The 65,766-nt window shown below is 46.7% G+C and overlaps 1 protein-coding gene across 3 annotated transcripts; it reads right to left on the bottom strand.

Moving 5' to 3' along the window:
• Positions 1-5,877: 5,877 nt before the first annotated feature.
• Positions 5,878-57,622, bottom strand: SMOX (spermine oxidase). 3 transcript variants are annotated; one of them, XM_039723777.1, is made up of 8 exons: positions 48,209-48,320; positions 47,252-47,319; positions 31,194-31,428; positions 26,290-26,516; positions 17,694-17,867; positions 13,876-14,575; positions 7,605-7,765; positions 5,878-6,355 (listed from the first exon to the last, which is right to left on the bottom strand). In XM_039723777.1, exons 3-8 carry the CDS (start codon positions 31,399-31,401, stop codon positions 6,218-6,220), a joined length of 1,608 nt encoding a protein of 535 aa, XP_039579711.1. In that variant the 5' UTR covers positions 31,402-31,428; positions 47,252-47,319; positions 48,209-48,320; the 3' UTR covers positions 5,878-6,217. The 3 variants fall into 3 exon arrangements, with proteins under 3 accessions (XP_039579711.1, XP_039579716.1, XP_039579701.1); XM_039723782.1 differs by lacking the exons at positions 47,252-47,319; positions 48,209-48,320 and adding an exon at positions 57,497-57,622; XM_039723767.1 differs by lacking the exons at positions 47,252-47,319; positions 48,209-48,320 and adding an exon at positions 57,133-57,358.
• Positions 57,623-65,766: the final 8,144 nt, after the last annotated feature.

Raw genomic sequence — 65,766 nt, 5'->3', positions numbered from 1 at the left:
ATGTATATGCTTATGTATATTTATATATATTATATAGAAATTTTACATCGAATTCTACATATAAGCCTTAAAATATGTCCATTTAGTTAGAGCCAGTTGTGTCAGGAGGCAGCTTGATGTTCCTGTTCTTCAGGGATGGGGAAGGTTTTTGCTGTTTGAAAGTGGAGGGAGAAGGGTTTCCTTGGGCTCAGCATCATGGAAGAGTCGTGGAGGATCTCCCTGCCTTTCCCAGCCATCCTGTCAGAACTTTGTGGGGATTAAATTGATGTTTTAATGCAGAGGGCAGCAGAAATTAAAGGATCAAAGCTCTCAGGTTGTCGGGGTCTGCAGCTACTCCTGAGGGACAGCGCAGGGACAGCTCCAATCTCTGCTCCCTGTGACAGTGCCAGGACCCAAGGGAATGGCTGGAGCTGTCCCAGGAGAGGTTTGGGTTGGGTATCAGGGAAAGGTTCTTCACTGCCCAGGCTCCCCAGGGAATGGGCACAGCCCCGAGGCTGCCAGAGCTCCAGGAGGGTTTGGACACCACTCCCAGGGATGCCCAGGGTGGGATTGTTGGGGTGTCCGTGCAGGGACAGGAGCTGGATCAACAATCCTTGTGTGTCCCAGCTCAGGATATTCCACGTTTCCTGTCTTGTGCAGGAATCTTTTGCTCCTACCACACAAGAGCAAAATTCAAAATTTGTCACCACAAAAATTCAACCCATTGGCCCAGGGAACAGGAGTGGGGCCAGGAACAAGCAAAGATTGCTGCCTGTATTTATGAGCACAGGCACATCCAGGTGTCACCAAGATGGTCTGAAAACATCCCCAGGTCAGGAAGGAAGCAACCATTTGGATTTTGAAGCAGGGAGGAAGCATCCACTGGGACTTTGAAGGGAGTTACCTGCAAGCAGGGACATTCAGGGTTTGCAGCTGTGCTGCAAATGAAGCTTGGCAGGGCAGGGAAGGAAAGGTTTGCTTTGCTGTCCCTGTGCTGGAGTTTCCTGGAGATTTACAGCCCTCAGCTGGTGACTCGGAGCACAGCTCTGCTGTTATCCGTGTTCCCATCTCAGCGGGGGTGAGTGCCCTCTCCCCTGGCTAACCCAGCATCTGCACGTATCCACGTCACCCACAGCAGCCAAAATTCCTGCCCTGAGCATCCCAAATCCCCTCCCAGTTCCTGGCATCTCCCACTCAGCCCTCGCCCCTTGCCCAGCCAAACATGACATATTTAGCTCCAGTGTTTTTATTTTTTTTTAAATCTCTCTCTTTATAAATCAACTTTTCCAGCCCCTGCCTCTGCTGTTGTCTTTTCTCTTGGCAGTGCTCAGTTGACAAATGCCTGACAAATGGCCCTCAGGCAGCCACCCTGGCCAGGGCCACACTGCCCATGAGAAAAGAGATGCTGTTCCTCCTTCTCCAAGCATAATTCCCCCTTTTGTTCCTTTTTTTTTTCTTTTTTGCTTTTTTTTGCTGTTCTCCCTCTCATGTCACTCCTCTTACAGGCACTCACAGCAAACCACCCGCTGAACCCACCAGGATAACTGGGGTTGGGAAATCTCTCCCTGTGCTTCCCAAAAGGATTTTGGAGGGGGTTTTGCTTGGGATCAGGTTGGAGCTGCTTCTCCTCTGTTTGGAGAAGTTTCACACCAGTTTCTAACCCTTTGTGTTTTGTCCAGTGGAAGATTGTCAAGTCTTAACTTCTTTTTGCCAGGGTCAGGATTAAATGTGTGAGATGGTATTTCTTGTTTGGACTCAGATGTTTATCAATTCTTATTTCTGTTACAGTCTCACAAACTGTCAATTCTACAGCACTTCACTCCAACAAACTAAAAATGGAACCCTTTCTCTCTCTCTACAAGGCCTTTTAAGGACAAACTGTCCAATTAAGAAATGACACTTAAGTTATTTTTATTTTTAACCTAATAACCAACCACCTGTGCCTGCAATGGGGACTTTTTTATCCAATTACACAAAACCACTGAAATCCATGGAGAAGAAGGTGAAGAAGAAGGAGCAGCCTCCACCCTAAAACCTCCACCTTGTTTTATATATATTACTATATTCTAAACCCTTAAACTCTAAGTTTTCCACCATGTGATATCACACACTTCTAATCATCTCCACACCCATAATCCCAGTTCCATCATTCCATTTTGGAATCCTTCTCCACGGCCTCAGGTCAATGCAGTGTTCTCTTGGGGGTCAGTGCCTGGCAGCACAGAAAGTCTGGAATTCTCAGCATCCAGGGTCCCAACAGAAGGTGTCCCTGCCCATGGCAGAGGGTGTAATAAGATGATCCTTAAGGTCCCTCCCAACCCCAAACATTCCATGATTCTCTGAGAAACATCCCTGAAACTCAGAGAAATCCTCCATGTCCACCACACAATGGCTGGATCTCACACAGGACCTGATTCATCAGTCACTTCTCCAAAGGCATTCCCAAATTCCCTGGGGGATGGGAGGCTCCTGAGCCAGCCAGACACCAAGCCCTGGGCTCTGGGTGTCCCAGGGGGGCTGCAGGATGGCCAAAACCTCACATACCTGGGCTCTGAGAGCTGGGAGATCATCCAGCTTCTTCCACCCACCTTCCACAGCTCCTGCCAGCCCTGCAGGGATAGCTCAGGCACTCCAGGAATGGAAACAGAACCCACTGATAAAGGATCACATCTGTGCTCACCCCTCTGGGCTCCCACTGCTCTTCCCTCGCATCCTCGTGTGTCAATTTGCCGGTATTTCCTGGGAATTGGCCAATTCTTACCGTTTCTAAATAATATTTTAATGCCACGAGATGGCAGCACAAAATCACCTTTCCTGGGGTGTGCTCAGCTTGCAGAAGCTGCTCCAGACCCTGCACCACGGAGAAATCAGTGCTCTCACCTCAGGGATCACTCCAGGAGGAGAAAATATCCAACCCTTACCAAGTGCAGAGCCAGAACCCAGCTTTTCCATCCTTTTAACCACCTGCAGATCCAGCACCCACTCATTTCCAGCACTGCTGTTCCACTGAGTTTGTCTCAGGGTCTCCTCCCAGTGGCTCCTAGTCTCCTTTTTCTGCTCTGGGTTTGTGTTTGCAAATAAATCAGCACCAGAGGAATTCCCTGGGCACTAAGCCCCATCCTTTACTCTGTTTTATTATCAGAATCCCCTGGAACAGCCTGGCTGGTGCTCACTTGCACAGTTCAGAGCCCAGTATGGATCCTGGGACACTCCTGCCAGGGGGAAAGGGCTAAACCCTGCAAATATCCACAGCCCTGTGCCAGAAAATCCTGCTGGAGGCCTTGAATGTGCTGGTCCCCTCTGTGCATGGACAGGCACAGGTCACTTCATGCCACCAACCAGGCTGGATGAGAGCTTAGAGCTCTTTTCCAGCCTTAATTCCATGATTCTGGGACTGGCCACATGGTGACACTAACGGGGGTCTCTGCTCTCCACAGATTTGGGCAAGGAGGGCTGTGAAGGCAGAAGCCAGGACCTGCCCTGTAATTCCACCACTCTCCTGGTGCAATCAGGGCTCTGAGCATCCACTTCAGCTTTTGTAGAAAACCCTCTTTTCTAAAGCATTTCTTGCTAGGGAGTTCAAGGAGCAGAACCACAGAATTGTTTAGGTTGGGAAATTCTGAGACCATTGAGTTCAACCATTCCTCCCAGCACTGCCAGCACCGCCACTGACCATGTCCCCAAGTACCACATCCACACGGATTTTAAATCCCTCCAGGCACAGGGACACCACCACTGCCCCGGGCAGCTGTGCCAGGGCTGCATAGCCCCTTTCCATGATTAAATTTTCCTTAATAATTTTCTTTTTTTGTGGATGATTTTTCCTGGATCAGCCAGGAAAGGGACAACCATGCCCATTTCTCCCTGGCACCATCACCCAGGGGGGTTTGGAGCCCCAGCTCTGGCAGCACCCTGCTGCTCCCACCTGCTGCCCTCCCCACACAGCCAGCCAGGAGGAGCAATCCCTAATTAATGCTGAGTAATTAGGTGCCTCTTACCTTCTCAGCACCCCCATCTGCCTTCCACCAACCTTCACCACTGAGCTCTTGGAATGAAGATGCCACAGGCCTTGAAGGGAGAGCAGCGTGGAGGGTCACAGAGCCCTGTGGTGACAGCACCTCTCCTTGTCACATGCTCAGGGTGGCCTTTGCTGCTAATTTTAAACACCTCTTAGTAAACAGCTGCTAAATTTAGTGTCTCTGGAACACGAGCATCATTTTAAAGGCTGGATTGCTGGTGAGGGGGATTGGCCTGACCCAGATCCCTGCTCAGCAAGCCAGACACCATCATCATTCTGTCTGCACAGAGCAGAAAAAGGAGTTCTCAAACTCTGGCCACCAGCACAGCAGCTTTCCTTGGATGTCCCGTGATAAAGCCACAGGAATCACAGAATCATTTTGGTGGGAAAAGACATCCCAGGTCATCAAGTCCAGCCTTTTACTGATGCCCACCTTGTCACCCAGCCCAGGGCACTGAGTGTTCCTTGGGGACTCCACCACCTTCCTGGGCAGCCCCTTCCAGGGTCTGAGAATTTCTTCCTAAATTTCTTCACTGAAGAGAAAAAGCAGCTAACTCTTTGTTTCTTCCTGTGTCATAGCCTCACATACCCAAAGGATTTGTTTTTCTCCTCAGATTCCACTTTGCAACAGATCTGGCTGCTGGGAATCAGCTCTGGCTCCTTGAGGTTGAGGTCTGAGGGATTGAAGCTGGACAGTTTTTATCTCTCTTCAGTCAAGTGTGCTGCACTCTCCTGCTGCAGCCCAACTCCTTCTCAACTCAGTAACAGCATGAAAAGAGATAAAACTGGAGAAAAACAGCAATAAATTCAACATACCACCATCCTTCCCAGCTCTCCAGCAGCCAGAAAGGCATCCCACCTCCACACTACAGCAGGGAATCAGCAGAGCTCAGCTGAGCTTGGAGAGAACCAGACAGAGCTGGTGCCTCCTCTGCAGACATTTATCAGGGATGCACTGACTCACCCTCTGGAGGGGGAATTTTCCCTCTCTCTGTCCCTTTCCCCCCATTCTGTAACTCATTTATCAACACAACTCCCACCCCAGACACACGGAGAGGGAAGGGAGGCTTCACATGGGGCAGCAGATGCCAAAGCAGACACATCCCTCACTCCTCACATGCAGCTCTGGCCAGCAGCCAGCCAGATGGAGAAATGGAATGCAGGGAGATAAGGCAGTGGCTAAACGCCCATGGTCTTCACCCTGAAAACTTTTATTTTTGGAAACTGTTTAGATATCTTTAAACTGTGCCGATGGCTACATTGTGTTCACTTGACTTTAAAGAAGCACATGATTTATCTCTCTGAGGAAGTTAAAAAAAAAAAACTCATTCCTGATGGCAATTTCCACATAATGCAGACGAAACCTTGGGAGTCACTAACATCTGGAGTTAGTGACACACATCTGCACAGTCCAGGGGCTGCTTGGATGGGGTGAGTGCTCCTGTTACACTGGATGACACACAATTAAAGCATAAGGCAACAAAAGAATACCCTGAGTTGGGAGGGACCCACAAGAATCATCAAATCCTTCTCCTGGCCCTGCACAGGGCATCCCCAGAATCCCACCTGTGCTGAGAGCACTGTCCAAACACTCCATGAGCTCTGGCAGCCTTGGGGCTGTGACCACGCTGACCACAGTGCTGTCAGCTCTGCCCTAACCAGACCCCTTTGGTCAGGATTGTATTGCTGGCACAGAAAATCTCCAGTTTGGAGATTATTCATACAAACACAATTTGTGTAATGTGTTTCTGGCCTATTTTCAACCTGTTTTTCTCCTACTCCGAGTTTTATAGGAAGAGAAAAAAAAATCCTACTTTTGTAATGTTGAATGAAAGACTTGGAAGTTACCAAGTGAAGTGTCCAGGAAGTACCACAGCACAGTCTTTTTATTACAACATTTATTTTAGTATAGAAGGCACTTACAATACAGAAAGAAAAAAGAAACAAAACGAACATGATAGGCACCAAAAGTGAAATCAGAATTAAAATGACAGAGAAACAGTTTACCAGACCAAAAGGAGCACCCTTCCCTGTTAACAATACAGCACATGGAAATGAAGCTATTGATGACTAACATTTTTAACAATTAGAGTTTTTTATTTTTAATTTTTTTAATAGAAAAGATAAAAGGCTGCTCTACTGCGAACTGAAATAAAACAGAACCCCCTTCACACAGCTGCAGGAGGATTTGGGAGGTGGTGGTGGTCGGGCAGGGCTCTCTCAGGGCGGGCACTGCAGCAGGTCCTGGTACATCTCGATGAGCCGAGCAGCCTCCCTCTGCCCCGAGAGCACAGCACCGTGGGTCGTGGAGTAATACTTCCTGTGAGTGGCCTCCCCTGAGAACATCACCTGCATGGGCTGCAGGGCACAGCACAAGGGGCACAGATCAGCACAGCTTACTGGGGAGCAGCTGGGGGCATAAAAGGAGACAAACTTTCTGTGCCCTCCCACACAGGACGGTTTGGGCTGGAAGGGACCAGTTCTTCCTCTATCCCAGGTTGCTCCAAGCCTCTCCCGCCTGGCCTGGGGCACTTCCAGGGATCCAGGGGTTTCCATCTGTTTTGGAGGGCTGGTTCTCAAAAGCCCCACAAGATGCCAGTTCCAAAAACCTCAACAAACCTGCAGGAGGCACAGAGCACCTGCTCTGTACCATCTCTTCCCTTTGCTCCCCTAAATTACATTTCAGCTTTTTAGGCATTAAGGGAATTTTTCTTCTGGACAGCAACTTCAGAAGAATAACAGCCATGTCTCAATACCCAGAGGGTGAGACACAGCATTTTATCTCTTATACCAATAGTGAGGTGCTTGCTAGAACTGCAACTTGGATTTGAGGCAGGAATTTCTGGGAGGTTTTCCCTGGGAACTACACAGAAAAATTCCTAAAGCTCCTACTGGGTTTTCTTAAGTAGATTTCTGCACTGAATAAAGTTATTTCTGTTGGGGCCAGGCTCTGGTGGAGGAAATGGACTGGGCAGCTGCTTGAATGCTGCATTTTCATCAGCCTTTGGACTTGGACACATAACCCTGAGTGATGGGGTGAGTCTGGCTTAATGTGTTCCTGAGCTGTGTAACCACCTCCATGTGTGCTCCAGCTCTCCTTGCTAAATTCAGAAAGCCAAGGCAGTGCCTGGGGAGAAAATTCATCATCCCCTGCCAAGGACTGGGCCTCCCTCAGCCTGCACTGCCAGCACTGAAATATTTCCTAATATGCATCCCTAACACATTCAGACCTAGACATTAGCAGGGTCATAATAATAATAATAATAACAATAATATTTAAAACAGACTAGCACATGCTTTCCCGAGGAATTCCGAACTGGACAATAGGGCTGATGGTCATTAAATGACAACATCACAATTTCAGAAGTCACACACATGAGCAGCTCTTGATAAATTCAGGGAGAGATGAGGGAATCCCTGAGACGTTGGCATTCCAAACGTTAAAGAGATAAAATCCTACACACATCATTTGCAGGAAAAAGAAAGGGGGAAACACACTCCTGGAGGCCAAAGCAGGGATTTTCTCTTTCAACCTCCCTCCCCAAAAAGCTGCTGCCCAGTGTCCCATCAGGTTTATTGCCCCAGGCCCCATCTGGGCCATACTCACAGGAGTTTTGGAGCTCTCAGCATAAGGCAGTGGTTTCGCCAGTTTCTCCACATCGGCCCCACTAGACCCAACCTGGGTGTAGGAGTAGGATCCACGGAAGTGGGGATTGCTGCCCCAGGAGGACCGCAGGATCCGGCGAGGTTTCGGAATGTTTGGATTCCCTGGGTGGAAAGCAGAAGGAAAAAAGTCAGACTGTGTCCAAGAGGGAAGAGGGCAGTGCCTGAGCAAGGTGTGGGTGACAGGGATTCCACTTTATTCAACATCCATCCTAGCAGAGCCCCCAAAGCAGATCTGTCTTCCATCATTGAGATTTAACAATTTATGTAACAGAAATTGCCTCCCTTTTCATCTGCGCTCTTCCATTTTCCAGGGTGTTGGGGGAGTCCCACCTGGGTGGTGTCCAAGGAACAACACCTAGAACTGTCCAGGGAGCAACTGGATGAAGCACTAAGTGCCCTGGTCTGATTGATAAGGTGAGGAATTGGTCACAGGTTGGTTTCCATGACCTTGGAGGTCTTTTCCGACTTAAAATGATTCTGTGATTTGTTTTGGGAAGGAGCATTAAAATGCTCCTTTAGGTTCCTGAAACACTGGGGAGCTTCAGGGAACCTTGGACACATCTTGGTTTGGAAAGACAAAGCATCTTCTGGTCACATTTGCAGTGGGCAGCCTGGCAGTAATCAAGCATGTGATGGATCTCACCAAAATTTAGATATTAAATTGAGTGCCCAGTCTGAATTGGACGTTTAGGAAGCCTTGTGAGAGAGATGTGCCTCCAAAGAGGAAAGAAGGCAAATCTTCCTTATGTGGGGGCATTGAAAAACCTGTCAGGAAGTTCTCAAAACCTGTATTAACTCATTCCAACAGCTTCCCATACAGTTGCCCTCCAAATAAAGCTAAAATCCATGAGACTCTATCCATTCAATGCACAAGGCATGGAAAGAAGGCTTTTGAGGCTGGAAGCAGGATTTCTAGATCGCCATAGGATTTCCACTGCTAAGAGGATGTAGGACCTAGAGGAGAGGAATGCACTCAGGACAGGGTCACCAGCCACTGTCCCCATTCCAAAGACCTTGGAGAACCTGGGATCCAGGACTGCAGCCCACCAGCTGGTGGCACAAGAGCCTCAGGTACAAGCAGGGAGAGTCACACTTTGGAAATTCTCTTGCTGGTTTTGGACCATCTCAGTGTCACTGCTTTTGTTGGAGTCCCATGATTGTATCTGGCATGGCAGGAGAGGAACATGGAGAATTCCAGTGAAGAGAAATTCCCTCTGCAGGAGGCAAGATCCATCCTTGAGGTAACATCACATATCCAAGCAAGGTTCAGTTAGCTGAACCTTGAGTCTAAATCTTCCAGCAAGGGGACTGGAACTGGATGATCATAAAAGTCCCTTCCAACCCAAACCATTCTATGATTCTTCATGGAAAGGGGTGTCCAGCTCTGGCAGAGCTGCCAGGACAGTGATGGAGTCACCACCCCTGGAGGGATTTAAAATCCATGTGAATGTGGCACCTGGGGACATGGGTCAGTAGTGGCCTTGGCAGTGCTGGGGGAATGGGTGGGATTGATGTTCTTAAAGAGCTTTTCCCACTTAATTCTGTGATTCCAGAAGTCAGCTCAAAAAGTAGGAGTTTTGAGATGTTCACATCCTATGCCTGCTTCAGACCCTGACTCTGACAACTCGGGATGTTCAGCCTGCCATGAGACAACCCAAATTCCCCCACTTTCTTCATCCCAGTTGAGGGAGACACCCAAATGTAAACCCTGGTTAGGCACTGCATTATTTAGCTCTCATAAACTATTATTTAGCTGGGCCTTCAATTCCTTAAAATCAAGAGCAGGTCCTGGTTCAGCTTCTGTTTTCAGAAGTATCCTGTCAGCCAGAGCTATGGAATAAAGTGCTGGAACAAAGCAGAGGATGGCCTGCCCAGAGTACTCTGTGAACACTTCAAAACCAGGCCCCAGATCAAAATATGGCACAGACTAGCAAATAAATATATCCCACAAACAAAACACATCCTACAAAGCAATGTTGTTTCAGGAGTAAGAGCTTTGCATAACAAAGGCCTCTAAAACATGTTCCTGCAAGACTCTTCAAAGCAGAAATGCCTGGAAGTGGAAAGCCCAAGGGAGTCTGAGAACTGGGAGCTCTCAGATACATCAAGGAAGTAAGTTATCATGTTTTATTTTTGAGGGCTGTGGAAAAGCCCAGGAGAATACACCACGGAAGCTGTCAGAGAACACTCCCCAAGCAGGGCCAAGGCAGCCACCCATCCCACTGCACAAAAACAGCACATGAGGGGTTTTCAAATAAAAGGAGTCTCTTCAGTGGCCTGGTGGTGCCTCTTCCAGAGCTGGTGCATGTTTCCATATCCACATCCATTCCCATGAGCTCCTTCCAAGGTCTCCAGCACATCAGGCCATGTTAGCAAGACCTAAGTGTCCACTGTGCAGCAACTGTGCCCCTGCACAATTCTGCACCTTTTAATGCAAGCAAAAATTTCCTCATTTTCTAAGAGGAAAATCAAGAGACCCAAAGGGGGGTTTTGGTTGAAGGTCAGACAGGAGCACGTAGCACAAGTTCTGATTCTGAGCTGTTGTTTGAAGACAGAAACTACAAAGAGTGAGAGCCACAGTCCTTCAAGGAACTTCTTTCACTGGACTTTCTCATTCTGCTTTTAAACAGGGTAAACATGCCTTTGTCTGCAGATAAAAGTAACAACACAGATGTGGAAACTTCTCAGTTCCCACCATCCAAAGAGAGATAAATGGCTAAAGAAAAGATGTTTGCCTTCACTAAAACAGGAAGGCCCATATCTTCATGGCACAGATTTCCACTTGTGAAGCTCTGGAAGACAACTCCCTGTGCCTCAAACAATCCCATTTTTCTTCAGCTCCTGAGAGATGTGGATACAGAGATTTATTGGTTATGGGGCTGATTTAATTGCTATAAAATCAACTCACCAATCTAAATTAAGGCACCCAAATTTATTTGCCTACCTGAGAGCAGGATGTAAGATTCCACCAAGGGAGATCTGTGGTACTGCCCCCATACCAGTGACTACAACCACCAGAGTGGCTAACCCAGACACCCACATGGGACTGGGAGATGTGATGCAGAACCTAAAACAGATCTGTTCCGCTCCTGGAGGTCAGGGAAGGAAAACTCAGGGCACCTCCAGCTGCAGCCTGCCAGGCTCCAGTGATCCCTTCAGCAGGGAGCCTCTGGCTTCCTACTCTGGGAGCTTATCCAACAAAGAAGGCAGAGCAAGGCTCCCAATTGCACTGAGATATTCCATTTAATCAGATTTGGAGGACACTGCTTTTCACCATCCAGTTGTAAAAAGCAGTAATTGCTGATGGTTCTTAGGTTAGAACAATCCTCAGAGCTTTTCACAGCAAAGCCAGATAATCCCCAACGCCGACCTGAGAGGAAAATTCAAGGTCAGTTCACAGAGAGATTCTCAGTGTGAGCCTAAAAGAATGGATTTAACTTAAAACTGGTATAACATACTCTGAAGCCAAAGGAAAGGCCACCATGAGCAATAGACTGGGAAAACACAGTGAAAGATGGGAACCTACCTGGTAATGCATGAATTCTTTCTCAGAAGAATAAGAGCATGAGGCATTTCATACACAGCACATGAAAGGCACAAAAGGCAAAAGGAACATTAAAAGGTTCAAACTATCTGCTTCATTATTGAATATAAGACTCCCTCTATGCTCAGTATAGAGAAAAGCTACTTCAGAAGATGTCACAGAGCACCACCAGGTGAGGTGTGGAGGATCTGAGCTGCCTTATGGAAGATCCAGGCTCTCCAAGGAGGTCAGGATCCTGGCAGGACAATTTCCTGACTTGGTTAGCTGACCTGTGTGAACTTGAGTGTTGGGAAAGGCTTTCAGAGCTGTGTTTGGTGGTGCTAATTGGACCAGAGGAGTGCAGCCGTGCTCAGAAGTGGCTGTAGATGTATCATGGGCTGCTGGTCTAGCCCCCTCTCACACTCCCCCTGGAACAGATCAGCAGGGAAGAAGGGAGGTGCACGGAGGGCTGAGCACACTTCTGTTATTTCAGCCAGCCTGGCACCTGGCCCAGATCAGCCCTGAGGTACTGCTCCTTCTGGGAACATCTGGGGAAAACAGGAGCAAGGGAAACAGGATAAACACAGCTCCCTTAGCCAGGGAATCCTGCAAGAGCTGTGAAAAGGTTTTCTACCAACAAAGGGATTGGGGGCAGAGTGGAACAGGTCATGCTGGGTAATGGGTGCTCCAAAAACAGGTTTTCCTCTCACAGTTTTGAGCAGCTGCAAGACCACTTTTCAGTGGATGCACAAAATGCTCATTGCAGGGCAAGGCTCTGGTAAATCCAGTCTGGAATTCTCCAAGGAGAGATAACCTGGGATTAGCTGTGTGGAAGAGCCTGATGGACAGTGACCAGGTGCAGCATCAGCTGGAACAGCAACTGCAGCACAGACCCAGGGCCCAGAGCCACATATTTCCATGCTGGCAGGAGAGGAACATCCAACACACGTCAACAGTAACTGTGAAAAAGCCCAAGAAGGAAGAGGGAGAGCAAACTCCCACGTGCCAAACTACAACAGACCCAAACAGCCAAATTCCCACTGATGAATTGGAGTGGGTTTTGGAATTATTTTTTTTTTTTAAACAGGCCTTAAGCAAGAAAAGCTGCAACAGACAAGGTTGTTTGTACATTCAGCACTGCAACAACTTGGCCTGTGAGAGAACAGATTCCTGCTAAGCCTGTGTAGAGCAGCAGTTCCCTGCTGGGGTCAGGGGAAGGATGGCACATAGGGACTGATGTAACACAGGACATGGGGACACCCAACACCCCTGAACACCAGCAGCTCAGGAGGCACAGCTGAAACAAGGATTCAGGCACTGAATCAGAGCTTTTCAACGCAGAGTCTCTACTCTACAGCTCCTGCAGAGTGGTAAAACCTCTTTTGCCTGTAGTCAGTTGTGCAGGAAGTCCTCAGACTCCAGAGCCCTTTCAGGAAAAAGGTTCTTCACCCAGAGGTGCTGGAACAGGCTCCCCAAGGAATGGTCACAGCACCAAGCCTGACTGAGCTCAAGAAGCATTTGAACCATGCTCTGAGGCACAAAGGGATTGTTGGAGTGTCCTGAGCAGGGCCAGCAGCTGGACACGATGATCCTGATGGGTCCCTTCCAACTCAGGATATTCTGTGATTCTGTGACTCTCTGGATCTCCATGCTGTTGGTGGCAAATGGGCAGTAAGGACAGGGGAAAGCTGCACTTGTGAAGGCAAATTTCTCCACTTAGCTGGAGCTCCATGGACAAGAGGTAAAGTTGGAAACCCCCTGAGTGCTGAGACTGGGCTAAAACCAGCTAGTAGGAAGATATAAATCATTTAATCAGGAGCCATCTCTAAAATAGCACAAACTGCACCTAATCTTGGAGGATGCTCCTCTTATAACTGCTTGTAATTCTGTATCAATTCAAAACCCTTATTTCAAAACTGCTATTAAGTCCACCACTATTTCTTTCAGTGTTACTATCTTACACCTGCACAGTGTCTCCCATCAGAGGATGTCAAAGACTCTCAGATACAAAAATCCCTTTTCCTGGGAAGGTGTGTGACCTCTTGAGAAGTGACTGTGGACAAGCTAAAGCCCAGCATCCAAATGTTATTGCTTTAAGTGATCTCATTTGGATTTTCTCAGTGTAATGCACCAAAGATTTGCCTCAGTCCAACTGCTGCCCTTAAAGTGATGCATGATCACAGAACATGAAATCTGAAAAGTCCAGGAAGGTTTCAGTGATGCACCCAGAAAATGGGAACTCTCAAGATCAATAAATCTTTTTGAAATTTAGGTCTTGGAGATTATTTCCATCATTCTGAAACTGAATGGAAGTCAGGGGTGTGACTGAACCACACCTCAGCTGATCTAAACAGGGTCAATTTCTGAAGTGGCCATGCTTGCTCTCCACAGCTGAGATCAGCCCTCAGAGCCCGACAGCTTCAGCTGTTGAAGAGTTATTTGTGATTCAATAAAGCAGAGGATGTGGAATCCTCCAGCACTTCTGTCCATCACTTCCTGAGCCGTTTTATCAGCCCCTCTGTATAAATAGCTCTCAGGCACACCCAAGCAGGAGCTATGCTGGAAGCACACGCACATGCAAAGGGACACAAAATGCCAAAGAGCTAAAAATGACTTTAAAGCATTTCCTTCCTCGTGGTTATTTGATTCCCCAGCCCCACGCTCCCTCTCCCACCAGAGCAAGGCTGACCTGTAAATTTACGTAGCATTTCGGTGCAGGTTTCTGCCACAGTTTCATCATCACACTTCTCCATAATCAAAGCCTCTTCTCCACAGATCCAGCCACTGAGGACATGGCCGTACCTCTCGGGTGGGTACAGCACATCAAAGCTGCAGATCTTCTTGTACCACAGCTCCTCAGGATAAGTCAAGCTCTCGCTCTCCGCCTCGTCTTCCCAGACAAACTGGATGCTGTTGCACTCAGAGCTCCAGAAAGGCTCTTCAAACTCCAGGAAGATCTTGTCAGTGGTATTGATTCCCAGTTTCTCAATGGCCATCACCTTCTCCTCAGGCAGGCGGGGATGGAACAGGCTCTCGTGGCGCTTCTTCAAGACTCCCAGGGACACAGTCACAATGACGTGGTCAGCTGGGATGAACTCACAGTCCTCGCATTCTACGAAGACATTGGAGCCCTTGTTCTCCTCGGGGAGGTCACTGTTGTGGTCAGCCACCCTCTCAATCTCCTTGCTGACCGACTGGTTCCAGTGGATGCACTTGACCGGCTTGCGGAGCTGAATGACAGACTTGGGAATGGAGCGGGCCAGAATCTCCACGATTTTAATGAAACCACAAGGAATGACGTGATGAGCCCCGGGGATTTCGGTCCATTCCCCAAATTCACTCAGCGAGACTTCATCCATGCTGTGGGAGCTGCTCTCGCAACTCTCTACCTAAGGAAAAGCAACACAAAAGCAACATTGCCACAGAGCAACTCCTTTAGCCACAGCACAGCTCTGCAAGGGCACAGAGGAGCTGCGGGAGATGAGAGTGATGAATTCCACTCTGAAACCAGATTAGCTTTGCTAGTAAAGAAGTGCTTGGCCACAGGATCTGACAAAAATCAATCCTTAGCCTTTCTTGCAACCAGAGAAACCATTTTGTCATGGTAAAGAGTTGAAGTTGCATCTTCCAGAGTTCAGAGACCAGAGGGCTGGAGCCCTGTACAACAGAGCCCCTCTGAAGACAAACACAAAAGCAACATTGCCACAGAGCAACTCCTTTAGCCACAGCACAGCTCTGCAAGGGCACAGAGGAGCTGCGGGAGATGAGAGTGATGAATTCCACTCTGAAACCAGATTAGCTTTGCTAGTAAAGAAGTGCTTGGCCACAGGATCTGACAAAAATCAATCCTTAGCCTTTCTTGCAACCAGAGAAACCATTTTGTCATGGTAAAGAGTTGGAGTTGCATCTTCCAGAGTTCAGAGACCAGAGGGCTGGAGCCCTGTACAACAGAGCCCCTCTGATCTGAAGACAAATTGAGAGCAGAGGCTGTTCAGCGTGGAGAAGAGAAAGCTCTGGCAAGACCTCCTGACACCTTTCAGTACCTAAAGGTGCTACAAAAGAGCTGGAGAGGGACTTTGGACAAAGCCAAGGAGTGACAGGAGAAAGAATTATGGCTTTAAACTGACAGTCAAATTAAATTAGATGTGAGGAATAAATTCTTCCTTGTGAGGGTGGTAAGGCCCTGGCACAGGGTGCCCAGAGAAGCTGTGGCAGCCAGAGCCCTGGAAGTGTTTTCAAGGCAGGTTGGATGGGACTTGGAGCTACCTGAGATGGTGGAAGGTGCCCTGCCCATGGCAGGGGATGGAACTGGATGGTCTTTAAGGTCCCCTCCAACCCAAACCATTCTGTGAATCTATCATTCCATTATGTCTTTGCTTTTGCACAATTCTGAGTGAAAGTTCTGGTTTCTATCCTTTAAAACCCTCTGCAGTGGCCAGGGACCTGCTGCCTGGTGCTCCTACAGCAGAACCTGGAGCTGCGTTAATCAGATGCTCATTCCAACATTAATAATGTTCCCACGAGGAGCCACAAAAAACTTCTGGCAGCTCTTTGTGCTGTCTGCAGCTTTCAGCCTGCTGTCAAACAGTCAGCAATCAGCCAGCTAACAATCTGCCAGAGGTGAGAGGACCCAGCACAGGAGGAACTGAAGGAGACGGAAAAGGGAAATGCCAAGATGTGAGCCACGTGTGTTTGATGTGATTACCAAAGCTTTAGATCCATTAACCTGTTGGTTAATGTTTGTAGGAGTATTAAGCATAGCTGCAGCTCCCAACAATCCCTGGAACAAAGGCAGGATGTTTGGCCTGTCTTGTGATAAGCTTCTAATGATAATCCTGATGCACGGGACACAGTGATCTTAAAATCTTCACATCACCGGAGTCACAATCGCTTGCACACTGTAATTCTCTAAGCATTTTAAGGAGTATTACAATTCCTTACCTCACCCTTTTACCTATTTTCCAGACCTTTCCACATTTTAATAACTGTGCTTGGAAGCCTGACAAGCCTAGACTGTCTGCCTGTGGAGCACCGTGGTGCAGGACAGGAATCTCTGTGCTGGGACAAAGTGAACAAGTCAGGGCTGTACCAGCAGCTCCCAGGCTGCTCCTGTGCCTGCAGTGACCAACAGGGTCCCTGACCAGGACCTTCCCTGTCCTGGTCACTGCCTGATGACTCCAGTGGGGACTGAGTGAAGACCCATCTTTGGACTGTGCTGTAGTTCCACCCTACCCAAGCATTTCCCAGACCTCCCCCAGGGTGACAACACAAAACCCGTGGCACACAGCAGGATCCTCATCCTGCCAGGATGCTCCAACAGGACACTTCTCATTATGAAGTTAAACACTGGTGGCTGTTTGATTCTTTCAACCATCAAGGCAAAATGCCAGGGGGAAAAACAAGCAACTAGGAAGACTCTAACCCAAGACAGATTAATCCCCACTCTGTCATCTGATAGTTTTAAGTATGAGAAGCTTTGCTGTTCTCAGGTATTTGCATGAGAAGGGATTTGCAAGGCTTGCAGAAACAGCTCTGACTGTAGCAGCCTGGAGCAAGCACAGGATAAACCACAGGAAACCCAGAGCTGTATCCAATGACTTAACCCTGTCTGCATGGGTGTTGCTGTATGGGTAACACAATAAATAACTGAGCTTTACATGGCAGCTGTGGAGATACCCTGTGAGAACAAGTTTTGGATGCTGAGATATCAGGCTCAGGACACCATGGTTCAAACCTCAGCTTTATGTCAAATCTCCTGTGAGACACATTAGGTCTTTATTCCTCTTTGGTTTAGCATCCCACCTGAAAACAGTGAACTCATGACAAAGTGCTGCTTGCCTCCCCTGCCTCATTTCAGAAGCTTTTAAGTCATCCTAATTGAAAGAAAAATGACTGATACACTATACTCGTGGAGTGCTTGATGCAGCATTAAGTCCTCATCCCACGGAGAACTCATTTAGCCAAGGCACCAAGGAGATAAAAAAAACTATGGAAGTCGTGTGGAAAGCTGGTTTTATATAGTCTGTCTTGGATTTTATTGCTTTACCTTCAAAATGCTTTCTGGGGATCTCTTCAGCAAATTACCAGCATCAAAGTTACATTTCTTCTGGTCTCTGAGAGGTAAAAAAGACTCAGGCAGGATCAGGGGGTGCAGGTGTAAGTCACAAGATAAGACACTACTAAAAGAACCTGACAATAGAGTAGCTTCAGGTGGCAAAAAACCCCTAAATCACACCAGAAAATTTAACAAGGCCTAGGAAAGCCTCTGCTATTAAGACAACTGGGGTTTTAAGGTAAGAAAAAGAAATAACAAAGTATTATTCCTTGCAGCCCAGTGTCTTTGGATCCACACCAGGAGGGAAAGTTGTCAACAGAAACACAAACTGCAAGAGAGCACAGAAAGCAATTCCCAGGGCTGGGCAGGGCTCAGACAGGTGCCTGAGGTTGAAGATTTATTTGCTCCTAGTTTAAACCAAAACAAAACACCCCAATGCTGTGCACACCTACCTTCAGGTACTGCTGGATCATGGCCAGTTTCAGCCTCTTGACGGCCTCCGTGTCATCCGGGTCGGCCTTGACGCGTTTGCGCACGACGTCCCGCGTGAAAACGCCCACGCTGTTCTGGCTCTCAGCATTGACTGGTTTACCCCGTTGGAAGAACTCCTGAGTCAGGTTATAGACCTGCCAGAGACAGGACACAAGGATGGGATCATCCAGCCAGATGTTTCTTCACCTGTCCCAATCCAGCACATTCACCTCCTCCTCCCAGCAGAAGCCACGTCCTTCCTCACATCTGACAAAAAGCAACGGCTCTTCTCCCACCTCCATGTTCCAGGTGCAATCCCAGGCTGACACCAGCCCTTCCACCCTCTCCATTATTTAGAAGGAATCCATCAGAGTGGGTGAATTGAGTTTCACAGTTGTTTTTCTGTTGTCCCGTTTATGGGGATTCTTTAAGGAATTTTGAATGAGTTAGAGATGGGATTTTTGAGTGTTTAGATGTTGTCATTCATTTTTCCTATCTTCTACATCGACAGGAAGGGTGAGCTTAGCTCACACCTTTACTGCATGGTTTAGAAAGTCATAAGACCTTTTAAGGATTTATTGTTTAATAAAACACTGTTAATAAAGATATTTATGTTTTTTACTTAATCCTTAACTACTTACTTTTATGGACTTACGCAGCAGTGTAAGCTTTCTTAGTTAATTATGTTATGATATATAAACCTACAGTACTGTATTCTAAACTTCTTGTTTACCTTTGTAACTACTTTTATTTTTTCTACATCCTAAATTCTAAAACTCTAAACTTTCCTCTTTTTAACTTAACATGTTTCTGCTTTAAACTATAAATCCACATTCTCGCTTCTAGTACTTAAGTTTGGAAGCATTTTCCAAGGTCTCAGATCAAATCCTGTTTTTAATTCTAAGCTTTGGCTTACAGGCCCAAGGTTCTGAGAATTCCCTGCATTTTGGATTCCAACATCCCATGAAATCAGGGTGGCAAACAGCAGGGGAATTCTGTAGGCACACAATTTTACTTGAGCACAGGACAGGTAGAAATCCATGGAAAACAGTGACATCTCTAGAGCCCCTCACCAGAAGCCACAGTAAAAATCCCTTGTGACAAGTCATTCTTCTCTGAAGATATTCCTGGTGGTTTTTAACCCCAGTTTTCCATACAAGCTACATACAGGCAAGGAAACACCATCCACCTCAGCCCTCTGCTTGTGGCTGTCTGGAAAAACTTGTATTTCTATCTACAATATTGCCAGAAGAGCCTGCAATTGCATCATGCCTCTTCCTTTCTACAGAAAAAAACAACTCAAAAGGAATCTTTTAACACAGGAAAGCTTTCAAATGATGCCTCTCAGAAATGCAGCACATCCCATTAATGACTTGTTTGTCCAGAATGTGTCCTCTTCTCATTCACAACATGCCACAGGGTGCACAATACTCTTACAAGCACAGGGGATATCCCTGCTTGGGGAGTTTTTCCTGTCAAAGATGGTTTGATTACACCTTATGATCACTTTTTGGAGACAGATGATTTGGATATGTCAAGAAGCTGAAGTCTACAGTAAATATCTGGTGCAAAGCTGGTAAAAAACTGTGGCAGCCTTGCCTTCAAAAAGCTCCTGGAGCTTCCCATTCCCTGATGATAGGGCTAATCCACTCTGATTTATGTTCTTCCCACTCAAATTTTCCCCAAGAGCTTGATTTTATCTTGGGTTTCAGGAATAAAGTGAAATTGAGGTGGCAAAATAGAGAGAAGAAGAGGAAAGGGGAGAGAATAAACACGTTGCAGTGGCAGGAGTGAGAGAGGAGGTCTGTGAGCAAATGGAGGACAGTCAGTTGAAAAGTAAGGGATGAGGAGGAAATTGAAGAAAGTAAGTGAAAGAACGAAAAAAAAGGGGGGGGAGAAATAAATGATAAAAACAGAGAAGAAACAATCACAAGGAAAATGAGTGGGACTGGTAAAGACAGAAGAGAATTGCAGACACTGCCTGGGACATGGCCATTCCAAGGAGATTCCCAGACAAGAAAGGTGGGGCCCAACGTCCTATATGAAACAAAGGCTTCCAGCAAAGGAAACTTTGGCAGTTCCAGCATCCCTTGGTTCCCAGTCCCTGAATTTCTGAGGCCACAAGCACTTGCAGCAGGTCCGGGCTGCACAGACCTTGCGTCAGCACAATCAGCTCGGCTTTCATAATCTGATTGAGCTCTGTAAGCAGATAACAAACTCACAGGACAAGCAAAGCCCTGCTAAAACCCAGCCACCACTTGGCCCACAGGAGAAGTGAGCCTGACTATGTTTTTGTTAACCATTATATTCTTCACTGCCCCACAGGGAGCAGAGCAGGAAGGCACAAGTTCTCTGTGCTGTAACCACCAAGGAAAGTCTTTCCTGGAGGTGCCATCCCATTGATCAGACAGCAGGTAGGTTTAATCACATCAGGATTTCATATTTCTCCTGTTATTTCCTTGCTTTTCAAGTTCAAGAAGCATTTGGACAACACCCTCAGACACAAGGTGTGACTTTGGGGGTTTTCCTGTGCAGGCCCAGGAGCTGAACTTGACGATCCTCCTAACTCAGGATATTCTGATTCTTGGGGGTGCTGAACCATCTGAGGAAGAAGAGGAGGCAAAGCTGTGGTAGGCAAGAAGGAAAAGGAGAAACAACAGCAGATCCTACACTGAGAGATATATGGTCAGAATAAATAAGTGAAAAAGATGCTTAAAATGTATGTTTTAATGAACATGAGCAGCAAATACATCCTGTGTAAGAAGCTATGGAAAAGCTTCACTAGGACACCTCATTTGAGGTAGATTTCCAATGAAGCAGGAGCAAAATTGTGCTGTCTGGAGTTGGAATTATCCAGGCTTTCCCTCTTCAGATGGAGAAAGCATTGTCATGCCTATGGGACCACCCCTGGGGTCACTGGGAACAGGCAGCTGTAATATCTGAAAACCCACACTCCTCCAATCATTTCAATATTTCAGCAGCAGGGATCCTGATAGAGTAGAAATGGGCTTTCCCTCAAAGATCCTGGGGAAAGGTAACAACAAGGATGACCTGAAAGATTCTGCTGATTTTCTAGTTTCAAAATCTCCCTGCATTCAAACCAGAGCTCCATGTCCAGCAAGGAAGGCTACACCACACACAATCCAGACAACCTTTGCTTTTCTATTATCACACACCTGACACAAGCAGGGAACAAAACCAAAGGACAGACTGCATCAATTCCCATCTCTTACCACTGGCAATCTCACATCCCAGCAGGATGACCTAAACATGTCTCACTCTAAAGTTCCCCTGAGCTGGGACAGAATAAGTGGCACTGGAAGCCTGACTGAAAAAATAGAAGTAAAAAACAGAGATCTCAAGTAACCATTCATTCTAAGCATTCTTCCTTCCCTCATTCTGAAGGCTTATATACAATCTCCCAGGGAATTCCTAGAATCACAGAATGGTTTGGGTTGGAAGGGACCTTAAAGCCCACCCAGTGCTACACCCTGCCAGGGACAGGGACACCTTCCATGATCCCAGGTTGCTCCAAGCCCTGTCCAACCTGGCCTTGGACATTTCCAGGGATCCAGAGACAGCCACACAGCTTGTCTGGGAAATCCATTCCAGGGTCTCACTGCCCTCACAGGGAACAATTCCTTCCCAGTATCCCATCCATCCCTGCCCTCTGTCAATGGGAAGTCATTCCCCCATGTCCTGTCACTCCATCCCTTGTCCAGAGTCCCTCTCCAGCTCTCTTGGAGCCCCTTCAGGCACTGGAAGATGCTGGAAGGTCTCCCTGGGCCCTCTCTTCACCATGCTGAACAACCCCAGCTCCCTGGGTCTGCAAGACAGAAGGGGTTAAAGGTAAGAAATTAAAACAAGTTAATTGAATGTCCACAGTCCTAAAACAGTTTCACTTCAGCTTCCATCTTCTGTCTCCTTTCTGACCAGCTTTGGGGCATCCCACAACCAGGGTCTGTGCAGGGAACGTGGACTCCAGCAGGGATGTCCCCTCTGTTACCTACAAGCTTCCTCCTCCACAAGTTTATTTACTACCTACGTGCTCCTCCACCACAGGAAAAAGCAGTTTCTTAGGAAGAACAAAGCTAAATAAAGAAGTTTCTCCACACTGAAGGAGGTCAGGAAAGCACATCCCCATCCACACTCCTTCCTGTCAGCTCCGGTGACGATGCCCAGCATTGTCTTTTGCTCACTTGGCTTAAAAACTGCCGTGACTTAATCCCTGTCCAGTAAAAAGCTCTGATGGAGATAGGGCTGTGCTGTTCCCAGGCCAGACATCTGTCAGTGCAATAGAGGCAGGGAGGGAACGGTGACTCTCGGTGGCCCTTTGGTCCTGCTTTCCATGATAACTGCAAGGCAAGGCACTGGAGCTTAATTGGGGATGGCAGGAAGCCCAGCACGGGGTGGGGGTGTGGAAGATGAAAAACGCTGTCATTCTTTGGCTGCATCCCTCCCCCAGAAGCTGTTGCAGCACACAGGAGAAAGCTGACAGATAACAAGGCCATTAATTAGCTGATTGTTAAAGGGAGGGTTCTTGGGAAGCAGCTCTTTAGGGACCACATCCTTGCTGAAAAGCTGAAGTAAAAGCAGGCACTTCTCCTAAATCAGGCTGGTGATGGATTGTGATTTTTCAGCTGCATTTAACCTGTCCAGCTCACCACTTCCCACTTCTCACTAATACCTGGGAATCGGCTTTAAACACCTCTCTGGAAAGGGAAATGAGGACTTAGCAGGGACAGAGGAACAACTCTGAGATAAACTGTCCCTGTTCTCATTTTCTGAGGAGTTATATGCACACACAGACCCCAAAGGTGCAGACATTACCCTCAGAGGTCCCACTCTGGTCATTTTCCTGAGAATCATGAAGATGTAGTATAAGCAAGAAGAGCCAAAATCCTCTCCCAGCCCCAGGATTCCCCCAATTATCCTAGAAGGAATGGAGAGGAAGGTGGGAAGATGACAAATACATAATCTGGGCATCACACCCTGGGGAACCACCCTGTGCTGGTGCCTCTTTCCTTTTGGAGACTGACCAAATGGAGTGACAATGACCCTGAGCAGTGCCAGCCCCACACAGCACATGGTCTAAGGAGGACAATCCTAAAAATCCTGCCCTGTCTCATGGTGCTTCCCTTGGCAATGCGTGGCTGGGAATCCAGGTGGATTGGAGACCTTCCTTGAAGGCATCGCTCTCCTTCCACAAGGAGAATTCAGGTCACCTCAATCTCATGACAAATCCTGACTGACCCCACTGCAGGGCAACAGGCTCTCCCAAGGAACTTTCTGCTGGAGAAATGAAGAGCTGAGCAGTCTTCAAGCAGTCTGACTGCTCCACTTCCTTGTAACCAAATAAAGGCTCCTGTGAGACATCCCTACAGCTATTAAAAATTCAGGCTACTGCAAACAAAAATGCAGCAAAGCTTGTATTGAGGTAGAAGAAGCCAGCCAAAAAAGATTGGATAAGTGCCTGGAAAAAGCCTAAGGACTTTCCAGATGAATTAGTGAGGCAAAGCTCTGGAGGTACAGAGGTGCTTTGCCTTTCACTCCAGGAAAATTCAGCACAGAGAAACTTCGCTTGCTAAAATGCAGTTTCAGAGACTCCACATGCCCCAGTGAAACTCAAGGGAGACCCCCTGCACTTTGAATTCCCTAGAATTTGGTGTCCAGATGACAAGATAACTGGGGCTGCAGAGACCCAGCTGGAGGAGAAGAGCTGAAGGCACAGGCTGGAGCCCCAGCAGCTGCAGGCAAAGCCAGGCAGGGTGTGAGTGCGTGGGGAGCGAGCCGGCTGTGCACAGAGGGCAGGCCTTTGGAAGGGTGACAAATTTAGCCCTGCTCATTCAGGGATACATTTTCCACTGCTCATGCCAGTCCTACACCCCTGATTAGGCTTTGCATCCATCATGGGTTGCTGGCTGTTTTGTGGGGGGGTCTTTCTTTTCAGCTCAGGACAGGGTGTGCCACCTTTGCTATCTCAGCCTCCTCTGAAGAGGTGAGATGACATGATGGTGGGATTGCTAATAAAAATTTGAGAAAGGCCTGAGAGCTCCTGTGAGACAAGGGAAAACCCTGACCTCAGGATTTAGTGATCTGTTAGATGACTTTTTATGCTTTAACAAAACCAATCATAAAACCTGCCTCCCAAAAAGAAAACAGAGATGCAGAACTGAAAATTCTTGCTGCTCCTCCCCAGCATTCATTTCACCACCAGTTAAAGCAACAGAACTTTGACCCAAAAAAAAAAAAAATTAATAACCTCTCACGAACAAGCAAAAAACCCTTCACAGAATCAAAGAATGGTTTGGGTTGGAAGGTACATTGAGGATTGTATTGTTCCAACTGCCCTGCCATGGACAGGGACATCTTCCATTAAACCAAAGTGATCCAAGCACTGTCCAAGTGGCCTTGGACACTTCCAGGGATCCAGGGGCAGCCACAGCTTCTCTGGGCACCCTGTGCCAGGTTCTCACCACTTTCACAGCAATGCTGGGGAAGTGGGGGACACCCCAAAACACAAACCAGAAACACCCCCGCCACACGCAGCATGTGTGGAACACCCTCTGCACTTCATGCCAGAGGAAAATGTCCCCAAAGCCACACACCTGCTCCTGGCTGCCCTCCCTCCAGGGTACTTGTTTTTCCTACAACAATTTTAACTGGGTATTTTTAGGAGATCACACAGCTTGCCTGAATTCCCATTTTTCCTAGGCAGAGCAGGGAATAAACCACAGCCAAATGCATTAAATCAGTACAGATCCTCCAGCCTGGCACGCCGAAGAGGCTGGGACAAGCAGCTCAACAAAACCATGAGCTGCTCCTGCAAGAAATTCCAGCAGGCTTTGGAGGAAGGCAGAGAAAGCCCCTCCCAGCAAGAGCAATTAAGGGGCTGGCTGATGTCCCCTGCTTGGCTCCAGCTGTCCCTTAAGTATTTTTTATCACCACGAGTGGCTGCAGACATTTTTACAAGCCATAAATGTGAAAGCCTTTTCTGTCTCCTAGCGATAAAGATATCCTGTGGCAATGATAAGCTAATTAGGTGTTGTGTAAAGAAGATTAACTTTTAATGTGCTGTTCTCTCATGTCACTGGCTGCCCCTTTCTCTCCCCTTTAAAAGAAAGGGTAGATTTACCAAATTAATAATTTCTAAAACACTGGTACCTCGTTATGACCTTTATCTTACTGGGTTTATCTCAAAGCTAAGTGGCTCTCATCTCTGTACTCCCTTCTCATTCTGGAGTCTGCCCTCCCTTTGCTGGAGAATTTCTTATCATCTTCCAGGCAGGATGATCACCAAGCCCTGCACACAGTTTGGCACCGTTCCATTTACATAAATAATGCTGCTCACTGCAGTATTTTCATTTACTCTTTCTAGCCCCAGTTGCTGTTGATCCTCCTCCACACACATCTCACCTTTTTTTTTGCCTGCCTGGAAAAAGTCTCATTCATTTTTTTTTTAATCCAGTAATATGAAAAATTGTTCAGATGAAATATATCCACCTGCATTTGTCCAAGACATTGTCCACAGGTTGACAAATCCTTCCCAAAACGAGATTTCTTTGAAATTCCTACTACTCCTCTCTGAAACTGAAATGATTTTGTGCCATCCCATCACTGATTCCAGTTCAGAAACACAGGGCAGTGCCAAAAATCTTTCCAAAATAAAAAAAATATCCCTTTTTCTGCTCCCCACCCAATTCTTGATAATTCTTTACAGGCTGCAGTGACTTTTCTAATGCTCCCTGACATATTTTTAAACAAAGTATGCAAGAGTAACCTGAATCTAGTGAGTGTTCAGCCAAGAGTCAAATACTGAAGTTTGCTGTCAGATGAAAATCTGAAGGTTTTAGGCACTGTTACAGCCTGATGAAAATATTCATGTTTTGTTCCATTTTCTGCAACCCACTGAGAGATCACATTACCTGGAGGGCCAGACAGTCTGCACTGACCCCTCTAAATGTACTTCATAAACAGCATTAAAAAAATGTGGGGAATAATTATAATTAACTTTGGCAAGCAAAAGAGTTTAAATAACCTTCAACTGAAGTCCATGCTGGTCTCAATCTCCCAGAAAAGATATTCCTTTCCTTCTGATGCAAAAAAACTTTCAATTCCTACAAAACTGCACTGACTTTGGCACACCACACAGCATTTCATAGTATTTATAACCAATAAAAAGTCACGGGGATACAATTTTAGCTGGTTGTTGCTAAGGTTTTGCTTTCTACTTTGTTTAGCAATTTGATCCTTACACTATTCTTTTAATTAAGTACTGGATTAATTACAGGATGTCCCCAGCAAATTATTGGATCTTCCCCAGAAATAGTCGCTGGAAGTGATTAAATGGATGACAAAAATGGAAAGATTGTTCTTCCTCACCACAGAGAGTTAATCCCACATCAGAGAAATGGGGTGCAGTGAAGCCGATGAGACAAAACTTAGCATTGATTTTTTTTTCCCAAATAAATTAAAGACATCACTGTTTTTCTACCTTTGTCCTGGAATTTTCTAACCGCCAAGCGGCCTCAGCGTTCCAGGCAAATCTACCACTTGACAAAGCAGTTGGACACCAACCTCGTTGTATAAATCACTGAATTCTTCAACCACATCTTTCGGGATCCTCTGCCCGCTGTTGGTGAGGTGATAAGCCACCCCATTCTTGGAGTAAAGGCTGATCCGCCCAACGCTCCTCTCGCTGTCAGTGGTCTCTTCCAGCAAACCATTGTCTTCTGCTAGATGATAGACTGGGTTTCCATGTGAACCATGAATCCACGTAGCTCCCAGCTCAAAAGTGGCATGCCCTGCAGGAGAGGAAGCCAAGCAAGCTGGTTATGGAAGCCTGTTTTCCTGGAAGCTTCTCACGCTCAGCCCTGAATAAAATGTGCAACAGCAGAATTGCCCAAGGACAGCACGTGTTTGAACATCCCTTAAGGGAGTTTTTCTCTGTTAGACACAATGCCAGCATTCTTGGAACTGGTCCTTTGGGATACAGGTTTGGGTATTGCCAGAAGGATGGGACGTTGGGGATGTTGTAATAAAGATCCCTCACAGTGAAACACCTCTGATACTTAAGGAGAAATTCAGCCCTTCTCAGTTCCCAGCTCTCACCAGGGTTGTTGCCAGCAGGGAGATGGAGGAAATATGGATTGCAATATCGGCCTGAATACTGCACGTTGTCCTGTGACTAAAAACGGTTGTTATTTACAAATACACCTCACATTAACTGCAATAAAACATGCATTTCCATTCCCCAAATGAGTAAATAGGCTATATTTTATTACTTATGCCTTTGGAGGTTTATATAGCAGGTTCTTTAGAAAGAGGCACTGTCAGGCTAAAACACCAAAAGCATTTTGTTTTCATCACCTGTACTCTCTGCTTGAAAAACACAAAGAGTTTGATCAGCTCCACTCTCCCCATCCCTTACAACTATCAGGATTTGCACCAGGGCTTTGTTCCCCCCAAATCCAGCACTGCCAGACTGGGCTGAGAGCACAGGGGGATGCTCAGCAGCTGAAAGGAGATACTAAAAATAAGCATGGGTCACGTATCCCCCCATATTTTGATAGATTCTCAGAAGGCCAAAGCAAGTTTAAAGTCTGAAAGTGCTGGGCATCTCCCAGCACCCCTGCAGCAGCGTGGGAATGCCTGATTAAGCAGGATAATTAATAGGATCCTGCTTGATGAAGAAAGGATGGTGCAGTTCCCAGCTATCATTTGCTGTTTAACATGTAAATGTATGCTCAGACAGAGGCACTGCAGCACTGAGCTGTGCTGCAGTCAGGTTTAAAGAGTGAAAGCTCCAAGGAATGCTGCTCCCTGGCTGCGCCCCTGCCTCTGAGGGAAGCTCCACGGATCTCATTTTCCAAGCAGCCCCTTTATCAGTGAGAGCTGTGCTGAGTGCTCTTCAAAAACCTGCACTACAGCAGGAGGTTTGTACACCACAGCACTGCTGCAGAGAGCAGCACCAACACACAAACCTCAACACTTCAGGTGCCACCAACTCCAGCACAGCCCAGAGCACCCAGCCACGTGGAAATGACTGAACACTGGCACCCAAAGGTAGAGCTGATCAATATTGCAAGTGGCAGCCCCCTGGTTCATGCAATCCTCCTGCAACTCAGGCCGTGCCAAGCAGCAGCAGGAATGCTGCCTCCTGCTCTAGGGCAGGAGCTTGGTCTCTGCTGCACAGCAATCCTGCTGAGACACCTGATTTTGCAAAGAAAACAATTTGCCAGCAGCTCCTGCTGCCGCCTTAGTGCTTGGTGACAGTGATGATGTGTTCCAAGTTCTCCTGTTGAGCTGTGTGGAACATAATCAAATACCAACAAATTAAAAGCTCATTCTTGCCTGTAATATTCATGCTCACTATCATCACTACTAGATAAGCCAGGTCTTACCACATGTAAGTTAAATTATTAGTTATTTAAAAGTGTAAAATTAAATAAAATTCTTTTAAACAGAGACAGCTGATTTACTTTCAGGGCCTTAAAAATTTTTCGGTTCAAAATTAATGTATTTGGAATGAATCATGCCATACAACAACAATTAAAAAAAAAAAAAAGGCAGAGAAACACACAGATTGTACATCAATCCTCCTGGATAGGGATGGCAACTTCACATTTTCCTTTGCAGCCCTGGCCATTTCTTGGGTATCCTGTTGTCAGATAGCTGCAGTGGATACAGAAGTTATAGGTCATGTGCAGGAAACACGCAGTACACAAAGACACAGACCCTCTGCCTCACCTGTGCTAGAATCAAACCTCTGAATATCCAAATTACTCCCCTGGGCTGAGAAGCAACAGTCTGTGCACTTGAGGGAAAACACTGTCCCCTGCAAGACATGGCTCAGTGAGGGGGGAAGGATTCAGATATAACCCTGAGAAGGTGCCACAATGTCACAGAATGGTTTGGGGTTTGGAAGGGACCTTAAAGATCATCTTGTTCCCACCCCCTGCCATGGGCAGGGACACCTTCCACTACCTCAGGTTGCTGCAAGTCTGCCCAACCTGGCCTTGGGCACTTCCAGGAATCCAGGGGCAGGCATAGCTTCTCTGGGCACCCTGTGCCAGGGCCTCCCCACCCTCACAGGGAAGAATTTCTTCCTAATTAGTAGTTCTGCTGAAATTTAAATCAGATCTTTAGTCACATGTGCAGAAAGGGGAGAGGCCAGAGTCAGAAGATGGATCCACCTTGGCAGAGAACTGCAGCCCACACCCACACAGGGCAACCTTGAGAGCTGGCAGATAAGAAGAGAAAGATAAGAAAAGACAGTTTTAAAAAAATTTATAAAGTTTTAAAAAAATTTAAAAAAAATTTTAAAAAAAGTTTTTATGAGTTTTAATAGCTTCTCTGGGCACCCTGTGCCAGGGCCTCCCCACCCTCACAGGGAAGAATTTCTTCCTAATTAGTAGTTCTGCTGAAATTTAAATCAGATCTTTAGTCACGTGTGCAGACAGGGGAGAGGCCAGAGTCAGAAGATGGATCCACCTTGGCAGAGAACTGCAGCCCACACCCACACAGGGCAACCTTGAGAGCTGGCAGATAAGAAGAGAAAGATAAGAAAAGACAGTTTGGAGTTTTAAAAAATTCATAAAAGACTAAGACTTTGCATGCCAGCTTCTGCTCTGCAACTAACAGTTACATCTACAAATTCTAAAACTGCCTACTGACTGAAACACCTGCTCTCCTCCACCATTAATTAAGAGGTGTTAATGAGACGGAGATGGCTCCCCAGCAAAGGCAAATATGTGAGTTACTGGTGAAGGTGGGCAAAGATAAGAGAATCAGCCTCAGTACTAAAAACACCAGAACTATTTCACAGGTGCACTGGGAGAATGATCTGTGGCTCCCCGAAGATTTCAGCTCTTTCACACTTCCCTCCTCTCACAGGCACCATCCAGGATATTTTTAATGCAGCGGATTGTGTACAAAGGACACACTTCCCATCCTAACCTCTATGCCAAGTCTCAGCAGAATGTGAAGTGCCCTACTCAAACCTCTAGAGATTACATTTTTCTGACTGCCTTTCCACTGGTTTGCCTTCTGCAAGTTCACAGGAGGCTGTTGTTTATTTACTGTGGTGAGTTTATCAGGTAAAACACAGTGATGTAAGCACCTAAGAAATAAAAAGAAAGCAGGGCAGCAAGAGGGCAAAGGTAATATCCAGAGTGGGGTCAGAAACAGAATTAGTTAATTGAAAGCAAGAAAGCAATTCAGGAAAAGCAGAGAGCTTTATGCCTCCTGCAGAGAAGACACAGGCAATGTTCCTCTGGATACCAAGAAAAGCTCCAGTGGCTCCTGTGCTACAAAGGACAATGTTTGTTCCAGGAGTTTTGCCTGAGAGATTTTTAAATTGACATGGCATTCAAATATTCAGAGTCTGCACCTTTATTACACATCAAGAAAGGAGGCTGCAGAGGTAGGAAAGCTGAAAATCAGGATAAAGGGATACATTGAAGATGTTTTTCCAGCAGTCTGATTCCCACTGGGTAGCGCCCCACACAGCAAATTAGTTCTAGGAAAATGAATGGGTTTGTTTGTGAAGCAGAACAGCTCGGGGTTTCCCCTTTCCAAGGGCTTTAAGCCCTGAGAAACAAGCCATCAACAGCCTGGAGATTTACTGGCTGCTCCTGGGAAAGAGTCAAGCTGCAAAACCTGGGTGGAAACCGTCTGCATACAGTCACTCAATCACAGACCTGCTACACAGAGCTCTTCCTGTGCGACAGAAAACAATCACCCAAATCCTTTATTTTTATGGAAACACAGGTTTGGAGCAGCCCTGGGTCACAGGTGAGACACCAGACAGCACAGAACCACCCACCCACCCTGAGAGGAACCCAAGGATTTAAATATTTACTCTCCTGACACTGCCACACCTCAAACCATTTTGATAACACACATAACTCCATTTCCAAGGTTCATTTGACCTCATGGCCACACAACCCCACCAGCAGCCCTCTGCAGGCACTGATGCCATTTCCAGATGCCTCACTGTCCCTTCATGGTCACCAGAAGCTGATGCCTTAAACAGCTGGAACAGAGGCTAGACAGAGTTAAGGGGAATAAAAGGATATTTATTGAAGGGCCTTCAAAGGCCACACCCTGGCAGTACCAGAGCCACGGTGTTGGCTCGGCCCGGATGGTGCCAAGATGGAAGCAAAAAGAGGGCTTGGTCACAAGATCTCACATTTTTGTAAGTTTTGGACCATTAGCATATTGGAGCTAAATGTCCAATTACAGCCCCAGCCCATGAAGTCCTATCCTTCTTATTTTGCTTCAAACAGTTGGGCCTGAGATCTGGATCTGGCTGTCCTTGGGTCCCCAGCTAGAGAGGGCATTGTCGTGTCTCCCTACTCTGTGAAGAGAGCTCACCATCCCCTTACACAAAACCCAAACCCGCACACCGAAGCAGCCCAAAAATCAGAAGAACGAAGCAAAAACCCAGACAGCTGAAGCCCGAGGGGGCTGAGTCTCACCGAGTTGGACGCTCTGCACGCGGCCCCCGATGCGGTCGGTCGCCTCGAGGACTGTTACATCCGTGAATCCGCTTTCCAGGAGCGCCTTGGCTGCCGACAGGCCCGCGAGCCCAGCACCGATCACGACTATTCGAGGCTGTCGCTTTCTCCGTAGGCCACTACTAAGAGGATCATCCGTGCTGTCTGCAGATATTTCACAACTTTGCATGCCGTCCAAGCTCTCTTTCTAAGGAACCTGTAGGAGGAAGCACACAGGTGTGTTCAGGGAGCTCGGATACAGCTTATCCTCTGGAGTTAGAAGGATCAAAAATGAAGAAGTCCAGCAGAAAAAAAGAACTCTGTGGGTTAGACCCAGCCTTCAACATGGGATGCACAGAAAGGATAACTGAGGTCAAGCTGGGATGCAAAACAGCTTTTTAGCCTGGAGCACCAAGAACTCCAGAAATCTCCACCCTTTCATGCCATGTAGACTATTTCCAAACGAGTCAAAGGACTTTCAAACGCCCATCTTTTTATATAACCTCCAAAAGTGGTAATTTTGTGGTGAAGACTTTTAAAAGAAAGAGAACCACGTCCCCAAGTGCTGACAAGCTCCACAACCCAGCAATGAAGCTCCACTTTGCCACTGTGGCAACCACAAAACCTGAATTTCAGATCCTCTAAGTAGAGGAGGAGGTAAGGAGGATTTAGCTCAAAGCAAGGACATTGGATCTCAAGCCAGCCAGCCAGAAATGGGACAGACAGGGAAATGTTTCAAATGATGTTAAGTCAACAAGGGCTACTCCAACATTTCACAAAATGCAGCCCCTGGAACCAACACTGTCCTGCCACATCAGGCTCAGCCTCAGGCTTAGATGAGAGGTTCAAACCCACACCAGTCCTGACTAGTCCAAATCTACCCAAATCTCCACCTACCAATATATTCAACTGCTCCTCCAAGCAGGACTTTGTTTTCCTTGGCAAACTCCTAGCAGACACCTTTTTACTGCTATCTACCCTTATTTCTCAGGTCCCATCACATCATTTTAGTAGGTGGGACCTGAGTCCATGGTTAAGGTTCAACCCTGAGCAGGGATGAGCAGTGCAGGATGTCTTTATTCACAAAAGCCAGCGTGCACTTACCTGGTTCTGGGTGGTTCACACCCACCCTCAGGAGCACAAAGAACAGGGTGCAGAGATTCCTACCCCTCCAGACCTGAGCTGACATGAGTCCCAACTTGCAAAGGATAAACACACAGCCCAGGATTTATCAGCCCTGGAATCAGCTGATGCCCAGTAATTTGGATAAAGCACAAACACAATTCCTTGCTTCCCTCTCCTCCCTCCCCAAACAGAGACATCCAAGGAGCTCACAGTGTGCTGCCTCTACCTGTTGCCAAGCTGCTGGATATCCATTCTGAGTTCTTCCTCAATTCTCCCAACATCTGGCCACTGACAAAGATTCCTACTCCTCTCTTCCATCACCAGAAGGGTCGACTTAAAACACTGCTGGCCTACTGCAGTATATGATCACAGGAACTAATGAAGCAGTTTCATTTGGAGAGTCCCTTTTTCTCCAGGATTTTAGAGAATTTATGTATGTTGACCAAGCAATATCCACTCTTTGCAAGAGAGCTGACACCACACTGCAGTCGGCAGGGATTTCAGTGGTATGAAGAGGAGAGTGGTCCCACTGGAGCTCTGACAACTCTTTTGAAAATGTTTGGTTTCAACTGAAACAGCTTCAGCTCAATCCACCCTTCTGTGGACTCACCTGCAAGAGGGATTTGCACAGTGTGTGCAAACTCTGATTCTGCCACTGCAGCTTGTCCCAGCTGGCCCTGCATCAGCTGCAACTGCCACTGCAGCAGCTTCCAACGGCCACAGCCCAACAGAAGGCAGATCACAGAATTCTGATGGATGGGACCTTCCAGCTCATCCCATTCCCACCTCTACCATGGACAGGGACAGCTCCTACTACCTCAGGTTGCTCCAAGTCTGCCCAACCTGGCCTTGGGCACTTCCAGGGATCCAGGGGCAGCCACAGCATCTCTGGGCACCCTGTGCCAGGGCCTCCCCACCCTCTCAGGGAAGAATTTCATCCTAATGTCCAATCTAAAGCCCTCTCTAGTTTAAAACTGCTCCCTCCTTGTCCTATCACTGTCTGCCTGTGTAAAAAGTCGCTCTCTGTCTTTTTTGTAAGCCCCCCTTAGGCCCTGGAAGGGGCTCCGAGCTCTCCCTGGAGCCTTCACTTCTCCAGGGGAACATTCCCAGCTCCCCCAGCCTGGCTCCACAGCAGAGGGGCTCCAGCCCTTGGAGCATCTCTGTGGCCTCCTCTGGACTCACTCCAGGTCTTTCTGTTGTTGGGGGTCCCAGCACTGCAGGTGGGGTCTCACTAGGGCAGAACAGAAGGGGAGAATTCCCTCACACAGACATTCTACAGCCCTCCCCAACCCCCCCTTGTTCTCCTGATAACACTTTGATCCATGCATTTTCATTGCCACAGTAAAGGAACATCTTTTCTGTCATCTACAGTCAGTAGAAATTGAAGGGTTTTAGCTCAGTTAAGCACAGCTTTTCTCATCCTGGCTTTGGCAAGCTTCTGTGAATTGTTCACATGAAAGCTCCAAGAAAATGTTTTCATCCCTGTTTCAGCATTTTAATACTGGATTAGGTGACCTGTCCAGACAGATGAGAAAATAGCAGGGTATTTTGTGTGTACAGAACCCTGATTTGGAAACCACCCTTAATTAGCCAACAACCTGTACCATATGATCAGCAGGGAAAGGCAATTAAAATTTAGCAAAAGCTTGAGCTTTCCAACCAGGATCCACATTCCACAGTGCAATGAACAGGTGGTAAAAATATAGAAAGCCCCAACTACACTTTATTTCTGTATCAATTATTCTCTCTGGTAGGCTCATGAGTGAGACAAGCACATAAAACAGAATTCCCAGAATGACCAGAAAGCTGGAAGAGACCTTCAAGATCATTGAGTCCAACCCAGCCCAAACACCTCAACTAAACCCTGGCACCCAGTGCCACATCCAGGCTTTGTTAAACACACCCAGGGAGTGTTTAACACCACCTCCCCAGCCAGAAAGTTCCAGTACTTTATCACTCTTTCCTTAAAAAAGAATTTCCTGATATCCAACCTGTATTTCCCTTGGTGCAGCTTGAGACTGTGTCCTCTTTTTCTGTCACCCATTGTGTGCAGTGCTCTCCCTTCAGCACTTGCCAAGCCACCAGCCAGGGCTCTCGAGCCAGTGGATATTACCAGCTCCTCTGACACAAAGACAGTTTGGCTTTTTACTTCTTCTTGATTGCCAAAAAGGCTTGTTTCTCTTTTATTTTGTTTTTTTCTTTTCTCTTTTAATCACAGGGTAAGAAGTGTGTTGGCTGTTGTACTGTGGATCTCTCTCAGACTGTAATTTTACTTGGTGTCCGTCTAAGAGCAAGGGTAGCACTAAATCACAGCTTCACTCAAAAGTAAAATTCCCTGCTTTGTCTTGCTTACAGAGTTCCTGTGACACAGCCAAGAGGCACTGGTTACCCACAAGAAGAAAATATCCAAATACACGTTTTCTTTTTGTCTAAAAGACACAGCTTCAATCCTCTTAGCTCTTGTGCTTTTAAGTGCCTTACTCAGGATATTTTAATCACTTCTACTTCCAGACTTGCCCCCTTCTCTCAGTCTCTATCACCATTCTCTCCCTGACTTCTTAGGAGAAATTACCTTCCATTCATCCCCTCTCACTCCTGCCCATTTCCTTAATTCAAAAAACAAATGAACACCTCCAAAAAAATCCCTAAGACCAACCCCTCCCAAAAAAAAATCCTGAACATAACTGCTGTTTTCCAGCAGACAAATCTTTGCAAAAATATATCTTCTAAGATGGGCATCATTCTACCAAGCCAGAATCTTGGGTTTCCATTCCTGGCATTTGTACTCGCTACAAGTTCAGTGGGATGACAACTTCTTTTTTTTTTCCATTATTTTGCCAGTAAAACCTTGCAGGTTACAAGGAAGAAGCCAGAGAATTAAGGCAGTTCACAACTGCCCTCCTTACTACAACAATACTCTGTGACCAGGCAATTCTTCTAGGACCCCTCAGAAAAAGGTCACTGAGGCTCCAACTATTTAAAAATAGAAAACCAAAATAAACAAAAGCATTTCTCAAGGAAATCTGCTATTCTTAGCTCACCCAACTTCTCCTGTGGCAGTATTGTTGGAGCCCTGGTGACACAAAGACTTGGGCAAGGCAATGCTCTGAAAATGAGGTTTGTGTGCTTGAAGGCTTGGCTGAAGGTTGGTCGGGATTTGGGGCTTTGTTTGGGGTTTTCCACCAGGACTGGTTAATCTTTAAAAAGTGACCTTCCTTCAGACTCTGTATCACACAGCAGGTTGCCATTTACCCATGAGCTGAGACTGCTGGCACTCCCAGAACAAATTCATGGTCATCCCAGAGGGACCCATCTCAGCCCTGTCACTATTTCAGGTGTTCAGCTGGCATTTGCTGCCCACAGTCTTTGAGGGCATGGAGAGGAGGAGAGATCCATCCTGCTGACCCCTGGCATTCCTGTCTCAGGATGGCTGAGCTGGAAGGGAGCTTACAGACAGTTCTAAAAGGTCACTTAACCTTTCTGAGTGCTCTTAAATTGTGTTGAATCAACAGCTTTCAGACTAACAAGTGCAACAGCCAGTCTGGAGGGTGAGAAATGCATCATCAACACAAACAAATTCCCTGCTGACTGCACAGACCAGCAGGAAAATTTACCAGAATCACTTTATTCCATGGAGGTTTTTATTTGATGAGAATTAAGCATCATCCCTAATCAGAAAGCTAAGCAACGATAACGCATGTGTTTGAAAGGAACTTGGATAAAAGCAACAAGAGTCAGCTGAAAGACTAAATGGAAGCACAAGAAATAAACACACTACTATTTCTTCATTATTTTAAGTGCAGCTATTCAAAATACTATCAACACATGAAGGGGTACTGCACACACATGTGTTTATAATACAGGTTTGTCATCACAGCTGAAAGTGTTTACAGAGAAAATCTGACACCAAATTAATTCAATCTAAGCAGACACAAAGTGAGATTGAGAAACCAAGAGCAGAAGCTAGGAAAAAAATCACAACGAAAATAAAATATCTAATTTTAACAATGACACTAATCAGCTGTTGAAATACTTTCCTCTAAAGACAGAGAGGATACTGGTTGAAGCTTTCAACTCAGGATCCAATCTGTCATAAACATTTACACTGCAGTCTCAGTAGAATACCAGGCTGTGGAGCTGGGAATTATCCTGCCAATTCACTGGAGATGGCCAGGTTTGAATTGCAAAACAAAATTTTGTGGCCTTTGCACCTCAGAAATCTACCATGATGAAAACAGAAAGAAAAATAATAATACCAGCAAACTTTTTGATCCAGAGTTTCAAAAGCCTCTTTTCAATAGATGTAATAACCTCTATTATTTCATCAGCTGCATAAGGAGAAGTGTTTATCTGAAAGCACTGTTAGCTGAACCCAAGGCAAAAGCTCCACCACACAGAAAGAGAAAGGTGACTTATTCAGCAGATGTAAAGACACTGCAGTTGTTAGGCCATTAACTCATTACACAGCCCAGCACTCCTTGCACTGAGCATGGTTGTAGAGCATAACCCTCACCTAAGTAACTGCAATAACAAAATTTCCACTCATCATCTCTAATGCACCTTTTTCCCTAAGCTGAGGGAGAAGTGCTTGGAAGGATTATTCTGGTTGGAGCAATTTTATCTCCTTTAACACATTTGCAGGTTTCAGACTCAGGCTGTTCCCTGAGCACAGGTCAGGACACATCATATCTCTGAGCAGATACAGAAGTGAAGTGGAAGGGATTTCTGGGCTGGCTCCAGCACTGCCTGTCAGTGCCTCCCGACGCTGGGAGCTGTGGTTCTCCACAGCTCCTGGCACAGCAGAACAAGCATTTTTTAACTTCTCCCTCCTTCCCCCTTTCGTCAGCCTTCTCAAACACAAGCACATTAATCTTTACTGCCTGTTATTTCAAGATGCTCTTTCCAAGCTCCCCATGCTGCAAACATGTCAAACTGGAAGATGTCTCTTTTTCCCTTCTCCCTCCTTTTTAACCCAGTAGGCTGTACACCAAACTCACAACCCTTTTCAAAATCACCACTTACACCATTTCAGGAGTGTTATGAATTGATCCCAAGTCCTCCACATCAGTCAGACACAGGGGGTGACACCAGCCTGCTGTTCCAAGCTCCCTTTGTACAGGTGTTGTGCAAACATCAGCCTGGGCCAGCTGTGTCTGCAGCTCCACAGGAGCAGACACACCTCGTTTATTTAGCTACCTGCAGAGCTGCAGGAGCAGGGTGATGGTCCACAGCCTCCTCTGTACATGCCAGAGCCCTTCCCCAGCTCATAAACCTGTGTCACTGACAGTAGAGCATCGCTGGGATCAAGGTTAACTCGTGTTACAACTGCACATGCTGGCAGCTCACCTCCAGCTGCTGGGCTGACACCACCTGCAGAGTGACACTTCCTTGTCAGCTTCATGCTCAGGCTTTATCCAAGCCAGGATTTTAGTGTGAGCAGCTTTGCCAGGTGGATGAAGCAGTTGGAATGAATCCCCAGCCCAGTTCTGCTCCCCTCTTTCGCAGGCAGCTGCCAGATGTGAGCAGAGACCTGTCCTGACAGCTCACAGCAACTGAGTGTGGGTCAGAAAGGCTCTGCTCCAACCTGCTGCTCCAAGCAGGACCATCACCACCATGATCTCCTTGAACACAGTGTTTTCCAATACTTGAAACAAAGGAGACATGCAAAATCCCTGCTTTTCCCACCAGTGAGACTCCACCCCCCCATCACCTCTTCCTGCATGAGCAGAGCAAAGAGCCTTGCAGATGCTGCATGGGGACACATCAGCCTGAGTGAGCAACCCTGCCTGGTCTCAAGGAGGTTGTGAGTGGAGCATTTCCATCATCTCTGCAGCACCCTCTCTACTGCATCCCACACCATTCATCCTGTGTGCCTCATCTCTGCCCACCAGCCCTCATGATGGAATGATGACCAGGCTCATCTTTCTCACCATGGTGGTACAAGGAACACAGACTCCCAAAAACAAGCCAGCACTCCTGTGCCAACAAGCAACTTGTGCCCTGCCTTGTATTTCCACAGAATCTGAAATGGTTTGATTTCCAGAGAGCTGCTGGATTTTATAGGGGTGGCTGTGAGAGAAAAACAAGTTGGAACTGAAGATAAATGCTACCATCCACTACAATTTATCCCTGTAAAAGCCCAAGCCATCAAGCATGGCTCAAGGCACTGAAAATGCTGATCTTACATCAGCAACACCAGCTCCATTTACAAATTACTGACCCACCCCAGTGACTGACACACAGGGAGTTCAGGCTGGCTCAGACATCAAGGAAGGAAAGGCATTAATGACACACCATGTGTACTCTTGGACAGCAGTGTGCCAAAATGCTTCCCGTCTTTCCCACACACCAAACCCGCAGCTCGCTCCCAAACCTCCTCAGCATTGGTTTTTTGAAGACAACAGGGACTTTCAGGCTGGCTCTGTGCTCTTCTTCCTCTGGACTCACCCCAAAAGAGACAAGAAAATACAGCATTAACCTTTGTCTGTCCAAACTCAGGTCTCCTTTACTCTGAGAAGTTGACCTTACCAAGCCTTAATTTCATTTACCCTCTCACTTGCAGGAATTTCCCCTCCCCTCATCTCAGGAGAGACAGGGAAGAGGCCATACTAAATTGTCTCCTCTTCCCAAGCTGGGAAGGAGCTGTGCTTCTTCAGTGCACACAGAACAAATAACAAACTACTGCAAAAGTTATGAAAGAGAAGAAGCCCAAAGCTGGTGGATATTAAAGCTGAGGCCATCACACCTTATGCAGAATACAGGCCGCCACCACAGCACCACTCTGTGGTCCTGCTGGCTCAGAAAATGAAGCAGAAATGTTTGAGTTCTTCAACAACAACAAAAAAAATTGTTCTGAGAAATGGTATTTTTTTGCAAGTATGATCCAGGACAGCCATCCCCTTTGCCTCTTTCCACAACATCATCATCAAGGAAAAACGCAGAAGGGAGCAAGAGAATAAACCACAGCACTCAAGAGAACCATTCAGGCTGAAAAACACCCTTGACCATGACATTTGACATTTTATAATTAACTCTCAATCAACAAAGATGGTGGAACAAGGTCCAGAATAAGATTTCCTGCTACTTTGGAGCCACCAGGCACCTCCTCTGCCATTTGATTTTCCAGCAACACACTGAGTGGTCCCCAGAAACACTCGCCCCAATAAACCTCCTTCACTCTCCAAAATCACCAGCCGGGAAAATCTCTGCACTTTTGAAAATTTGAAGGAGATTAATACAAAACAAAACCAAACCAAAAAAAAAAAAAAGTACTGGTTGGTGCTTTTGATCAGGAAACCACTGCACATTTTTACCACTGTGATCCAACTTGTTTTAATGCCTGCAAATATCCCTTGAGTCAAATGAACTTGTTCAAAGCTGATTCACACCAAGGCTACTTTTTAAATTGGGTAGTTGTTGACAAGTAGAATATATTTAACAAGCCCCAAGCGTCTTGGCATGCAGTATAAAGACTTCCTATTATGAGCTGTATTTTTTTTTTTTTTTAAAGGGAACATATGGGCAGAGCAGGTTGTCTGCCACGGGGCACTTCCTTACAGTGCTTGGCACTGACAGAGCTGCATGGATATCCAAAAAAACTAAACCAAGGAACGTCACGCCAAGAGCACAGGGGATGAATCACACCATTTAAAACTCGCTGATAAAATGCATCATTATGTGTTTTTCAAATCCTCCTCATCTGAGGGAAAAGAAATGAAAATAATTGTGTTCCTCTGGCTAAAGGGTACCATGAGAATGTGGCAGGATCTGCCAGCTCCAAGGGGCTGGGATGGAGGCTGCTATCAGGAACACACCTTGGTGAGTGGGGCAGCATCTTTATTTACAGTGTGGGGATAAAATGAAGGACTAGAGGATTCTCTCTACCATCACAAACTCCCTCTGGAGGCAGTCATCATCCTCAAATGATGCCCAGAGAAATGGGCTGAGAATGTAGTCTGGGCTACAGAGCTTCTCCTGTCCCTGCATCTAGCAGGATCAGAATTGCAATTGTTCGTGTGCCTGAGGCTATGAAAGGAGTTCCACTGCAGTGACAGAAAGAACAGCTCAGGCATGTTCCTTGGGCAACACAGGAGCAAATCCAGTACAGCCACTGCTCTGCAAATCCCCTGCAGTCTGAACAAGCATGTGCTGTAGCTGGCACATCAGCATCCCCTTGTTTGGAAGGCTGCAGATAGGTAGAAGGTCCCACCTACCCAGAATGCACCCCACAATATCCACCCATCACAGAGACAGCTGCTACTGCCACAACACTCTCCTGCTGTGTCAGGAGAAGCTGAAGAACAGGGGGACACCAGTTGTACTCAACCTGCCGCAGCGAACAGGATATTCCCATCGCAACCCTGGTGACAGAAATTGTGTTCTAGCCAAGAATTCCAGTGCCTTTGGTCTCCAAATCCTACTGACCACCAGGGATCCAGCAACAGCTGGCCAGAACCTAAAACAGAGAGAGCATCAAACTGCAGTTTGGCTCTGTCAGCCTGACAGGACAAAGGGCTGACAGCTCAGGAACAGCTTGGACTTGTTGAACTAAACAGGACAAGCAACAACCAGTCCCAAACTGGCCTGCCTTCTCCTGTGCCTTTGTGAGCTTGCCAGGCTCTGGTAGATCCTTAGTGGGAATTGTTCCCTATTTCCAGCTCTGCCGACCCCTATTTACAACTCCTCAATCACACTGAGCATTGGGAGGTATCTGCCACTCCAACACTCCTGGCAGAAGTAAAGCCTGGTGTTTCAGGATTGTAAAAGGAAGGAAAGACAGACAGTAAACTGCAGGGGAAAAAAAGGTTATAAGCTAAAAACACTGGCATAATTAATAGAACAATGCAGCAAACAAGTTTCCTGCAGAAGTCATATTCCAGCTGCCAAAAAGAGCTGTACCCTATCCCGTCTGCACAACCTTGAGATCTTATCTCTTCCACCCTCCTTCTTTCTCCTTTTGTTTGGGAATCTTAATTCATAAAACGAGCCTTAATTAAATGGGAAATATGCCTGTGTTTGCACAACTCAGAACACAATCATGTCTCAGTCAAATAAACACTGGTGTCCGTATTACACTTGGGAATTTGCTGTGGTTTGGGGTTTTAAATTCGTTGCAGCAAGCTTGGGAGCAAAATTTCAGCAGGGATCTTTTCTTCTCCTCCCATCCTCTGTACCAGGAGGGTGAGACAGGGAACAAATCCCCATGCAGAGAGGCTCAGTATGGGCTCCAGCTCTATGTGTACATGAGGATCATTTCAGGACACACCATATGAGACACGATAGCCAAAAGCAATTATTTTTCCTCACCACTTCTCAGAACCCAGACCTACCAAACTGCCCTGAAATAGCAGCACAGCTCTTGAAATAGCATTATTTCTTCCCTTTTTAAAAGCAACACCCACACTGAATCTTTGATTTTAAGCCATCCCCAAGCAGTTACCACATCTTTACCATTCAAGCCACAGGGAAAATCATTAAATCCAACAGCAACACTATGGGAAGAGAACCAGAATTAGAAAAGCCAAACACCGCATGGATTTACTCCCACAGTAACTGGATCGACTTCAGCCTGGAACAGACTAGACGTGACTCCAGGAAAAATATGTCTCTCCAGGTGCAGCTGTATCAAAGAGACTTTCCCTGGGCTTGTGCTTTGCTGGAGCATTAAAGAAACCACATGTTCCAGCTCTGAGGCAGCAGACACGTATCCAGGGCTGGCCTCAGCACGCTGCGATTCACGCAGCCTTCTCCATCCTGCTGTCTGCACAAACACACCCCGGAGCAGCACAGAGCCCAGGGCAGGGGAATTCAGGCTGGGAAGCAAGTCCTTAGATCCTGAAGGCTGGGTTAGGGCTGGCAGAGTGGCTGTCTGGTCCCACCAAAAGCTTCCCTTGAAGAAGATGGGAATTTTTCCCCAGGGGTTTGTGTATGACGATAAGAAATATTTCAGTACAAAAGCAAAGAGAGTCTCCTCACTACACACTGTCTGCACTCAGGTCACCCAGAGATATCCAAAGGAAATCAGTATTGCCATGGAAAATCTCTTATACAGGACCACATCCCTGCTGTAAAGTGACAGGAACAATTCTCCCTGCTGAGTGATTTTCCTCCTGAGTGCAGAATGGAGCAGAGAGCAGAAACAGCTCGTGAATCATGGAATCACAGAATAGCTGGGGCTGCAAGGGATCTTTAAAGGTCAAACAACAGCAAAGACAAGAAACAGAAGGGTGGGTGAGGAAAGAGATGAAAACACAACAGTGACACCTTCACCTTCGTTCCCATCTTGTTGCAAACTTCAAAACAAAGCCTGAGGAGGAAATTTTGTCTGGAGATTCCAACAGAAAACCTCCTCCAGTCGACTTCTTGTGCTTTGAGGTTTTAAGTGCCTTGCAGGTAAAGTGGAGCCTGGAGTGCTGTGGGATGCACTCCTGTGATGGATTACCACTGCTGCAAGGTGCCTTTCATTTCTCCCAACACACTGAACTCAAAATGTTTCTTCTCTGTGACAATCAAGACATTTTACCAAAACAAAGGGAAGTTTACTTTAGTATTGATCCTCTGCATAAATTGTGCCTCAAACAGCTTCACATAACTGAGATGAAATGTTGCTCAGAAAGAGAGTAATTAAATACCACAGGCTGAGGAAAGAAAAAAAATATGTATTTTAGATCTAAGACATTCTTCACAGAGCAGGAAGATTTGTCATATGGTAAACAGTAGAAACTGTGAATTGGGACACTTGTGATTTATCTCTGCTTCCACAGCCTTCCCATGTGACTGCAGTAAAAGAGTGACAATCCTACCCATGAGCTGCTCAAAATAAAGCACAACTTCAATGTGTTTAGGTGGGAGCTCATTTTATTCAGCACACCACGCTGGATCCTTTCAGTACCTCAGCTCCACCGAATGTAAAACAGCACAAGCACCTGGCTGTGCCAGAAGAGCATTTCCACTAATGCCCTCTGAATGAAAAGGCATCAGTGTAAGGTATTAAATCCCTACCAGGACAGAGCTATGTGCAAGTCAGAGGAGATAACAAGCCAGTAAATTTCAAATCACCACTTGCATCCATCCCATAACGACAGGCTGAAATCCCTCCAGCTAGGCTGGCGTGTTGGCAGGAAAAAAATTGTCATTTCTAAATTTAGCAGACACCTCAATCATTGTGTGATGCTTCAAAAGCAATGGAGATATAAAGTGTAATTCGTAGGACACCATTTAAACTGAAATGAGAGCTCCGCTCACTGAGCAAAGGCTTTTCTTAATACCCTTCCTGTTTGGACAATTTGATCCACTTCTTTTTTTCCTCTACAACCACAAAGGTCTGTCCTGCAGTGAATGGATAGGCTTTTTTCTGGGATAACTTCCAGGTTAAAGAGAAAGGATTTACACTTGAATGAAACATAGGCACTGTATTTGGAAAATTTGTTTTGAAAACTTGGGAAGGAAGCAAAGCCTCCTTCATTTAAAAAGGGACTCAATTAACATTCTCCAACAAGTCTTCCTATCGAAAGGACAGTATTTGCTGGGGAACATGTGATCTGAAACTTGTTCTCCTCGCTCACAATGTTCCTTTCTGAAATACAGGGCACTGCTTTGGAGAGACACGAGGATCTTTGCACAGCTTTCCAAAGGACTGCCTGTCACAGGCCAGGCCTTGACTCCAGGCATCAGAGCTTCTGTGACTTAAGCTCAGGAAACTTAAAATAGTGCTTAACAACCCTAATGAAGACCTAGAGTGACACAATCCTCCTGTGGCTCCCTCTACAAGGACAGCTCATCCATGCTCAGCCACAAGGACGAGATGAATCCACGGTGTCACAAATCTCACCTCCTCACTGTCCTGGTAAAACACATTTTTAAAACTTTCTGGAAACACGTTAGAGACCAACCAAGCAGGTGCTCTGCTTTTGATTCCTGCCTGTCTGGGTGTGGGTTTGATCTGTAGCAGGCAGGGGCAGACAGGAGCACCCTAAGGGTTATCTTGGGTCTGAAAAACAATCCTGCAAGTGTTGGGCATGTCTAGAAATTGCCCACGCTGGAGGAAGAAAACAACCCATGCCATTATTTTTTTTCCAGATAAAGAGGGGAAAAAATGCTACTGACAGTTTAATATGCACTTTTATTTCTAAATTCCCTTATCAACTGCAAATGACAGAACCTTCTTCACTCTTTAATAAGTACAGGTTGAAGTCAAGCCCGACTCGAAGTTGATGACGGATTGAGTCCACATCAATACCCAGCAGATTTGGATGGGAGATAAAGGCAATATTGGTGTGTATAGCTACAGAAAACATGCTATCAACATATCTAACATTTTGGGGAGACCATCTGTAGCAGCCCACTCTCCTTCATTTCTCCTGGATGCCTCCAACTGCAGCATGACCCAGGCACAAGAACAGAAGGGAAGAGTCACCTGCAGCTACCCCCCACCAGTGCCTCAGAGGGACGACGTAAGCAAAACAAGGACACAGACTCTCTCCAGAGCCTGTTCCAGGAATTTGGCTGCTGAGATGAGAGCTACCCTTTGGAAAAAAATACTATTTTTCCCTGCTGATCACACTTCTAGTGCAGGCACTACATCAGGTGTGGATAACCATAAAAATTCTTCTGCATTCAATCATTACGCTTTAGTTCCTCCATCTGGGAGTTTGTTTACACCAAAACAGACCAAACAACCCATGGTGTCTTCCCTTCATCCAAAATAAAAGCAATTTAGGGGTTCTGTTTTGAAATAACATTTTCCATGGGAAAATCAGCAGGCTTTAAATTCACAGTACAGTGGAACTGTGTCCTCACACTTAACCTTTAGTGACAAGTGCCTCGCTCTTAACCTTTGCTGGTCACAAACACAGATGTCAGGACAAAGCAGCAGAGAATCCTCTGTACATCCCAAACAAACCAACCACGAGGTGCTTTGCAGAGCTGGGAACGAGCTGCTCAGTGATAAACACACTTAATGGAGTTTACATTTGCTTAAGACACTTAGAGATTAAGAGGTTGGCTCATGTCTTTCCTGCCTAGCTACAGGCAGATTCTGGACAGCACAAGGTGAAGACACTTTTCCTGTGAGGTTAAGCAAGAAATTAATGAAAAGCTGTAGGCACCTCACACAGGGTACAGGGCCAAAAGTTGGGCTCAATTTGGGGTTTCTGTGAAAACACTCCACCAGTCCCAAAGGAATCCAGAAAAAAAAAATGGAGAGGACACAGTTCACACAGTCACTCTCCCATTACCTTGAGTTAAAGATCCCCTCAGCAGGTGCATCTTTTGCACCCAGAAATGTTCCTTGCAGATCCCTTCTCCTGAGAATAGAACAGGTGGTGACAACTCATGAAATGTGCTCATACCCACATCTACAAGAATACTGACTTACGTTTCATTGCACCTTTGGAAAGAGGCAACCCACTCCAGAAGCTTAAAACTGGATAACTGCAGTAATTGCATTCTTTCAGGAAAGAAAGAGTATTTAATACTCAAACAGCTTCTCCTCTTCATGTACAGAAATGTGGAAGCTTTCTGATCCTGTGCACTGTGCATCTGCATGTGCTGGAAACAAGCTTTAGGACCAGGAATGTGCTGCAAAGTCCAGTACCACACAAACACACAGGACGCTTCTCTCTGTTCTGTCATGTTGGATTTAAAAACAAGGTATTAAGTTATACCACACATTTTATTGAAAGGGATTTAACTACTAGAAAAACTGTGCTTTTGGAGGTGAAGTTGCCTGGCCAACATGGGTAAAGTCTGAAAGTCTCTGCTCTGGGACTCCAGCACTGATGTAAATGCTGCAGACACACAGAGCCTCTGCCTCAGAAAGTTACTGGGACTGAAGTGATGGGGACACAGCCCCATATCCACACCCCTGCCCCACTGTGAATCTTCTTCTGTCCATTTGTCACCGAGCCCATCTTCCCCTCCCTGCCTCAGAGCAGATTAAACTTAATATACTTATGCAGTTGTGAAGTGTCCTGCCTATTATCCAATTAGGCAGCTAACGAGATCTGAGTAACAGCACGTAGGCACTGATAACTGCTGCCTGATAGCAGTACAGATTAGACACGTTCTTTATGTTCCCAGCCCTTGCAGAAAAAGGGTTGGGATTGGTTCAAAGGCTGCTCCGAAGGCTGCATTCAGGTAATTGTTTAATTTTGTTTAGGATCCATAAACACATCATGTTTGTTTCCTCTTGATCTCCTGGAGCTGTCATGTCACAACTGTCCCGTTACAGGAACTCCTGATCAATCTGGTGTGACTTGCTCAGCTGAACTTTCATTGTGGACAGGGGCAGGTCTCATCACCTCTGTGGTTCCTCCTAGCATCAGAAATCTATGGAGCAATAAAGGATCTGTGCATCACCAGGAAAAAATGTACAGGATTGATAAGGAGATTCAGAAATGCAACGTGTATTAGCTCTGATGCTGTTCCACATGACATTCCCATAAGATCTACCTAAGAAAACATTAATTAGATGTAATCACCATAAAATGGCTGCATGACAACATCCTTTTCTGAGCATAATTATCAAGGGTTTGTTATCTAATTGGGAGGGCACTGGAAAGCGGGTCCAGCCAGGCATAAGAGCTGTGTAATATTTTCATTACCAGTTGGGATGACAGACTGGAATGTATGGCCATAAACCCAACAGATGATTCAGCTGGGAGGATTTGCAAGCACCACAGTGTACAGACTTCAATTTCTAAATGATCTTCATGCACTGGTCCAATATCAACATCAGGTAATTAAGAAAGAGAAGCCCCAGGTACAAATACAAAAACAGGGAACAACTCTATATTCAGAAAGACTCCAGAAAAGGCTCTTAGAGGGTCAAGGCAAAATGGTGACACTCAACAACGTTCCACAGGTGCATGAAGGCAAAGCCCAAGGGATGAGCCATGGAAAGCACTCAGCTGTGCCTCGCAAAGTCCTGCCCTGAGCTGCTCACTGCTCACGTGCTTTTGGGAACAGCAGACCTGAGAGTACCCTGTGGAGAACAACAAAATTAAAAAAGACCAGGTGTAAGACTTAGCTTGATCCATTTAACCCAGAAATGTTCCTAAGAACAGACTAGTGCAGGCAAGCAAGCAGGACACAGCCTTAGGGGAGACCTCTTCTTCCAAATCCAGCAGGAAAATTCAGAGTTTGGTTCCCTTGAATTGAACCGTCTGGCTTTAATCTCTGTTTTAAAACAAGATAATGGCATCAGTGCGGGTGGAAAGAACAAGAGTCCGGGGCTTATCAACACAGAAAAATGGGGGATACTGACACAGCTTTGAACTGACAGGGGGCAGGGATAGATGGGATATTGGGAAGAAATTCTTCCCTGTGAGGGTGGGGAGGTCCCAGCACAGGGTGCCCAGAGAAGCTGTGGCTGCTCCTGGATCCCTGGAAGTGCCCAAGGCCAGGCTGGACAGGGCTTGGGGCAACCTGGGATCATGGAAGGTGTCCCTGCCCATGGCAAGGGGTGGGGCTGGATGATCATTATGGTGCCTTCCAACCCAAACCATTCTGTGATTCCACGACTCTGTGGTCACCAAATTTGCTTGGATCACTGAGCTGGAAAGGCAGCAGCCAACAGACTGGAACACCTGATGTGAGAAGGGAATGAGGGAACTGGAGCTGTTGAACTTGGAGAAGAAATGGTTGTTAGTGGGAGATCCAGTTACTGTCTTTACGTAAGTGAGGTTTACTGAGCAGATGGAGCCAGACTGGATGGCAGAAACCAAAGGACAAGAAACAATGGGAATTACTGACAGCGAGGGAAATACTGATCAGACAGGAGGAAAAGATTCCTCACCATGAGGGCACAAAGCATGGCATCAACCTGCCACTCTTGACTAAAAAAGGTCCAAAAAAGTTCAGAAGAAACCTACCTTTGATCCTGGCCCTGTCTGGAGCAGGAGGTCAGATGAGAGAGCTTCAAATCTCCTGTGCCACTTCACTTACTCTTCAGTTCTAAGAAATCTTTATCAAGGAACACTGGAAAAGGGATTTTGCCCAAGAGTCTACATCACTTTACACCTCTTCAGTGCTAGCAAGTACTTCAGACTCTAAAGCTGTCAATAAAATACCTTCCAAATGACTAAAGATCCCAATGTCTGCAACTGACAGAGAAAAAAGGTAAGGAATGAAACACCAGAGTTTTCACTGCAATTGGAAAGAGAACAAGAGAAACTGGGGACTCACATTACACAGGTTATCATACAAAAACTCTGCAAGAACACTGAGGAATTCAAAGATACATACTGATAGTTCAAACAAAAAAAAAAAAGCCAGACTGCTCCTCCCTACCTGCTCTTCCCACAGCAATAAACACAAGTCAGTGCCAAAAGATGTTTCAGACCTGTCCAGACCAGCCTTCATTTTGGTGAGAGCTTCTTCAGTTGTCTCAGGACAAAGGCCCTCTGTGTGCAGACAAACCTTTCACACACACATCCTACTCTTTCCCACTGAAAGGTATAATAGAGGTGTTAACAGATCCAGAGAAAATACCTAGAACAATACACACAGGCAAGTTTTGGGTTTTTTTCCCTCAAAAATAAAGTGAAGGAGTTTACCTTAGCAAATAATGCTTCTAGTGCTGGCTGATCTGTTTTCTGTCATGTTTTGTATTTAAGTGCTACCTCTCAGAACAATCTTCACATCCACTTTTTACCAGCTTTAGAATGCATGAATAGCTGAATCCTTCAGGGGAACAAAGGGACAGCAGGTACAAAATCAGATGCACAGAGTGGAATCACAGCAGGGAGGGAGAAGGGAAGGTCACTCCTGAGCTACAGCTGGCAGGTCAGAGCAGGAAAGCACAATGGCTGAGCTGTAATCGAGCTTATCATGGGGAAAGCCTTGGTCAGGGCAGCTGGCAAGGACTTCCTTCACCTTAGAACAGCAAGGAATTATTCTGGAACAGTCAGAGATCCAGAACACATCCCTGTGGAAAAGATACTGCTTGAGCAAGAAAAGCAAGTGCTCTGTTCTTATAATTCCATGTCATAACCTTCCATGACAAAACACTTCACCAGTGCTTTGTCCAAAACTAAAATGCACTAATCACACCCCAAAAGTCTACTTGAGAGTCACAGAATGCTGTTTGCTGGCTCAGTACATGCAGGTGGTCAGACACAGCTCTCCAGGCAAGTTTTGGACGCCGCAGCTCAAGGAAGACACGGCCCAGAGATTCCCAAAGGCAGCTCCAGAGGACTGAACAGCTCACTCTGTACAGTAACAAAAGGGCAAGAGGGCAGCAATTCTCAACTGCTGCACAGACATCAATGTCAGAAACCAGGAAAATCATAGTAATGGCAAGAACAATTACAGAGTTTCTAGGATCACCCAGGGACGATGAGGAAAGTCCATCACTGGAAGCTTTTAACAACTGCTTTGGACAAACATCTGCTGGGAAAGTTTGAATAGATCTGACCCAGCCTTGGGGCAGGAGGTCAGATTAGACAACATAAAGTCCCTTCTGACCCTGCAGCTCTTCGCTTGTAACAGAAATATGACAACAGAACATGTCAGCAGCAGCCCCAAAGCACACAAGCCCCCCTAATATTTCTGTCATACGCTGGAGAAACACTGTAAGGTCCCACGTGTAGCAGCTGCCTGTTCCCACATGGTACCTTCTCCCTCCATTCCTGGGGGAGAAATACAGGGAGAACACAAAGAGCTGGACTCACAGAACAGGCACAGGAAGATGAGCTCCCCAGCACAGCCCTCCCAGCAACAAAGTCCCTCTCATCCCACGGCATGGGAACAGGTACTAACAGGAGCCCATTCCCATTGTCCCTCCCATTTGCCCCCTTCCCATCTCACCCTGCAGTCTGAGCAGTTCTCTCTTTCTTCTCTTTAGGGCTTTCTTCTGTTCCTCCCTGGAATATTTTCATGTGTAAGATCTTCAGGACTGGATCCCTGCCCACCACAGCCCTGGATCCCACCCCAAAGGGAATCAGGGGACAAAAAGATTAATGACCCGGTGCTTCACTCCAGAGCCCGTGGTCACACTCAGCCCTTTGTCAAGCTCTCTCAAAGCCCAAACAGAGACACCAGATGCCACTGTGACACTGGAGCAATGGTGTGAGCTCCCCACGACTAGAAAAGAACATTTAATTTAGTCTGCTAGGAGCACTTTATGCTCCTGCAAGCATTAATGAATGACACAAAGTGCCCCTGGGGTCAGAGAATGTGAGCAGCAGAGTGTGAACTGCAAACTGAAGTACCAACCTTTACCTCAGGGTTAAAGCTTGACCTATCAAAGTGGTTTTAAGAAATTTTGCTTCCTTGTCAGCCCCCCAACAACCATCTTGGCTCATTCTTGAAAATCCAAAGTCAACCTCCAAGCTCTGTCTATGGAACAACAAGGGAGAAAAGTGACAGAAGTGGTCCCAAGGAGAAATATTCACACATGTGAGAGTTTTTGTGAGCACGTCCTAGCTATAACCACACGTGTGTGTGTGTTTGTCAGTACACCCTGGCACATCTGAGGGCACAGTTATGCAATCCCAGAAAACTTAGATCCCAGTTTGCACTGTCCTTAAAGGACAGCCCTGACTGTACGTGTAGTGCTGACAGCACCAGTCATGGGACGGGCCAGGGACTGGATCCAACTCAGAAATGACCCCATAAAAATAACAATCTTCTGCCAGGGTGTGTAGACTCCCTGACCAAGATCTCGCACCCACAAGTCAAACAGAACATGCACAGGAATAGGATGACTCCTTTTCCTAGAAGTAGCATCTTAAATCTGTGTAAGTCACCCGCCAGCCTGTGCTCTGACGGCTGAAAAGAGTTATGCAAGAGAGGAAACAAGCAGTCGGAGACAGGACAGCTCAGAGAAAACATCTCAGGGCAGCTCCACTCCTAAAGCCAGCCTATTGCAAAACAACCCTCGTGCCAGGCTTCCCCAAAGGGTCTGCGAGCTTCAGGAGCTCAACCAAAGGATTAGCAGGCACATCTTCCTGGCAGAGTCCTCTGGGATCACAAAAGTGACTGATTTCAAAAGAGAAAATCCTGTTAGAAGAAGACCGGAGATAAAAGCAGGAGGTTACATCTACATCCTGGAACATGCATCCCATGGGACAGGAGAATTTTTAATTCAGTTTCAGACTAAATACTTGTCCAACAGAAACATCAGGTGAGTATGCTTGAATGCCGCACTTGTGCAACCTCTTTGAGAGAAAATCCATTCCCCACCTGCCAAAATTAATTTAACTGAACCAACTCTTATAAAGGAAAAAAAAACTCCTCCTTTTCTATGCAATTCCCTGCTTAGGGATAGGCTAGGACTATCTGCTTCACCTAGCACAATGCATTTTCTGCCTACATCAGCTACAAGAGAGCTTGAGTAAGTACTTCACAACACAAATGATCCAAAACCAACGTGCTTTTTCTTCCCTCTTCTCAAAATGTGCCAACATCACCATATCCTGTCCAATGTTTCAGTCATTCTGTGCATGCCAGCAACCCACACTATTCCACGCCACTCAGCTCAGTCTAGAGGATACACTTAGAAAAATCTGGCATTATCAAGAATAATGAATGCTGAAGAAATTAAAAACTAAGTGTCCATTCTTCAACAGTTATCTACATCCATTTAATTTTCTACTTCATCAGTCAGGAAAACAAATATTTTCTTTATTTCTTAAAAGGTAGTTCCTGCCTTTGAACTCACTAAGTACACACACACACACTAAAAGTGGAATTAAATCAACTTTTCAAGCCACCATAAAGGCTTTGCAGCCCTTGAATGACCTATTGGATAAAAGAAATGAAAGTTACCAAACCAAAAATTCCCCACAAGCTGAAATTGCCTGGGTTTACGTCAGCTCAGCTCTTTAGAACCCTCCACAGCTGAGATCTCCTCACTCCCTTTCTGGCACTGATCTCTTCTGTGACCCCCAGTGCTCCCTCCATCCTTCTCCTCCAGGAAGTGAGGGGAACGTGGTCTCACAGCATGATATGAAAAACTGCCCCAAAGAGGGAAAATCCAACAACAGCCCCATGTAAATCACTACTCTGCGGCTGCAAAACCTATCTCGCTCAGACCCAGCAAGCTGCCAGCCACCATCATTTGGAATCAGAGAGCACCAACAATAAGTGCCTTGTTTGACTGAGACTTTAAAGCAGGGCCTGATAGCAGAGAACTACCCGAGAATAGCTCAGGGATCAAACTCCAGCAGCAAAAGCAGGGAGGGGCTTTTTCACCCCTCTTGCATTACATTCCTGCTGCTGAGCTCATCACCTTCAGAGCAACCCAGGCCTTCCTCAGAGCCAAACCACTCCTGCTGCATCCTTACAATTTCCCTTCCATCCCATCCTCACAACCTCACAGCCCTGGCCCCAACATGTCACAAAACAAAAACTTCAAGCCACCATGAAAAATAACACCAAATCTGCACTTAAAACCAAGGGCATGATTAAAATTCACCAAACACCACCACATTCACTGCATTTAAAGATTTCCAGAGGAAAAGGTCACCGGAATATAGAGCACATCTCCCACAGCAAATGTCCTTGTCACACTGCCGGCTGGGTTCAGACAGCAAATACATTGTTATAAAAACCCAGTGTGCTGTGTTATCCACAGCTCAGGGCTGCTGGCTGAACCACAGAATGGTTTGGGTTGGAAGAGACATTAAAAATCATCTCATTCCCACACCCTGCCATGGGCAGGGACACCATCTACTAGCCCAGGTTGCTCCAAGCCCTGTCCAGCCTGGTCTTGGACATTTTCAGGGATGGGGCAACCACAGCTTCTGTGCAGGGCTTCATCACTGTCTGACTTAGGAACTCCTTCCTAATATCTAACCTAGAAGTCCCCTCTGTCAGTGGAAAGCCATTCCCTGTCACTCCAGGCTCTTATCCAGAATCCCTCTCCAGCTCTGTTGGAGCCCCTTTAGGCACTGGAAAGTCAAAGGTATCCCCAGAGCTTTCTCTTCTCCAGGTGGACAGCTCTCTCAGCCTGCAGCCCTGCACTGTTCCTCCAGCCTGCAGCTCAACCCCATCCCAGGGCCCCTCAGGGCCTCAAACTGAGATTCCTCCAAAGTCACTCTCCAGAGCAGAGCCACCTGCACCACACCAATGCGCTCCTCCGGTGCCACCAGGCTTATGCTGGTAACTGGAGTCACCACAAAGATTTATTTTCCAAGTGGTTCACATTCCCACCCATTGTATTTCTGGAATATTTTGTTAAAACAAGAAGAAACCACTGAAATTTTAGATTATAAAAAGAAAAAAAAATAAATAGGGAGAGAGCTTTTCAACCAATTTCCACAGTGACTTCTATAAACTCAAGATTTATTGCAGTGCACACACCCACGTGGCCTCAACACAGAGCAAGGAATGCCCAGACACAGCAAAGCCAATGCAGCAACAGAGCCAATGAAAATGGGACACAAAAATCAAGGTAGCTGAAAATGTTCATGTTCCCTCAACAGAACGACAACAAAGAGGACAACACAGTCTGGAAACACCATAAAGGTGGCTTTGAAGTGTCACTTATAAAACTATTTGTGTCTTAGGATTCCATAATTTGATGAATTGGTTGCATTTGGGATTTTTTATGGTTATGCTTTTATTCCCTATTCTCATGGTGGGTTACCATCTCTCTCCCACTTTACTGCTGGGCTTAGATCAGTTTTTGAATGCAAGCAGAGCAGGACAGATCCCTCAGCCACATCTTAAAGCCAGAGGTTTAGACTCTCCAGAGAAAGAAGAGTTCAAATCCATTCTTCACCCACATCAATTCCAAGAGGAGATCTTTACAGCCCTTTTATTTATTATTTACTACTCTAACACAATGTTTTAGCTCACCAACAGAACTAAAAAAAAACCCAGTTATTTAATTTCCATAGACTTGACTTCATTAACTTCTGGAGAGGACTAATGTTTGTGGCCAGTGGGAAGGAGTATTTCTACATTTTTCCATTTTCTGGTCTGTTAATTACAATTACTGAGAGAAGGAGACAGCGGTGAGATTTGTGTAACACAGCACGCTCAGTTTTAATACTTAAAAAAAAAAAAAAACAAGAGAAAATAATTTCTCTCTCTTCTTTGTATAACCCAATCACACAAAGTAATTCCACATACTTCAGAAGTCAGCATCACAATTTTCCTTAGACACGCACTTGGGCCAGCAGGAATTTAGTTGGAGAACCTCAGACTCAATTAGAAGGGATTACTTTTCAGTGAGATAACAGGAACAGAAAACATGAAACTATGGAAGTGGGGTTGAGAGACAGGCAGATACACTCCTGAGGCTGACAGCAAGATGCAGAAATATTCCTCCAAGCTTCTGAGGCAGAGATGGGCAGGGGTCCGATAGCTTTTGAGGATGGATGAGTGAGAAAAACCCAAATTTCAGTACTTGGCTAAGGTGGAGGTCAGTAAAAGTACCATCTACACCTCTGAGATGCTGTAGGGAGCCCAGAAACCACATATGCTGTTTGTAATGAATGTCAACAATTAGACAGAGCTCTCCAAACTCTACCTCAACCTCTTCAATGCCACCAAGTCAACTGAGATTCCTCCATCCCAGAAAAACCCCGAGTTTCAGAGACACCACAGCTGACTCGTGACACTTTGGTGGGAGAGACACAAAGGGGAGAAAGAGCTTCCAGCTCAATCCAGAGAGGGACAAGCACAAGTGCCAGCAGCAGGGCTGAGGACACGGGACCCCAGGACACGTGCAGCGTGTTTGTGGTGCTCCAGCCACACGCTCCAGCGTTTCAGGGGAGCGTGGCACAAACAGGAACAGCTCCAGAGCTGCTGTTCCACGGAGCCAAGGATGGAGAGGGATAAACGACCACAGCATCCAGCATTTTTAGCATTTAAAGACCTCTACACCCCCTTCCACACACAGCTTAGCCAAAATACCAGCTGGATGCTGCTCCAAACCCAAAGAAGTCCAGGTAAACATTTGATCAGCCACACAATGAGTTGGATCCAGGCACTGAGTCAGACCCAAACCTGTTGGATTTTTTGCCAGCTCAGTAGTCATCCAAACAGGCTTCCTAGTCCGGCTACCCACTCCACAACAGTGGCATTAGGGAAAGGCAGTGCTGGTTTTTTTTATAGGCAAAGCCAGCTGAAACCACAGAGCTTGCTACTCCCTAAAAAACGCAGTACATCTGTTCCACAGCAGTGCCATAAAAGATTAGTAAGTGCTGGCCTAACAATCTGGAAAGGGAAAAGGACCTAGGAGAGCAAAATGTTATCACTAAGTCAATAAAACAACATCTGTAAAGGACTGAGAACATAACAGCATTCTTGCACAACACATAGAAATGCTCCTGGGCTGACTTCTTGGTCTCCACTAAACCTGTCTGGTAACTCTGGGAACAGGACTGCATCATGCAGGCTACGGGAAAAGTGGATCAACAGGGTGAGCTAAGGACAGGGCTCTGGGCTCGACTTTGTTTGTGCAGGATCACAGAGTGGACATGTGTTAGGTGACATATATGGTTTCACTTTTATGTAAAGCTCGTGTTTACATCTAATGTATCAGGCAATTGCAGCTGGTCCCGGCACCAGGTTTGAGACAGCACGTCTATAATCCACGGAAAGCACTTTGTGGGATGAGCAGAGCAAGGATGCAGCTCTGTGTGTGGGGCTCAGAATGTAAATAAAAGCTTTGTTTTGAGTTTCCGTAACTGACAGTTGGCTTTGTGCATTTACTACCCGGCATTCGGAACTAATCCCTCATCTACCACATCTCAAAGAGGGAGCAATTCCGCACAAATCAATGGATTCGACTGAAAACGCCGGTGTGAGCCGCCAAGCCCCCGGTATTGTAACAGCTTTGCATAAACATGAAAACATGAAACGCAAACAAGCCGGGTGTGAGCCTTGGCCGCTCGTCATTCGCATCCCCAGCACGGTGACTTCCCCACTTAACCTCTCCTCTCGGTGTCATCACCGGGAACGCCGAGGCGGGGAATGCGGAGGCACGCGCGGACTCGTGTCACATGCGGGAGATTCACCGACATCAACACAGGGGAAGGGGGGGAAAAAACACCCAAACCGCCCCAAAATCCCAACGCAACCATGCGCGTTCTGCCCTCAGCCGAGAGAGGGATGCTTTCTCCCACGGTCCCCATAAAAAGCGGCAGGGATGACACCTGCTCTGCACCTGGGCTGGGGTGTCAAGGGGCAGAGGAAGGAGGGTCAGCAAATTCCTGGGGTGGTTTGGGGTGCGTGGAATGGGGCACAGCGAACGTCCCCTGGAGTAGTTTGGGGAGGTGAGATTGTGAGATGGGGGACGGGGTATAGCCCTTCAGAGTGTCTGGGATGGGGCACAGGGCTGACCACTCAGGGTGGTGTTTGGGATGGGGCACAGGACTGACCCCTCGGGCAGGTGTGTGGGACGGGGCGCAGGGCTGAACCCTCAGGATGGTGTCTGGGAAGGGGCACAGGGCTGAACCCTCAGGATGGTGTTTGGGATGGGGCACAGGGCTGAACCGTCAGGGTGGTGTCTGGGACGGGGCACGGGGCTGAACCCTCAGGGTGGTGTTTGGGACGGGGCACCGGGAACGGCCCCTCGGGCAGGTGTGTGGGACGGGGCACCGAGAACGGCCCCCAGAGCGGCTCGGCGAGCTGGGCGTGTGGGACGGGTCCCGGCTCTGTGCCCCCAGACAAAGCCCCCCGCCCTCTCCCCGCCGCTGCCCGGGCGCTCTGTGCGGGGACGGAGCCGGGCAGCCCCGCCGAGGCGGCACCGGCCCTCCCGCCGCAGATGCGGGCTGAGGGGGCCGAGGGGACCCTGCGAGGGGACGCTCCGAGGGGACCGGGGCCGCCGCCCGCCGCGTACCTCTCTGTGCGGTGCCGGAGGGGACTGTCGGGGTCGGGGCGCCCGCCCGGCTCTCGCCTCGCTGCCTCCCGCGGCTGAGCGGCTCCCGGCGCGGCTGAGCGGCGGCTGCGGGCACTGCGGGCCGAGAACCAGCGCCGGCCTGTTTTCCAGCCGCCTCCCCTGCGGCCCGCCCCGGCTCCGCCTCGAGCATCCCCCGCCTCCGCCTCCTCCTCTTTCCCCTTCTCCGCCTCCTGCGCCGCCTCCTCCGCCCCGCTCCTGGTCTTGAGCAACTTGAACGTGAAACTCTTAAGGATATCAGCGGCTGTTTGGTGAAGCAAGCGTGTGAAACCTAATTTTCTTCCTAAGCGAGACGGGTCTTTTTCACCTTTTGCGGTTGCCGCTATACTTCAAGGCTGCTTTGATACCCCTGCTCCGGGGCGTTCACCGAACTACAGAGAGAACCCAGTGTGGAAAATAGCTTCATTCCTGCCCGAGTTTTTTCCTATTCCTGTCCAAACAATGAAATTAATCTCATCGGAGTCCGTCTCACAATTAAAGCCCAGCCTGTGGTCCAGAAAAACACAGCCCTCCAAAGTCCTACCCAAACACCGTCACAATTTCTTATCTCTCACCATCTGGTTTCTGCCACTCACTGATATCAGTGTTCACCCAGTTGCATGGGGCAGTGTGATATACCGAAAAAAAAAATTATAGAAAATCAAAAATAGGCATAGCTTTAAACTTTTTTTCTTAAAGTTTAAATGTCTTTAAACTTTAAACTTTAGCTTGAAGACCCCTAAAAGCTAGCGAAGGACCTTCTCCAACAGATATATATACACATACTATCATATATAATGTATATGCAATGTAAATATATGTATACATAATATATATATGTACTACATATATATTACAATACACATTTATATATATATTTATAAAAAATAAACATTGTGTGTGTATCTATATATATTTTATATATACATACATATACATACTAAATGTATATTGGACACCCCAGTCGTGGAAATGTTTAAGATCAGTTTGGACAAAGCTCTGAGCAACCTGTTCTAGTGGAAGGTGTCCCTGCCCATGGCAGGGGGTTGGAACACGAAGATCTTTAATGTTCCTTCCAACCCAAACCATTCTGCAATTCTGTGTATAATAAGAATACTCTCAAGTGGCTCTGGGCACAGAGCCTGTGCCATGGAGGCTTCTTCCAAATGGATGGGAAAGCCAAAAAAATCCAGTTCCAGTATCACAGTTTGGGAGTTGGCACTCAGAGCCCTCAAGCAAAGGAAAGATGTCCCTGTTCCTTCTGAATTCAATGCTTTTCATGCAGCTGCAGGGCAAAAGTCTCCTCTCCAAGCAGCAGCCCCATAAACACAGGTTTTATCCAAGCAGCAGCCCTGTTTATTAAATTACAGCTTCTTTCCAAAAAAAGTTTGTGACCAGGATTGGGCAATGTGTAACTCACGGGATGCGGGTCCACCATGGAGCTGGAGCACTCAGACATCCCGCAGCCTTCCCATTAAACGCTGGCTGAAATTGCTTTTGGATGCCTGGAGGGAAAGTCTGGAGGAAAGACTTGGATGGAAATCAGTCATGTCTGCACGCTGCCTTCAAGCATTTTAAGGTTTTATAAAACACGCTCAGCCGCCTGCCAGAGGTTTGCACCTGCACAGCTGGGCTGAGGTTGCTGAGCCGGCCAAAACACCTGGGGAAAACAGCAAGAATAACGTGGATTTGGGGTTCCCAGCTTCCCTCAGATACCAGACAACTGTGCAGACTTTTCAATTTCATATGTGCAGTGTTTACAGGTTGTTTTTCTCCAGACTTTGAGCTTCCCTGACTGCCCTTCAGTGCTGCCATCACTGCTGGACTTAAAACCCTTCAAAGCCCCTCGAAGCACCCAGATGCTGAAGCCACTGTAAATGTTTGACAGTCAGTGTGGGACAAGGGACAATAGAAGAAGGATATAAAGCTTTTAGAGCTTCCAAAGGAGCAGCATGAAACTGGGGAAGGCTCTAGAGGGAAAGCCTTACAAGGGGTGGCTGAGGTCCTTTAGTTTGTTCAGCCTGAGACTGAAGAGATGCCTCACCATGGTCTGCAGCTTCTTTAGGAAGGGAAATAGAGAGGCAGCTCTCTTCTCTGTTCTCTGGTGACCACTGACTGGACCCAAGAAAATGGCATGAAGCTGTTTCAGGTGGAGTTTAGTTGGATATCAGGGAAAGCTTCTTCCCCAGAGGGTGCTGGGCACTGCCCAGGCTCCCCAGGGAATGGGCACAGGCCCAAGGCTGTCAGAACTCCAGGAGAGTTTGGACAACACTCCCAGGAGCAGGATAGGATTGTTGGGGTTGTCATGTGCCAGAGGGGCCAGAAATTGGAGTGGTTAGTCCTTGTGGGTCCCTTCCAAGTCAGAATATTCTATGATTCTTTGGCTACACACTGTTTGGGACGTGGTTTGTGAGCCTCCACCCAGGAGCCAGCCTGTGCCTGGTGGTGGGCTCTGCCCTCCCACACCTGCCTCACAGCCTCAGCACTGGGCATCCACCAAGCCTACAGATGGAAGCAGAGCTTTGTGAATTAAAGGACTTCAGGGAAATGATCCATGTCCCTGTTCTAACCAGCTCTATCTGGAAAGAGAGGAATTGGCAACAAGGCTGGAAAGAGCAGCCTTTCCCACCAGGCCGGACAAAGGCAGAGGTGATAAGGAAACAGGGACAGTTTGATGGTCCAGCTTGGAGATCCTTATCTGCAGAGGATGGAAGGGAAGCCAGGATTTCCTGCCTGGAGTCCTCAGCATCTCACAGAGCAACACCTGCCCCTCAGGGCTGCCTCAAATCCAGGCCATGTTTGTTCATAGGCAAAGAGGAGCCACAAAGGACAGACTGGTGCCCCCTGAAGCCACAGAGAAGCTGAACCATGAGGGATGCTTGTCACCCAGCAGCTGGGAAAGCTGGGGAGCCAACTCCTACTGAATGGCACTTCTATTTCCTCCACAGCAAATAAACAACTGTGCTGCAGGGCTGCACCAGCTCTGAGCTCGCCTGGCTGCAATGCGAAGGATTTGAACTAAATCTAGCAAGCTCTGGGTATTAGGAGTCCCCTGGGCTCTACCCTCTTTCTCCAGTTTAGATTTGGCAACAGAGCCAGCCCTAAACCCTAGGAATGCTTGTGAGGCGTTTTAAGGGTAGACAGAAATGCAATTACCTGTGGGAAAATAAAGCTAAAAAACCTTGCAAGTCCATGTTTAATACAGCGTTCGATGCATTAAGGAAGAGTAATTGACAGATATGACTAGGGCTGGTGCCTTTTGCAGACAGTAGTCCCAAGGAAACCTGATGAAATCCTAAAATCAGCATTTTTTTATGCCTTTGACATTTGTTTTCTACAAGCAGACCACACTGTGAATAAAGCATCTTTCCTGGGAAGCACTCTTGAAGGACAGGTTTATGACTAAAATGTAAAGCAAATGGTAAAAGTCTGGAGAGCTTAACCTATAAAAACAGGGAGGACAAAGACCTTGTGCAACCTGAAAAGATTGCCCAGAGCTGCAATCCAGAGATGTAATCAATGTGAAGAAAGAAAAGTGAAGGAAGGGTTTTTTGCACCACAGAATGGACAGAAATAGCTCAGGTCTCATGTCCTTCCACACACACCTTCAGATGGGGAAGGAATTCCAGAAAACAAATCAGGAGAGCTCATGGTGGGCACATGGAGGATGAGAGGGTACCTGGGCACTCTGTGAAATTGTATTTTTAGGTTTGGGCAGGTTTGAAGTCTAGCCAAGGAGATCTATTGGATTGACTGATGCTGCTTTTTTAAAATATTTTCTGCCAAGCAAAATAATGACTTAAAGCCATTAAGTGATTGCTCTCTAGATTCCTATTGACCAACATAATGCCCCATTCCTAGAACTGTCAGGTGAGATGAGCAATAAGACTGGCACGAAGCTTTTTTTAGAAAAATAAGGATCCAGCTGGCTGAAAAAGAGAGCAAGACTAGCAGATAAAAACAAGCAGCCCAGAGTACCCCTCTGTGCTCCAAAACACCACATTTCTGATGTTTGGCGTAAAAAGGTTTTGCCTTTTACTGTTGTTGCACAGCATTTTTCATCCTCAGATTAAAAAATGTTGGGAAAATTGCTGTTATCTACTTGAAGTCAGGAATCTCCATACAAAGACCCCCCAGTATGAGCCACAGGGTGTGCTGTGCTTCAGAGGTTGCCCACTTTTCCCAAGATTTGGCTTTGGCATTAGGAGTGTGTCTGCAGTGAAAAGGCCTCATGAGTTTGGGTCAAGTTTTTGGAGAATCCACTCACACGCTGACATGTGGCAGGACCCCCATGAAGTTAAAATATAACTTGAACAGAAAATATGTAAATCAGAAAAGGGGTTTCCAGTTTTCTAAGCCAGGAATTATTATCCTAAGGGTACCTGGGTCCTGATTTTGGCTCCTGCTCTGGGCAGGGTGACACACAGTGACAAAGCTGCTTGTGTTTCCCTAAGCAGGACACCACGTACAGTCTGAAAAATTACCTGTGTTAAATAACTACAGCAACTCCAAACAAGCCCAGCTGGCTTTTCCATCCTCTGCACTGTTTGTTTACTAGAGAAAGACTAATCCCTTTTACCTGCAAAGCAAACTTACCATGAAGGCCCACACATAATGCTTTATTATCTTTCCATCCGTCCATAATACGGAATTTCCATGATTCATTCACCCACTTGAGGAACACTTGAGCACTCAAACAAAAACATACATTCCCAGGAGAAAAAAAAAACAAAACAAATCCACGTCCGGTGCAGGAGACAGAAACATTCTAACATAAATACAAAATCCCACCAGAAATTTTATCTGAAGCAAGGCTGTGGCTCACAAGCACAACAAGGAAGGACAGAGATCAAACAATATTGCCTCTTGTGGGTGTTTTCCCCTTTTCCTCACAATCCCCTGACAATAAGTCAATTAAAGGTTTTACCAAGACTACAAAGGGAACCTGAAAGCCCAGCAGCCTCCCATGGAAAGCAAATTCAGGCTACAGGCAGTTTCAAAAGTCACTTCAGAGAGTCTGCCCTTTGCTAAAAAAGTCTTTGTGACCTTCCAGTCATCCCAGTGTAGCTGCAGCAGTTCATGGGAATGAGTAACAATGACCTTTGCTATTTGACAGGCTGTCCAAGTGACAGGGAGCTCTCTCATAAATATTTCCCCTTGATGATGAACAATCTGGACACAGAACAACCACCCAGCTCACCTTTGTGGTTAAAAATAAAACTAGACAAGGTGAGAAGGAGAAATTCCCCTCCCATGTTTGTTCATCCTTATTCCCTTCTAGGAAGGCAATTTCTGGAATGAGATTGCTCAAGCAGTAATTTCTTTTAATGTCCTGAGAGCTACAGGCTTTGACACTTTCCTACATGGATTTCTAGAAGGATATTGCTGCTGAGAAAATTATCCAATCTCAACAATATGAAAAAATCCATGTGTGGAAGATCCTTTGCAATCCTCAATAAATTGGGGTAGCAATCACACACCCTGAAAACTTGAAATGTGCTGCTCTTTCTGGCTTATATCTGTCAAGCTTCAAGTCCCAATTACTTATTCTTACCACAAATTTCTCTCTGCTAAATTTAAAAATCCTTCATGATTCCATTTCTGTGAGTTCTTGTACCTAAGGTGCCCTTTTGGTTTCATTTGCATGAGGAAAATTGGAAATGCTTTCCCTGGAGCACAGGCAGGAGGCAGATTAAAAGGTGGCACTATCTTCCCCACACACCTGTGTGCTGGCCATGGAACAACCTGAGTCTCCACAAGTGGGAGAAAAAGTGGGAGGACTCACCACTCTCAGCTCCCAGCTATTTTCTGTCAGGGGCTTTGTGGGGTAGACATTGTTCCCCTGTTTTTAATAACCTTCTTTGGATTTTTGTTTCCATAAGTGGGTCTGCTTTTTTCAGGTAAATAATGACAATTAATCAAGGAATAATATCAGTGGCACATCCTTTGATTTGCAAGGAGCTGGTTATTTCCATTCATCAGAGAATCATGGATTCATGGAATGGTTTGGATTGGTAGGGACCTAAAAGTTCATCCTGTTTCAATCCCCTGCCATGGGCAGGGACACCTTCCACTAGCCCAGGTCACTCCAAGCCCTGTCCAGCCTGGCCTTGGACACTTCCAGGGATGAGGCAGCCACAGCTTCTCTGGGCAACCTGTGCTCAGCACCCTCACAGAGAAGATTTTCTTCCCAATATCCCATCTATCCCTGCTCTCTGGCAGTGGGAAGCCATTCCCCTTGTCCTGTCACTCCATGCCCTTGTCCAAAGTCCCTCTCCAGTTCTCCTGGAGCCCCTCAGGCACTGGAAGGGGCTCTGAGCTCTCACTGGAGACTCCTCCAAGCTGAACACCCCCAGCTCTCTCAGCCTTTCCTCTTTGGAGAGGCACTCCAACCCTCAGTGTTCTTATGTCCTTATATTGTGTGACACAGTCAACAGCTGGATTCTCAGAAATTTATCACTATTCTGTGCACCTCTAGCACATCCCTCACAAGTTATCCCCAGGAGATCCAGTCTTGTCTCACCCAACATGCCTTCTTGTGAAAGCAGCTATGAACACTTACACCCCTTTATTGCCAATTCAGCACAGTTTGCATGAAACCACAATCACTTAAACTATTCTGAACACAAAAAGAATCCAGGAAATGAATATTTGGCAGGTGCAAAGGAACAGGGTTGGATGTGGAAATCTGGGAGGAGGCTTTGCTGCTGACGGCAACACAGCTCCTGCCTTTATCTCACAGCAGGTAGAGGAAAGCACCATGAGAAAATGCAGACTACTCCCATTTTTGATCTCCAGCACTGGCCAGGTGTTTCAATAATCAAAGAGAGCAATATATCTCTCTTCCAGGCATTATGTTACTGGCTTGGCTGTTTCCCTTCAAAAGCCAAGGGCTGATACCTGCAAAAGCCAGAGAATGATCCTGAGAACCCCTTTTGTTTCCATCCCAGCCTCTGCAGCCCCTGCCTCCCCTCCTGTGCCTTGGCAGCGCCCACAGCAGCCTCAGCCCTTCTCCCTGCCCAGAGCAGCTCCATTTTCCTGCTGTGCCCTGTTCCCTGCCCGTGCCTGGCTCCCAGCTCCTGAGGGTGCCCAGTTCTGCAGCCCTGAGCACAGAGGCTGCCTTTGTGCCCCGCACGTGTTCGCTGCCAAGGGCTGTGAGCCATCCTGGCACTGCGCTCCCTAAAAATAGCCTTGCCCCACGGATAACCTGCCGCCTCTCCCACTGGCAGGTCTTAAAGATAAACCCTCCTATAAACCTGCAAAAAAATGAGGTGAGGGACACTCCTGGGGTGGAGAGGAAGGAACAGCCTAAGAGGAGTAATAAAGAGCACAGGCTTGGTACAGCCACAAAAGCAGTGCCAGGGCGCCTGGGGAGCAAGTGCTGTGTATAACCTGCACACAGACATAATGCAACAACTGCTGAGCTGCAGGGGGCTCTTTTACAGTCAGCTCCAAGTTCTGTGTGTGGAGACACAACCCTGCCAGCAAAAGTAATCCAAAAGAACAGCAATCCGTCTGAAAAAGCTGAAAAAACACTTCTTCTTTACCTAGGGATGCGTATTTTGGATACAAAATACACCCAGATAGCATTTTTGCCCTTCCACAACTTGCAATATATCCATTGACTCTTTCACATTTTATTTTAATAACAGGGGAGTCAAGTGAGCTCGATTGACGGGCTGGTTCCCAGGGAAACATGAGCAACTTATTTCTCTTAAGTAGCAGGCACAAATGTTTCCTGTGTTAAACTGCACAGCCTGTTGTGACATTCAGATCTCCAGGATATAATCTCAAAAGAACAGAATGTGTTTGCCTGGCTCTGAGGTGGGGAAGGAGAGAGGTAGCAGCACACTACAGCTGGTGATAGGTGCGAGCAAGGATCTGGCATCCAAATAATTTTTGAGGAGCTATGTCCCTTGTCCCAGTCCCCAAAGGAAGGGCAAAACAAGAGTTAAAAAAAATTAAAATTAAAAAAATAAAAAGGGTAAAATAAAACTCGCCCAGTGTTGCTGGGAGAGAAATGGAAAAAGAGAAATCAGTAATAGCAAGCCTTTAAAATCTCAGTCAAAATGCCAGGCTGGCTGCCCAGTGTTGCTGGGACACATTAGGGAATAAAAAGAGCCACAGTGCTCAGGCTCCATCCAGCTTGGAAGCTGCTCTGGCTGGTGCAGATGAAGGTAGGAACAGACTTGGAAAAGAAAATGTAAAAGAAAGCTGAACATCCTCATAAGGTGCTCTCTGGTATCATTTGGAGCACCTCAAACCTTTAAAGGACACTTTCCTGCCCCTGGTGCCTGGGGATGCTGTTCCCAACTCTGCTCACATGGTGCAAAGTACCATGACTTCAGTGGCCAAGCTAATTTTTCTTCCTGCTGCTTCAGGTTAAAGTGATGGGAAAAGAAAATAAAAGCAGTGGCCACGAGGAGTTGCTCAAGGTTGGGTCTGTTGGAATTTGAAGTGCAAGGAACTCCCAGAACTTTGTTCCCCACAAGTAAATTATCGCAGGGTCAAACACACAAAACACATCTCCCCAAAGCTCTCCTTGCCTTCTTTATATTCACCTCAAGGGATGTCCTGAGCCTGCTGGGATTTATCTGC

The sequence above is a fragment of the Passer montanus genome, unplaced genomic scaffold, assembly GCF_014805655.1.
Source record: "Passer montanus isolate IOZ18808 unplaced genomic scaffold, ASM1480565v1 scaffold109, whole genome shotgun sequence".
Classification (NCBI taxonomy): domain Eukaryota; kingdom Metazoa; phylum Chordata; class Aves; order Passeriformes; family Passeridae; genus Passer; species Passer montanus.
Note: the sequence above shows the minus strand (reverse complement) of the source record. Positions and strands in the feature narration are given on the sequence as shown.

Coding starts and splice junctions, on each gene's coding strand:
- SMOX (XM_039723782.1), bottom strand. CDS start 31,401: ATGCAAAGTTGTGAAATATCTGCAGACAGCACGGATGATCCTCTTAGT. Junction 14,576..17,693: donor TGATCCAGCAGTACCTGAAG/GTAGGTGTGCAC, acceptor GCTTTTCCTTAG/GTAGAGAGTTGCGAGAGCAG. Junction 6,356..7,604: donor CTGAGAGCTCCAAAACTCCT/GTGAGTATGGCC, acceptor TGTGCCCTGCAG/CCCATGCAGGTGATGTTCTC.